The following is a 62,717-nucleotide window of genomic DNA, read 5'->3' as shown; positions in this document are numbered from 1 at the left end:
ACAAGGTTATGGACCAGGTGCTGAAAAATTGGATTTTAATCGAATAAGTGCCTCATGGCCGACGCATTTCAACAAATAATAAAACATCATTTCTTCAAATAGCCATCATCTAACAAAACACGGCACCAAACCACATAAGGTGATATTTGTCATATTGCCAAAAACTTGGTCAAAGAGATAGGTTTTAAGGAGTATCTTAAAAGAGAAAAATATCTTTAAGAAATGTATAGGGTTAGGGAGGGAATTCCACAGCCAGGCAACTGAAAGGCACAGCAACTAAAATCAGGGATGCCCAAGAGGCCAAAATTAGCAGAGTGTTGTGGGTACGAAGGAGATTACAGAGATGAAGAGCAACAAGGACATGATAGTAGGACGGGGATTTAAAATTGGGGTGTTGCTTAACCAGGAGCCAGCATAAATTAGTGAGTAGATCAGCAAGGACATGGATGATGGGCGAAAGAGATTTGTTGTGAGTTTGGACACAGGTAGCAGAGTTTTGGAAGACTCTCAAGGTTAGGGAGGGTAGAACGTGGGAAGCTGGCGAGGAGTGCTTTAGAATAATTAAATCTGGGGTTAACAAAGGCATGGATGAGGGTTTCATCAACAGAAAGGTTGAGGCAGGGATGGAACTGACCAGGTAATGGAGATGAAAAAAACAGTCTTAGTCTTAATATGGATCTGTGATTGACAGTTCAAATATGACACCAAGATTGAGAACAGTCTGGTTCATTTTCAAACAGTTTTCAGGGAAAGGAATCCATCTGTACTCTCTGCCTCCTTTGTCCTAACTGCCAACAGGTTGCCTACAATTCCTTCATCTTTGCTAACAATCTCTTGCTAGGCTCCTCATTGACAGTCTTCTGGAAGAGTCCTTGTAATTAACATCCAAAGACTCTCTTTTATCTACCTCCTCAAAAAAAATTGCATTGTAAGAATACACTTACCTGACCACCTTAACGGGTTTCACCTTCCTGGGTGAAACCTGGATGTGCATGGGTTGGTGTTGGGATACAGATCCCTCATTACTTTTAAGGAATTTAATTCTCCACATGCATCTAAACACACCTCCCTTTGGCAGTTAAGATCCTACCCATTTTATTTTGGGATACAGTTTTAAGAACCAGATTTCGTCTCAAGAGGATTGCCAATATCTGAGTCCTGCTCCTTGTATTTCCTGATTACTTTTTTCTTAACCTTTGCCAATTTTCTCCCCTCTCAGATTGATGGCATTGGGCAAATTTTAATCTTTGGACCGACTAGGTCAAGAACTCAAGAGTTCAGGAACAGGTTTTTCCACGGCTCTTTAACTGAGCCAGGCCATTAGCATCACATTTCCGTGCTGCTCAAAGTTGGTGGTGTGTGATCAAGACCCACACCTGCCAGTTGAAACCTCGGTATTTAATGGGACCCAGCAACGGACAGGATGGAAGCATTCTTTATCTTCAAGCATCCTTCAAGGGTAGCCCCTGTCTCAAAGGGAGCTATGATTGAATCTATTTGGACGTTCATGATGGCACAGTGGTTAGCACTGCTGCCTCACAGCGCCAGGTTCCCGGGTTCGATTCCAGCCTTGGGTCACTCTTTATGCAGAGTCTGCACATTCTCCCCGTGTTTGCGTCGGTTTCCTCCGGGTTCTCTGGTTTTCTCCCATAATCCGAAAAACATGCTGGTTAGGTGCATTGGCCATGCTAAATTCTCCTTCAGTGTATCCAAACAGGCGTCCAAGTGTGGCGACTAGGGGATTTTCACAGTAACTTCATTGCAGTGTTGATATAAGCCTACTTGTGACAATAATAAATAATTAATTAAAATATCTGTGACAGGTTTGATTAACAGAGAATGAAGGCATCATTGGCAGCCTCCTGGATATCTTGCACAGTCAGGTTTGATCTTTTGATAGTTACATACCAGTTGAGCATTGATAGAGTGGCAACTTTTTCAATTGATTGATACTGCCATTTTATCTGAGGGTGTCTTAATGCCCATATATGTGCAGTTCATGAAACCCTGCATCTGTGAGAATACAGCCACTGCAGCAAATCCACATGCTCTCTCATTGTGAATGTGGCATTGGTCCTGGGAGATGTGCATCTAGGCAGCAAATGGTGAAATCCTGTAGATTTCACCAGCTGATCTCTTGAGGAGCCCAGAGTTGAAGAAATTGAGGGTTCTGGTGACTTGCTTCATGATTGGCAAGCGTCTGGCCCCCTTGGAAGGAGGGCTTGTTTCAGGAGTCTGAAAATGTCTTCAACCACCTGCCGTGAAAGTGTGAGCCTCATGAGGCACTGATGCTTAGTAATTCCCTGCCTCAAGCACCATGCTGAATCATTGCCTACTGGAAGCTGGAGCTCTGTGTTCATCCCCTCTGTCCTGCAGAGTGACAGGTAGCTGATGAGAAGACTGCTGCTGCTCCTGCAGCTGTTTCTATTCTTGTTCCTCATCAGAAGTCCAATGCAGAGCTGCACAAGTGGCTCATGTGCTGCTGAGCAGACTGAAATCTGCAAAGTGCAGGTCAAAGTTGAAAGAATCCAAGGTACAGCAGAAATGGTCCCTAAAATCTCAGAAATCACCTCAAAAGCAGTGAAAATGTACTCTTAGAACATGTCTTGTCAGCAAAAAACATTGTTTTTTCTTTCATGCAACGTGGGTAAAGGTAGCATTTGTTGCCCATCCCTCATTTCCCTTGAGTGGCCTGCTCAGTCATTTCTGAGGGCGGTTAAGAACCACATTCTGCAGGTTTGGAGTCATATCTAGGCCAGACTAGACTGAATAGCAGACTTTCTTCTCTAAAGAACATTAGTGAACCAGATTTTTTTTTACAACAATCAATGATAATTTCACGCTCATCATTACTGAGGCCAGCTATATAATTCCTTTGGGTTTGATTTGACTTGATTTATTATTGTCACATGTATTGGTATACAGTGAAAAAATTGTTTCTTGCACACTATACAGATAAAGTATACTGTACATAGAGAAGGAAAGGAGAGAGTGCAGAATGTAGTGTTACAGTCATAGCTAGGATGTAGAAAAAGGTCAACTTAATGTGAGGTAGGTCTATTCAAAAGTCTGATGGCAGCAAGAAAGGAGCTTTCTTGAGTCAGTTGGTTCCTGTCCTCAGACTTTTGCATCTTTTTCCTGACAGAAGAAGATGGAAGAGAGTATGTACGGGGTGTATGGGGTCTTTGATTATGCTGGCTACTTTCCTGAGGCAGCGGGAAGTGTAGACAGAGTCAATGGATGGGAGGCTGGTTTGAGTGATGGACTGGGCTTCGTTCACGACCCTTTGTAGTTTTTTGCAGTCTTGGACGAGCATACCAAGCCATGATACAACCAGAAACAATGTTTTCTATTGTGCATCTGTAAAAGTTGGTGAGAATTGTAGCGGACATGGCAAATATCCTTAGACTCCTGAGAAAGTAGAGGCGTTGGTTGTCTTTCTTCACTATAGCGTTGGCATGGAGGAATCAGGGCAGGTTGTTGGTGATCTGAACACCTAAAAACGTGAAGCTCTTGACCATTTCTACTTCATTCTCATTGATGTAGACAGAGGCATGTCCTCCACTACACTTCCTGAAGTTGATGACTATTTCCTTCATTTTGTTGACATTGAGGGAGAAATTATTGTCGTCGCACCAGTTTGCTAGATTCTCCATCTCTTTCCTATACTCCGTCTCATCATTGTTTGAGACCTGACTCACTATGATGGTGTCATCAGCAAACTTGAAAATCGAGTTGGAGGGAAATTTGGCCCCAGAGTCATAGATTTATAAGGATTATAGTGAGGGGCTGAGGACTCAGCCTTGTGGGACACCAGTGTTGAGGATGATTGAGGAGGAGGTGTTTTTGCCTAATCTCTACCTGCCTGATTGCAGTCTGTGGGTTGAGAAATCTGGGATCCAGTTGCAGAGGGAGGAGCTGAGCCCCAAACCATGGAGCTTGGAGTTGAGTTTTGTAGGAATAATGGTGTTGAAGGCTGAACTGTAGTCAATAAAGAGGAGTCTGACATAGGTGTCTTTGTTATCTCGGTGTTCCAGGGGTGAGAGTAGGGCCAGGGAGATGGCATCTGCTTTGGACGTGTTGCAGCAGTAGGTGAATTGTAGTGGATCCAAGCAATCTAGGAGGCTGGAATTGATTTGTGCCATGACTAACCTTTCGAAGCACTTTATAATGATGGACGTCAGAGTCACTGGACGATAGTCATTAAGACACGCTGTCTGGCCATTAATTTCAATGAACAAATTTGAGATTGTTCATAAAATTAAATTCCACTAGCTACTTTGGTGGGACCCTTGTCCAGTAAGAAGTCTCACAACACCAGGTTAAAGTCCAACAGGTTTATTTGGCAGCACTAGCTTTCGGAGCCTCAAGCTCCTTCTTCAGGTGAGTGAGGACTTGTGTTCACAAACAGGGCATCTAAAGACACAAACTCAATTTACAAGATGATGGTTGGATTGCAAGTCTTTACAGGTAATCAAGTCTTAAAGGTACAGACAATGTGAGTGGAGAGAGGGTTAAGCACAGGTTAAAGAGATGTGTATTGTCTCCAGTCAGGACAGTTAGTGAGATTTTGCAACCTTCTGGGGACCTTTTGTCCCCAGAGGATTAGCCTGGGCCTCTGGATTACTAGACCAGCGACAATACCACACCACCATTATCTCCCCATTTTTCACCCATGCAAAGCAGCATTTGTAAATTTCTCAGCATCAAAAGATTTTCCAGACGATCAATTATTCAGCTCCATCAATCCTCACTCTTCTCTTGTCTTGTTTAACCTGGTAAAGTGCTTGAGTTTAATGCAGAGGTTGACAGGTTTCTGCTGGTCTCTCAACACTGCAAAAGCAAAAATTGCCCTTATATTTTCCCTATTGTAGACTAGTGTCACGCGGAGGGATGACCATAAACAGTAGTTAATATCACCTTCTCTTTCACCTGTATCCATCATTATTCCATAATGATAATTTTCACATCGGGCAACACGGTAGCACAGTGGTTAGCACTGCTGCTTCACACCTCCAGGGAACTGGGTTCGATTCCCGGCTTGGATCACTGTCTGTGTTGAGTTTGCACATTTTCCTCGTGTCTGCATGGGTTTCCTCCGTGTGCTCTGGTTTCCTCCCACAGTCCAAAGATGTGTGGGTTAGATTGATTGGCTATGCTAAAATTGCCCCTTAGTGTCCTGAGATGCGTAGGTTAGAGGGATTAGCGGGTAAATGTGTAGGGATATGGGGGTAGGGCCTGGCTGGGATTGTGGTCGGTGCCGACTCGATGGGCCAGATGGCCTCTTTCTGCACTGTAGGGTTTCTATGATTCTATGACATGACTTGGATAGAGAATATGCTTTGAGCCATTTTGTTATTGCCCTCTTTTTAGGTCTAAGCAGCATCACAGTCTTAGTGAACTATCTGTTTGAAAGCTTTTTCCACACTGTGTATAGGAGCTTCCACGGGGGTAGGTATCAGTTTAGAATCTGTCAGAGTTATGCATTTTGGAAGTTTGATTTATTACATTTTTAATTGCATTCTTTAAATGTCTGCAATAAAAAATTGCAGTTAATGTCACTGATTAGTTTTACATCAGGCAACCATTTAGTGTCCATTACACCGATCTCTAAGTGGCATATTAAGATTGATTATCCAAATTCTCCATACGGATATATTCTGTTTCTGGTAAATAATCTTGGGGTCTTGATAACCAAGAACATCTGTTTATCTGTCAACCTCTTTCAAAGCATTTTCTAGGTAATTTTACCATCAAGTGTTTTGTTGAATTATTTAGAGCAGAAGGTTCCAGGTTCCATTCTTGGACTTTGCTGATCTTCAGAAGGGATGATAGAATAAGGCTTCAGTGGCCCTGAGGGAGTCATAGTCTTAGATTTCCTAGTCAGCCATACTGCAAAAGGCAATGGCAAACCACAGCAGTGCTTTGCCAAGACTAAAACCGGGGGCGGGGAGGGGAAGGGTCTTCTCTTTAAGTGGCAATGAGGAGATTTTTTTTCTCTCTCAGGGGGTCATTAGTCCGTGGAATTGTCCTCGCCCCCCCCCCCCCCCCCCGGGAAAGCAGTAGAGGCTGGGTCATTGGGTTTATTCAAGGCTGAGTTAGACAGGTTTTTGATCTACAAGGTAATCAAAGGTTATGGGGTTGTGAATGGAGTTGAGCCCACAACCAAATCAGCTATGATTTTCTCCAATAGCCAAGTAGGCTGGAAGGTCCCTTCTGTTCCAATGGAGGTTGGAGGATATATAATAATGAAAGTCTGAATCATGTAGACATAAGTACTGCCAATAATGAATATAGAAGCAGCGTTCATGTTTATTCAATGCTGTGGGGATTTTGAATAAAGATGATACTGACTCCACTTTGGGGGTCAACAAACTGCAGACACGCATGCGCAGTCTGCTGTCGGGGGCACGGCGTTAGCCCCGCCTTAGGTTCCCTCCTATTGGGCAAATCCTGTTCAACTCCGCCCTGCTATTGGACAAACAGGTTGCCACTCAATGAGAAGAACTTCCGGTGTTTTGGGGCGGAGTGAAGAATGGCGGAGGATGGAGCGGAGCGGCGGCTCCAACAGCAGCAGCAGCAGCAGCAGGCCATGGAGAGTGAGTGAGAGAGAGAGACAGGGGGAAGGGGAAAGAGAGAAGGGGGGGTGAGGGAGAGAGAGGGGTCGGGATGGACTCGGCGGGGGGGGGTCGGGATGGACTCGGCGGGGGGGGTCGGGATGGACTCGGCGGGGGGGGTCGGGATGGACTCGGCGGGGGGGGTCGGGATGGACTCGGCGGGGGGGGTCGGGATGGAGGGGGGGGGGTCGGGATGGGGGGGGGGGGTCGGGATGGAGGGGGGGGGGGTCGGGATGGAGGGGGGGGGGGGTCGGGATGGAGGGGGGGGGGGGGTCGGGATGGAGGGGGGGGGGGGGTCGGGATGGAGGGGGGGGGGGGGTCGGGATGGAGGGGGGGGGGGGGTCGGGATGGAGGGGGGGGGGGGGTCGGGATGGAGGGGGGGGGGGGGTCGGGATGGAGGGGGGGGGGGGGTCGGGATGGAGGGGGGGGGGGGTCGGGATGGAGGGGGGGGGGGGGGGTCGGGATGGACGGGGGGGGGGGGGGGTCGGGATGGACGGGGGGGGGGGGGGTCGGGATGGACGGGGGGGGGGGGGGGTCGGGATGGACGGGGGGGGGGGGGGTCGGGATGGACGGGGGGGGGGGGGGTCGGGATGGACGGGGGGGGGGGGGGTCGGGATGGACGGGGGGGGGGGGTCGGGATGGACGGGGGGGGGGGGGTCGGGATGGACTCGGCGGGGGGGGGGGGTCGGGATGGACGGGGGGGGGGGGGGTCGGGATGGACGGGGGGGGGGGGGTCGGGATGGACGGGGGGGGGGGGGTCGGGATGGACTCGGCGGGGGGGGGGGGGTCGGGATGGACTCGGCGGGGGGGGGGGGGTCGGGATGGACTCGGCGGGGGGGGGGGGTCGGGATGGACTCGGCGGGGGGGGGGGGGTCGGGATGGACTCGGCGGGGGGGGGGGGGTCGGGATGGACTCGGCGGGGGGGGGGGGTCGGGATGGACTCGGCGGGGGGGGTCGGGATGGACTCGGCGGGGGGGGGGTCGGGATGGACTCGGGGGGGGGGGGGGGGGGGGTCGGGATGGACTCGGCGGGGGGGGGGTCGGGATGGACTCGGCGGGGGGGGGGTCGGGATGGACTCGGCGGGGGGGGGTCGGGATGGACTCGGCGGGGGGGGGTCGGGATGGACTCGGCGGGGGAGGGGGTGGTCGGGATGGACTCGGCGGGGGGGGGGTCGGGATGGACTCGGCGGGGGGGGGGGTCGGGATGGACTCGGCGGGGGGGGGTCGGGATGGACTCGGCGGGGGGGGGTCGGGATGGACTCGGCGGGGGGGGGGTCGGGATGGACTCGGCGGGGGGGGGGGGGTCGGGATGGACTCGGCGGGGGGGGTCGGGATGGACGGGGGGGAGGGGGTCGGGATGGACGGGGGGGGGGGGTCGGGATGGACGGGGGGGGGGGGTCGGGATGGACGGGGGGGGGGGGTCGGGATGGACGGGGGGGGGGGGTCGGGATGGACGGGGGGGGGGGGTCGGGATGGACGGGGGGGGGGGGGTCGGGATGGACGGGGGGGGGGGGGTCGGGATGGACGGGGGGGGGTCGGGATGGACGGGGGGGGGGGGTCGGGATGGACGGGGGGGGGGGGGGTCGGGATGGACGGGGGGGGGGGGGTCGGGATGGACGGGGGGGGGGGTCGGGATGGACGGGGGGGGGGGTCGGGATGGACGGGGGGGGGGGGTCGGGATGGACGGGGGGGGGGGTCGGGATGGACGGGGGGGGGGGGTCGGGATGGACGGGGGGGGGGGGTCGGGATGGACGGGGGGGGGGGGGGTCGGGATGGACGGGGGGGGGGGGGGTCGGGATGGACGGGGGGGGGGGGTCGGGATGGACGGGGGGGGGGGGGGTCGGGATGGACGGGGGGGGGGGGGTCGGGATGGACGGGGGGGGGGGGTCGGGATGGACGGGGGGGGGGGGGTCGGGATGGACGGGGGGGGGGGGGTCGGGATGGACGGGGGGGGGGCGGTCGGGATGGACGGGGGGGGGGCGGTCGGGGGGGGGGGTCGGGATGGACGGGGGGGGGGGGGTCGGGATGGACGGGGGGGGGGGGGTCGGGATGGACGGGGGGGGGGGGGGTCGGGATGGACGGGGGGGGGGGGGGGTCGGGATGGACGGGGGGGGGGGGGGGTCGGGATGGACTCGGCCGGGGGGGGGGGTCGGGATGGACTCGGCGGGGGGGGGGGGGGTCGGGATGGACTCGCCGGGGGGGGGGGTCGGGATGGACTCGGCGGGGGGGGGGGGGGTCGGGATGGACTCGGCGGGGGGGGGGGGGGTCGGGATGGACTCGGCGGGGGGGGGGTGGTCGGGATGGACTCGGCGGGGGGGGGGGGGGTCGGGATGGACTCGGCGGGGGGGGGGGTCGGGATGGACTCGGCGGGGGGGGGGGGTCGGGATGGACTCGGCGGGGGGGGGGGTCGGGATGGACTCGGCGGGGGGGGGGGGGGTCGGGATGGACTCGGCGGGGGGGGGGTCGGGATGGACTCGGCGGGGGGGGGGGGTCGGGATGGACTCGGCGGGGGGGGGGGGGGGGGGTCGGGATGGACTCGGCCGGGGGGGGGGGTCGGGATGGACTCGGCGGGGGGGGGGTCGCGATGGACTCGGCGGGGGGGGGGGTCGGGATGGACTCGGCGGGGGGGGGGGGGGTCGGGATGGACTCGGCGGGGGGGGGTGGGGGGGGTCGGGATGGACTCGGCGGGGGGGGGGTCGGGATGGACTCGGGGGGGGGGGGGTCTGGATGGACTCGGCGGGGGGGGTCGGGATGGACTCGGCGGGGGGGGGGGTCGGGATGGACTCGGCGGGGGGGGGGTCGGGATGGACTCGGCGGGGGGGGGGTCGGGATGGACTCGGCGGGGGGGGGTCGGGATGGACTCGGCGGGGGGGGGGGGGGGTCGGGATGGACTCGGCGGGGGGGGGGGGGGTCGGGATGGACTCGGCGGGGGGGGGGGTCGGGATGGACTCGGCGGGGGGGGGGGGTCGGGATGGACTCGGCGGGGGGGGTCGGGATGGACTCGGCGGGGGGGGGGTCGGGATGGACTCGGGGGGGGGGGGGGGGGGGGGGTCGGGATGGACTCGGCGGGGGGGGGGTCGGGATGGACTCGGCGGGGGGGGGGTCGGGATGGACTCGGCGGGGGGGGGTCGGGATGGACTCGGCGGGGGGGGGTCGGGATGGACTCGGCGGGGGGGGGGGTGGTCGGGATGGACTCGGCGGGGGGGGGGGGGTCGGGATGGACTCGGCGGGGGGGGGGGGGTCGGGATGGACTCGGCGGGGGGGGGTGGGGGGGGGTCGGGATGGACTCGGCGGGGGGGGGTGGGTCGGGATGGACTCGGGGGGTGGGGGGGGGGGGGTGGATCGGGATGGACTCGGCGGGGGGGGGGTGGATCGGGATGGACTCGGCGGGGGGGGTGGATCGGGATGGACTCGGCGGGGGGGGGTGGATCGGGATGGACTCGGCGGGGGGGGGATCGGGATGGACTCGGCGGGGGGGGTGTTGGGATGGACTCGGAAGGGTGGGGGTCGGGATGGACTCGGCGGGGGCGGGGGGGTCGGGATGGACTCGGAAGGGGGGGATCGGGATGGACTCGGAGGGGGGGTCGGGATGGACTCGGAAGGGGGGGGTCGGGATGGATTCTGGGGGTGGGTCGGGATGACGTGGGGGGGTCGGGATGGACACGGGAGGGGGCAGTCGGGTTGGCCCCGAGGGGGGGAGGGGGCGCGTTGGTAGGGATGGACTCGGGGAGTCGGTGGAGGGATGGATTTCGCGGGGCGGGGGGGGAGATCGGGATGGACTCGGTGTGGGGGGTGGTAGGGGTCGGGATGACTCGAGGGGGGGGGTCGGAATGACTCGGGGGCGGTCGGGATGGACTTGGGGAAAGGAGGGTGGGATGGTTGGCAGGTGGAGAGAGTGGGGTTGGATGGTTGGCAGATAGGGAGAGGGGAGGTGGGATGGTGGGGGGGGTAGGAAGGTTGGTGGGTGGAAGGATGGGTGGAGGGGGCAGCGAGGTGGTTGAGTGGGATGGAGAGGGTGAGCTGGGGAAAGAAGAGGCAGCAATTGAGGACAGTTGAGGTAATTGGATGAGTGAGTGAAGTATGGGGATTTATGTTAGTAAGGAAGATGCTGGGAGGGTGAGGGTTAGAGGATGGGAGGAGCTGTTGAAGATGGTGGAGAGAGTGAGTGACAGACTCGTGTGGGTAGGAGGTTGAATGATAGGTTAAGGCAGGGTGTCTGTGACGAGCAGAAGGCAGGTGAATGAATGCATGAAGAGCTGGGGATTGAGGAGATGAGGAAAGGGTGTGACCTAGGGCGGGCCGTGTTAGAGGCGTGGGAATGGGGAAACATAAATCGAGGGGCTTTAGATGAGTACAAGGAAATGAGTGAGAGGTTGAGTGAGGTGATGGAGGGGTTTGGTGGGGGGGTCGGAGGAGGAGGAGGATGGGAATGAGAACGCAAAAGTGGCAGGGAGCAAAATAGACCAATGAATGCTAGGAAGGTGAAAGTTTCAAAATGAATTACAGTAACCATGTGGTTTTTAACAGTTGACAGACGAGTCGAATCTGAAGAGTCTGGGGATGAAGAAGGTCGAAAAAAAGGAACTATTGATGAGTTGTCTCATATCAAGTTGAGGGGAACTGGAGGGAACGCATCAGGTACGAAACTTCTTTAATTTTACATTTTATGGTGCATATAGAGGTCCAATTGGAAGCAAATATGTGGTGAAGCGGACATGAGGAGGTTGCGGGTAGATATGGATGGGCTAACGGAGTGAGCATATGTTGGCAGATGGAGTATAATGTGGGACAATGTGAAGTTGTTCGCTTTGACAGGAAGAATATAAAAGCAGAGTATTACATAACCTGAGAACGACTGCAGAATGCTGAGGTGCAGTGGAATCTGGGTGTTCTAGTGCAGTGGTTCCTAACCTTTATATATGTCATGGCACATGGGGGAGGGGGGGTCTCGTGACATACCGGTTCAGAGTCACTGTTTTAGTGCCTATGTCACAAAAAATTCCTATGCAGGTACAGCAAGTAATTAAGAAGGCTAATGGAATGCTATTCTTTATTACAAGAGGAATTAAACATAAAAGTAAAGATGTTATGCTTCAGTTATACAGGGCATTGGTGAGACCACATCTCAAACTGTATGCATTTTTGATCTAATTTAACAAAGGATGTAAATGCATTGGAAGAAGCTCAAAGGAGGTTTACTAGATTGATACCGGGAATGAGTATGAGGATAGGTTAGACAAACTGGGCTTGATTCCACTGGAGCTTAGAAGAGTGAAGGGTTAACTTGATTGAAGCATACCAGATCCTGGATGGTCTTGACAGGGTCGAAGTAACGTGAATGGTTCCTCTTGTGGGCGAGTCTAGAACTATGGGGCACTGTGCTAAAATTAGGGGTCACCCTTTTAGGACAGAGATTAGGAGAAATGTTTTCTGAGGATTGTGTGACTTTGGAACTCTCTACCTCAGAAGGTGGCATAGGCTGGGTCATTGAATATTCTTAAGGCAGAGGCAGATTGATTCCCTTGCCTAACAAGAATCTATGGTTATTGGTACAAGATGGGAATGTGGAACTCAACACACACTGATCAACCATGATCTTATTCGATGCAGGCTGGAGGGACCAAATGGCCTACTCCTGCTCCCAATTCGTATGTTTGTATTTCATTTTGTGCCGTCCTCCAAATTTCCTGTTCCTGACAATGCAGCTCTCGAAACTGAGGGAGTAACTTCATCTACTTCCTGGTCCCTCTATTCTGCCAGGGTTTTTGCCAAAGTTTCTTGATGTTTTTCTTCCTCCTCCCTAAGAGATTCTTGACTTCTTTTGGTCATCTTGTTGGTGCTCTGGCACATGCCTCATGCCATCCCACAAAGGCAACTTTACGTGGAGAATACATTGTTCTCTTCAATGTTTTCCAGCTTTAACTGAATGAGGGCAGCGGCATGAAATTTCAATTACTCTCTAAAAATACTTTAGAAAGTAGAATACAGTAGATGATGGAAATTTAAAACAATTTAATAAAACCAAGGATTTGATGGACATTTTTAAGTCTCAAATCGTCCTGCCACATTTTTAAAAATTATGTACTGATACCTATGTCTCATGTTCCTGCACCCCTTTAAAATTGAAGCATGTTATTCTCATTATTAATTTCAAAATGTATCACTTGTACTTCTCTGCATTAAATTTTATCTGGTTAAAGTCCAACAGGTTTATTTGGTAGCAAAAGCAAGCTTTCGGAGCTCTAAGCCCCTTCTTCAGGTGAGTGGGAATTCTGTTCACAAACAGCTTATAAAGACACAGACTCAATTTACATGAATAATGGTTGGAATGCGAATACTTGCAACTAATCAAGTCTTTAAGAAACAAAACAATGTGAGTGGAGAGACTCACATTGTTTTGTTTCTTAAAGACTTGATTAGTTGTAAGTATTCGCATTCCAACCATTATTCATGTAAATTGAGTCTGTGTCTTTATAAGCTCTGTTTGTGAACAGAATTCCCACTCACCTGAAGAAGGGGCTTGCAGCTCCGAAAGCTTGTGTGGCTTTTGCTACCAAATAAACCTGTTGGACTTTAACCTGGTGTTGTTAAGCTTCTTACTGTGTTTACCCCAGTCCAACGCCGGCATCTCCACATCTTAAATTTTATCTGCCATGTTTGTGCCCATCTCACCAATCTATCCAGCTCCTGGAGTCTGTTAAGTTTCCAAATTTAAAAACTCTAAAATTATGTACTGTATACCCCAGTACCATTGTCAACCCCTAGGATTCTATACTTCCTTCCTGTCTGAAAAAACAACCTCCACTGTCTGCCTTCTGCCCCTCAGCCCATTCCATTTCCACGCTGCCATTGTCCCGTGAGCTTCTAGTATGCTAAGAAATGCATTATATAAAACTTTACCAAACACCTCTTGGAAATCCATACACAAAGAATCAACCACAATCCACTTATCAATCCTCTCCATCATTTCATCAAAGATGATTTGCATTCAAATTAGCGCTGAGTTTTGTTTATTAGTTTATAATTTTCCAAGTTTCAACTGTGGTAACGTTACAGGATTTATAATCCAGATAGCTGGATTAATGGTTCAGAGATGAGTTCAGATCCCACCACAGCAGATGGGAGAATTCAAATTCAATTAATAAATCAGGAATTTAAAATGTGGTAATCATAAAACTACTAGATTGATGATTAAATCTATCTGGTTCATTAATCAGGGGAGGAAATCTGCTGCCCTTAGCCAGTCTGGTCTACATATGACTTCAGGCTCTGAGTGGCATGGTGGCACAGTGGTTAGCATTGCTGCCTCTCAGCGCCAGGGACCCGGTTTCGATTCCCAGCTTGGGTCACTGTGCGGAGTTTGCACGTTCACCCCATGTCTGTGTGGGTTTCCTCTGGGTGCTCCAGTTTCCTCCCACAGTCTGAAAGACGTGCTGGTTAGGTCCATTAACCATGCTAAATTCTCCCTCAGTCGACTAGGGGATTTTCACAGTGTTAACGTAAGCTTACTTGTGACACTAATAAATAAACTTTTAAATGTGATTCTTAACTGTCCTCTAAAGAACTATTCCGGAATATCAAACCGCTGCGGAATGTAACTGTAGGTACGCTTACCCCAACAGATGAAAAGCAGCAGTTCGTGAAGGTGACTCACCTCCACTTTTCCAAGGGCAGTTAGGGATAGACAATAAATAATGCCATGACTGTCTAAGATGAAAGGGGTACAATAAGAAATGAAAAGGCATGTACAAGACCAGATAAATTGTGCTCCGATTCTACCTTGCTGTGAAGCAATGGAAGCACTATGGGATTAGTGTGGAGGTACTGGATCACTTTTATTAGACAGGCAGTGAAAAAATAGCCCTGTACTACAACGCACTTGCAATGAAAAGGACCTGCACTGATAGCAGTATGGGTGTCCATCAAAACAAGGGCGGCACGGTAGCACAGTGGTTAGCACTGCTGCTTCACAGCTCCAGGGTCCCAGGTTCGATTCCCGGCTCGGGTCACTGTCTGTGTGGAGTTTGCACATTCTCCTCGTGTCTGCGTGGGTTTCCTCCGGGTGCTCCGGTTTCCTCCCACAGTCCAAAGATGTGCGGGTTAGGTTGATTGGCCAGGTTAAAAATTGCCCCTTAGAGTCCTGAGATGCATAGGTTAGAGGGATTAGCGGGTAAATATGTGGGGGTAGGGCCTGGGTGGGATTGTGGTCGGTGCAGACTCGATGGGCCAAATGGCCTCCTTCTGCACTGTAGGGTTTCTATGATTTCTATGAAGATGGGGCTTCAAAGTTGAGGTCGCAGAGGGGATTGTGGTACCAGAGATTTGGAACAGCTGATTCAGAACAGATGGCTGAAAGCCACTTGGATCCAAATTTGTAGAAAAACTTGTCTGTAAAAAAGTATTTGCCCTTTGAATGGCAATAGTTCACTTTAATGGAACTGTACAAAAATTATGTACTGTGGCACAAAATTCAGAAATTTAGGCCGGAAGTTTCTCCCCAAAAATCTAAGTGTTGAATTTGCGTGAAAACTGGAGTAATTCATGTTGGTTTTCAGTGGGATTCAGACTAGAATCTTTCACACTCTGTGCACTACAGAGGCCACCAGCGCAAATATCATTATAGGAGAGGTGAGAGCGACAGTGACAGCCCTTGACATCAAGGCCGCATTCGACTGAGTGTGGCATCAAGGAGCCCTAGCAAAACTGGAATCAATGTGTATCAGGGGGCAAACTCTCTGTTGGTTAGATTCATACCTGGTACATTGGAAGATGGTTGTGGAGGGTCAGTCATCTCAGCTCCATGACATCTCTGCAGGAGTCCCTCAGGGTAGTGTCCTGGCCCAACAATCTTCAGCTGTTTCATCAATGACTTTCCCTCCTTTATATAGGCAGAAGTGGGGATGTTTGTCGATGATGGCACAATGTTCAGCACCATTCGCGACTTCTCATACTGAAGCAGTCCATGTTCAAATGCAACAAGATCTGGACAATATCCACGCTTGGGCTGACAAGTGGCAAATAACATTTGCGCCACACAAATGCCGGGCAATGACCATCACCAATAAGAGACACTAACCACTGCTCCTTAACATTCAATGGTGGAACCATCACTGAATCCCCCACTGTCAACATCCTTGGGGTTACCATTGACCAGAAACTCAACTGGACACGCCACATAAACACAGTGGCTACAAATGCAGGTCAGAGACTAGGAATACTGGGGCGAGTAACTCACCTCCTGACTCCCCAGAGCCTATCCACCATCTACAAGGCACAAGTCAGGAGTGTGATGGAATACTTCCCACTTGCCTGGATAGGTGCAACTCCAACAACACTCAAGAAGCTTGACACCATCCAGGACAAAGCAGCCCGCATGATTGGCACCATATTACAAACATTCAATCTCTTCACCACCGGCGCTCAGTAGCAGCAGTGTGTACTATCTACAGGATGCAATGCAGTAACTCACCAAAGATTCTTAGACAGCACCTTCCAATCCCACGACCACTTCCATCTAGAAGGACAAGGGCAGCAGATAAATGGGAACACAACCTGCAGGTTTCCCTCCAAGCCACTCACCATCCTGACATGGAAATATATCACTGTTCCTTTGCAGTTGCTGGGTCAAAATCCTGGAATTCCCTCCCTAACGGCATTGTGGGTCAACCCACAACACATGGACTGCAGTGATTCAAGAAGGCAGCTCACCACCACCTTCTCAAGGGCAATTAGGAATGGGCAGCTAGCGACGCCCATGTCCCACTAATGAATAAAAAAAATAAATCAATGGGCGGGGCCTATTCCCGCCCGGGAGGCTGAAACCAGTGGCCCGCACTGTCAGCCTCCCAATCACTGGCAAGCCCTGTGACCCCCACAATGCTGCCCTCTGAGGCCCCCCCCCCCCCCCCCCCCCCTAGCCCGATTGCGGGCCCCAGAAACCCCCCCCCCCCCCCACCCACAGCCCGATTGCGGGCCCCCGACCATTTCTGGGCCAGCCGCGACCCCCCCCCTCCCCCCCCCCCAGCCTGCCCCAATCACTGGCCTCCCTCCTTAGGTCACTGATCTCAATGGCAGAGTGGAAGTGGGACCCCCCCCCCCCCACTGATCGCTCCTAGGCCCCGCCCTATCAGACCTTCCCTTTACACTGCCCTATGCCCAATGGGAAGTGCCTAGGCTGGCACTGCCAGGGTGCCCATGCCCATGGGACTCCTATTACCCCTCCCTTCACTCCAGCAGGGTCAGGCCACCAGCTTCCTGAAAGTGGGGAGCTAGTGTAATCCCCGCTGGATTGAAACACTCTGGCAGTGTGGGAGAGACTAGTGAGCCTGGAGAATTCAGTCCCAGAGAATATTGAAAACGTCCGTAATGGGGAAGAGAGAAAAGCAACTTGGGAGTGCTAGCTGAGGTGATAAATGGCTTGTACACTGCACTGTAGACAACAGTAAGACAGGAGAGAGAAAATGCAGGAATGAACAAAGGTATAAAAATAGTGAGAAATTAACATTTAAAATCCACGTATGTTAGAAGCATGGAGGATAAAGAAATTCAGGGAGGAGAAAGCTGCAGTTGCATTTGTTTTAATTTTAAATCTGTTGCAAGAGGAAACATAGTCCTAGAGTTTTACATCACAAAAAGAGACCTTATGGCCCATCGTGTCTGCGTCGGCCATCAAGCACCTATCTATTCTTGGTCCGTAGCCTTGTATCCAATGCCATTTCAAGTGTTCATCTAAATGCTTCTTAACTGTTGAGGGTTCCCGTCTCTGCCACTCTTGCAGGCAGTGAGTTCTGGATTTCCGCCACCCTCTGGGTGAAAAGGTTTTTCCTCAGATCCCCTATAAAACTCCTGCCCCTTACCGTAAATCTATGCTCTCTGGTTATTGACCCCTCTACTAAGGGACAAAGCTCCTTCCTATCTACCCTATCTATGTCCTTCATAATTTTGTATATCTCAACTAGGTTCCCCCCTCAGCCTTCTCTGCTCTAAGGAAAACAACCCTAGCCTAACAAGCCTCTCTTCATACCTGAAACACTCCAGCCCTGGCAACATCCTGTTCAATCTCCTCTTCATCTTCTCTACTGCAGTCACATTCTTCCTATAGTGTGATGACCTGAACTGCACACAGTACTCCAACTGTGATCTAATGAGCATTTTATGTAGCTCAAACATAACTTCCTTGCTTTTATGTTCTATTCCTCGGCTAATAAAGGCAAGTATCACATATACCTTCTCAACCACCTTATCTACCTGTCCTGCAGCCTTCAGGGATTTATGGGCATGCATCCCAAGATCTCTCTGTTCCTCTGTACTTCCTGGTGTCCTACTATTCATTATGTATTCCTTGCCTTGTTAGTCCTCCCAAAATGCATAACCTCACACTGTTGTGCCCATCTATACTGTCTTGTAATCTAAGGTTTTCCTCCTTGCTATTTACCACACCATCCTCTTTGAACAGTAGATTAAAGGACCAGATCTGAATCATGACATCAGACACTCATTGGCAATGGATCTCTGACCCAAGTCTGCTTTCCCAATGTTGCTGAATAAACTTTTTGCGGCGAGAAGTGTAATTGTCTTTGGTTTTGTGTTTCAGAACAGAAATATTAATATTGATTAGGCTAATTAAAAATGCTAAATTCTATTTCAGGAGAGCCAGACACTCCAGTTGATATCGACACCATCATTTTAGATCCTGAAGCGGAAGTAAGTCACCTTTTAAAAAAAAGTTTTGATATATTGAGGATTGCAGATATAAGTTGTGACTGCACACTGCCTGGAATGTTGGGGTGCCTGATCTAGTTACTCTGGTACACTGTTCTTTAAGGAAAGTGCCATGGTGGGTTGGTCATCTTCATGAATTTGCTGCTGTTGAGTGAAGCTAGATTCCAATGTTGACTGTCCTGTGCCCTTGGAAACACCCAAACTCTGGCTAACATCCTCTCGCATGTTAACAGCTAATGGGTGAATGTGCGCTCTTCTGGTTGACTTTGTTACTGTTCATTTCCTCACTTGCAGCACCAAATCCATTTAGTTAGATCTGTGGCAGTGGCAATGTGCTGTCTTCATTAAGTTGCTGTTCAGGTGAAGACATTAACATTTGTGGATCCTTGGAGAAAGAGATCAAGCCATTTGTGAATTTAAGTGGTTGTAATGCTATTATTCTGGAAGTGAATGGCTGGTTACCCGACGTGTTCAAAACGGTATTTGCACTGGGGAGTTGACAATTATGGTTACTCAGAAGAGCCTACACAAATATCAGTTTTGGTGGATTGTAGCCAAGGGTCACAGTTGCCTAAAACGTTAGTGAGTGAGTCTTTCCCAATGTTATCAGTTATTTTTGAAGATTCACCCACTGATATTCTCTGCATACAGCATTTCACCCAAGACCTTTCAAGTAGATCTTCATATTATTAGTCTCTAATGTGCTCTGAATGTGATTCTCAGTGAATCATCTCTTTCATTAAGAGATTAATTTTCATTAACTTTAATGTCAACTTCATTAAAGTTAATGAAAGCTTTAGTCTTTCATTAACCATATCTCCCAGGGCACACCTCGCTCATAATCCTATTTGATTCATTAAGTAATCTGATTGATCAGATCCTTATCTGTTGCTTCCATGTGCCAGAAGTGCATCAACCCTGCAGTCAGTTGGGTGTTTCCCTTTGCTGCCACGTGACTCCGTTCTCAGTACTGGGCTGTATCACATGAGGAAAGTAGAGTAAGGGATGATCTGATTAGTCTTTCGAGTAGTGTACTTTTGTTAAGGTGCACTGGATTGAAATGAGTGATCTTGTGCTGTAAGGAGTAACTTTGCTTATGATAAATGAAGCATGTTATTACTGAGATGTTATAATTTTAAGATGCACCAGATGCTATTTTGCATAGTTGATAGTGAAATGAATAATACAATATTGATGTAATTCCTTTTTTTTGGAAAATTGTGTTCTACTTTGAAGCGTTGCTGGCAATAGCATTCAAATCTCCGTAAAGTGCCAGTTTGTAGATAAACTGGACTCAGCTTAGCACCTGAATATACACTTGCTCTGTTCGGACTATGGACCAATACCCACTGCTTTCAAGGAAGAAAACCTTCCACTTGTGGTGCCTTTCATGAACTTCTCAATGCTTTGCAACCAATGAAGCATTTTGAAATATTCTCTCTCAGAATTGCTGCAGCCAATTTGCACACAGCAAGGTTTAATGAATAGCAATGTGCTATTAACCAGGTAATCTGTGTTTATTGATGTTTGAGGAATCAATATTGGTAGGTGGCAGGGGAGACACCTTCCCTGCTCTTTAAGTAGCGCAGGTATGGTTTTTAAATCCACCCTGTGGCCTTGGTCTAATGTGTTACCCGAAAGAAGACTCTGTCTGTCAGTTCTTCAATAACAAATCTCACAACACCAGGTTAAAGTCCAACAGGTTTATTTGGAATCACAAGCTTTCGGAGCACTGCTGCTTCGAAGGAGCAGCTCTCCAATAGCTCGTGATTCCAAATAAGCCTGTTGGACTTTTAACCTGGTGTTGTGAGACTTCTTACTGTACCCACCCCAGTCCAACACGGCATCTCCACATCACAGTTCCTCAGAAGTGCATTGGGTGTCAGCCTAGATTTTGTGCTCAAGTCTTTGAAGTGGAGCTTGAACCCAGACCCTCACTAAAACATGAGTGCTAATGATTGAACTATAACTAACTCCTTTCAATGACAGTGACTTCGGGTCTGTCACAGCAGGCTGGTTTTGTTTGAAATGATAACTGTTTGTGCTTTTGCTCCAGCCACTCCCTCTGGTGAAGTTATGATGCATTGCTTATTAAGATAGTCACTTTTTTAAAAAAGGAGCTTGTGGCTTATTTTTATTCTTTAAGTGGGTTATTTTAGAATGGAAGGTTTAATCAAATTAGGAGGCCTTCATTGCACATTGTAGGACCTTGACTCTGCATAACTGAGAGTGCTCATGTAGATCAATGATTTTTCAAAGTAAATAGTGTGTGAAATGATTTGAGGTTGCCATTATAAACATAAGCCTTTAATGTCCCGTCCCCCGGATCCCTATTGTGTATTCCAAGTAAGCATTTTGGGTTGATAGATGTGTGAGCAGCTTTGTTCCCTTTAACACAGCTGATTATTTTGTGCTTTCCTAGGATGTGGATCTCAACCACTGCAGAATTGGAAAAATAGAAGGATTCGATGTACTGAAGAAAGTGAAGGTGAGATCAGCTGACCTGCCAGGTGTAATAGTCAATTCTTTTACCTCTTCTGCACACCTTAAATAGCTGCTATTACAGCATCTTGATACCCGGATGGTGCTTCCTGATGTAATAGGAAAGACCCTTGTGCTTATTGACAGTAAAATCTCCTGTGCAGATGTAATTTGCTATAATCACTGTTTTCATACTTCCGTCACCTCTGTTCATTATATTCCTTTCCCACGCAGTCTCTGCTCAGTGCCTTCCATTGGCCATATTCCCTTCACATAGCAATTCTTTCAATGGAATGCATGAGGTTAGGCGTTGGCATGTTGGGAGTCTGCTGCCTGGCTGAGATTAGGAATTTATTTGAATCACATTTAAAACTCAACAACTAGCTGCACATCAAAATGCCTGTATGTAGCATTATTTTGTAATTATAATATCTTAATTCATCCCCCTTCCCTGCTGCCTGCCCACCCCCACCTCAACCCCCGCCAAGCACTTTATAAAACAGTGAAGTAAGGTTTTCAGTTCTGTTTTGTCAACTGCTTGGGCCTGCAATTGTCTTACGACACTTCAGTCCTTGGAAATGGAGTGAACTGCAGTCACGCTGATGGGGTTGTTTTTCACATCAGTATTCCAACTGAGTCCGTTTGTGAGCGGGCTGCTTCTGAGGACAGTCTCATTGGATAATTGCCCACTTGTTATTTCCATTCTATTGTGACCTGTTCTATTTGTGTATCTAGATTTGAGATGACTGCAGAGAGGGTTGGATATTTAAGACCAAATAGCTCTTTGGAAAAAAAAAACTAAATTGAATTGATTCCTTTATTGGTGCTGCGAGGATAGTTCTCGAGTTGAATTTCTGCCTCTTATTGTCATCGGCTGTGTGGGGTTTCTTTCCAGGGTGTTACGACTCATTGTCAGCTTCTGACATGGTTTCTGTTGAACAATCCCAGTTGAGATCAGCATTTAATTCTCTCGCTATGCCTTAGAATTCCTCTAAAATGTGCTTTTTTTTTAATGTGTTCCATTGACATCCTGTTCACTGTGTGTATGTTGCACATTTCTGGTCCAGGAATGGGTTCCAAATTTGGATCTATTGCTGTCTGTTTTGTTTGAACAGGTCACCGCTCAGGAATGCTGATATAAACCTTGGTGTTCAATAGCCAGAAGCTGAAGCCGACTCAAGCCCCAAAAAAAGCCCACCCTGGAAAATTTCCCACGCATCATGAATAAGGCGGAAATTTGTTGAAGAAATATATGCAAATCTTTGCCCACCCAAAAGTAGTTACAAAATATGTTACATATAAAAACCCACAAATAGAATATAAAATTAATAATTGCAGTCTGTAGTGTTGATCTTGATTTTCAATGCAAATAAATTATATTGATCGTAGTAATATGGGAGCAGAAGCAGACCATTCAGTCCCTGAACCTCTTCCACCATTCATCTAGATTATGTCTGATCGTCTACAACCTTGATGCCATTTTCACCGCACTATCCCCATTTCCCTGGATGTCATTAGTATCCATATCAATCTCTGTCTTGAACATACTCAGTGACTGAGAATTCCAAAAATTCACTACCTTCTATCACTATTAGACATCTTGGAAAGTTAAAGATTAATGATAGAATTTCAGTGTATCCTAGAGTAGCTTATTTTCCAAGATAAACAGGCTGACTTTGAGTGTCGTGAGAAAGCATAGCCTATCTTCTGCTTTTAGTGTCTGAGTGTTATAGATGGAAAGTGCTTGGTGCAAGAAAATGTTGGTAATTAAATCAGCCATGATTAAAGTGTAATCTCAGTGACTAGGCAGTGAACATTGGTAGAGAGATCTGTTAACTATGTTATCGAAAGATAATCATTAATAAAGCTTGTTCTTTGAAGAGGTTAAGAACAATAAAGTTAGGAAATCTTAAGAGTAGTAGTTGCTGTAAAGAACTACGGCCATTTACATGAGTGTCTTGAGGATTCAGAAATAGATACATCACGAGGTATTTAATGTATATTTGATATAGGCAGAAAATGATGTATAAAAGAGAATGGTTTTCAACAGCTCTGCAGAAGGCTTGAACGATATAGAAACCAAAAACATGTTGCTGATGCTTTTAGTTAGGCTGGTCACTCAAACTAGGAATTGGAAAAGTCTGTTCATTTACTTCACCACCAAATGTTCATGCTTACTGGAACATTTGAACCAAAGAAAGGAGAAGGTTGATTGCTAACACTCACTATATCCCATGATTCCCTGTATGAATTCTTGGACAACTCTGCCCTTCTGGCTGCTTCATTTCACTGGCATCAACAATATTGTCAAGCTTACACTTTTCTGACAGGCATGTCTCCATTTGTGCTAGTTCCCAGAGAGACTAGTTCCTAAATGCAAAAGGAGCTCAAAGATTGCAACAAATTGTGAACTTTGTGTTAGTCCCAGAGCAGGAAAGGCCATAAGTATATCCCATGATTAATGCAAGCTTCGTGTTAGTCTCAGAGTTGGTAAGACCATGAATATATCCCATGATTAATCTACTGCAGTTGACTTGTGTCAGTGTAAGTAGGCACACATCAGCATACTCTGTGCTGGACATCAGCTCGGGAATGCACCAAAACCAGTGGAACTACACGTCGTGTCATTTAAGGAAATTCTATTCCTTGAGTGCTTCATATCCCGACACACCAAATTGTCATTAATAGCTGGTCATCTTTATATACTTTTATGGTGCTAACAATTTAACAATCACTGGCAAATCAGAATCCAAACTAGATTTAGACCTAGATGTGAGCTTCGACACTTGATAATTGGTGCGCTCTATAGAAAGGATTGAAGGTTCATATCTCTATAGACCTTCAATCAAGGTAAAGACTTGTGCAGCAATGAATTTCTCCCACCAGGATGTCACTAGCGCAATTAATAAATTCTTTAATTACCTACCAGCCCAGCCTCCTTGGTTTCACTATGGGCTGTCTCTTTTCCCCTTAATGTCTGATGTTTATGTAAACCTTTATCCAGGTTCAGTGGCACAACTGATATAGTACATAGTAAAATTATTACAAATATAATTTTGTAAATGGGTAGTTTAATTTTTTGAATGCCCTGCTTACAAGTACGTCCTGGTATTTGCGTTTATTCTAGGTGCTGTGTCTTCGTCAGAACCTCATCAAGACTATTGAGAACCTTGAGCATCTGTTAACGCTCCGAGAGTTAGATCTGTATGACAACCAGATCAATCAACTAGAAAATCTCCAGACATTGAAGGACCTTGAGTAAGTACTAAAATAATTAAATCTATTCCTTTAGTGGCAAACAGAACTGGATGCAGTACTCTAGTTCTGGCCTAACCAGAGCTTTAGAAGAGTTCTGCATAACTTCCCTGTTTTTGTACCTTTCTTTATGAAGCTCAAGATCCCATATGCTGTGCTAATTGCTCTCTCACTATGTTCTGTCACCTTCAAAGATTGATGACCCCCCTCCAATAGCTCCGTCTTTGCTGCACACTCTTTGGAACTGTGCCATTAAGTCTACATTGTCTCTACCTATCCATTCTGCTAAAAATTCATCACCTCAGACTTCTCTATTAAATTCCAACTGCTCCTTGTCTGCTCATTCTGCTAGCTAATGTCCTATGGTATTGATGTTGTTAATGTTTTTGCCAAATCTACATCTACAGAGGGCTTCTTGAAACAGTATGTTGATAGTCCAACTAGGGAAGGGGCCGTACTGGATCTGGTATTGGGGAATGAGCCCGGCCAGGTGGTCAACGTTTCAGTAGGGGAGAAGTTTGGGAACAGTGACCACAATTCAGTAAGCTTTAAAGTACTGGTGGATAAAGATAAGTGTAGTCCTCAGGTGAAGATGCTAACTTGGGGGAGGGCTAATTACAAGAATATTAGGCAGGAACTGAAGAATATAGATTGGGGGCAGATGTTTGAGGGCAAATCAACATCTGGCATGTGGGAGGCTTTCAAGTGTAAGTTGATAGGAATTCAGGACCGGCACGTTCCTGTAAGGATAAAGGATAAGTATGACAAGCTTCAGGAACCTTGGATAACAAGAGATATTGTGAGCCTAGTCAGAGAAAATGGAAGCATTTGCCAAGGCTATGAGTCTGGGAACGTACAAAGCAAGCGTGGAATACAAGAAAAGTAGAAAGAAACTTAAGCAAGGAGTCAGGAGGGCGAAAACGGGTCACAAAAAGTCATTGGCCAGCAGAATTAAGGAAAATCCCAAGGCTTTTTATACGTATATAAAGAGCAAGAGGGTAGCCAGGGAGAGAGTTGGCCCACTCAAGGGCAGGGGAGGGAATGTATGCATGGAACCAGAGGAAATGGGCGAGGTATTAAATGAGTACTTTGCATCAGTGTTCACTAAAGAGAAGGACCTGGTGAATGATGAGTCTGGGGAAGGGTGTGTAGATAGTTTGGGTCTAGTTGAGATCAAAAAGTAGGAGGTATTGGGGGTCTTGAAAAAATTAATGTAGACAAGTCCCCAGGGCCTAATGGGATATGTCCCAGAATACTGAGAGAGGCAAGGGAGAAAATTGCTGGGTTCTTGAGAGAAACCTTTTGAAGGCATACGGCACGCTTGCCTTCATCAGCCGGGGCACGGAGTTTAAAAATTGGCAATCATGTTGCAACTTTATAGAACCTTAGTTGGGTCACACTTGAATATAGTGTTCAATTCTGGTCGCCACACTACTGGAAGGATGTGGACAATTTGGAGAGCGTACAGAAAAGATTTACCAGGATGTTGCCTGGTATGGAGGGCATTATCCACGAGGAGAGGTTAGAGAAACTTGATTTTATCTCGCTGGAACAACAGAGGTTGAGGGGCAATCTGATAAAAGTCTACAAGATTATGAGGGGCATGGAGAGAGTGGATAGTCAGAAGCTTTTTCTGAGGGTGGAAGAGTCAATTACCAGAGGGCATAGGTTTAAGGCACGAGTGGCAAGGTTTAAAGGAGATGTATGAGGCAGGTTTTTTTTACAGTGTGGTGGGTTCTGGAACTTGCTGCCAGGGGAGGTAGTGGAAGCAGATATGATAGTGACTTTTAAGGAGCGTCTTGACAAATACATGAATAGGATGGGAATAGAAGAATATAGTCCCCGGAAAGGTAGGGGGTTTTAGTTCAGACGGGCAGCATGGTCGGTGCAGGCTTGGAGGGCCAAAGGGCCTGCCCCTGTCCTGTAATTTTCTTTGTTCTTTGTTCTAAATCTAGCTCTGATTCTGATTTGCCAGTGATTGTTTTTGCCAAACCTCCAAGTTTATCATCGGCAAGTTTTTAAATCTGCAGCACACTATTCCAATTTCTCCTTCATTTGATGATATCTGTGAACTGCCCGTTATTCCATGAATATGCCAGGGATTCCTTGTAATTGGTGATGATTCCCAGGGGTTAGCCCCCCCATCAATGTCCAAGTGCAGCATAGATCCCAGATGTTAATGGAAACCTATTCAGATATCACAAAAGGGTCAGTCAGTTAAAAAACTTTTATTTGGATAGAGAAAAGCCTAAACTTTTATGCTGTCTCACCATTTACCTCACAGCTTTGCTTTTCTTAACCTGGTTCAGCATTTCACCCAGAAGTTTTGTCTGCGCACTGCAGAGATTGACATCTTCATTATGCTATAGAATATAGAACATTACAGCGCAGTACAGGTCCTACGGTCCTTGATGTTGCGCCGACCTGTGAAACCAATCTAAAGCCCATCTAACCTACACTATTCCAATATCATCCATATGTTTATCCAATGACCATTTAAATGCCCTTAATGCTGGCGAGTCCACTACTGTTGCAGGCAGGGCATTCCACGCCCTTACTACTCTCTGAGTAAAGAACCTACCTCTGACATCTGCCCTATATCTATCACCCCTCGTGCTAGCCATCACCATCTGAGGAAAAAGGCTCTCACTGTCCACCTATCTAATCCTCTGATCATCTTGTATGCCTCTATTAAGTCACCTCTTAACCTTCTTCTCTCTAGCGAAAACAGTCTTAAGTCCCTCAGCCTTTCCTCATAAGACCTTCCCACCATACCAGGCAACATCCTGGTAAATCTCCTCTGCACCCTTTCCAATGCTTCCACATCCTTCCTATAATGCGGCGACCAGAACTGTACGCAATATTCCAAGTGCGGCCGCACCAGAGTTTTGTACAGCTGCAACATGACCTCATGGCTCCGAAACTCAATCCCTCTACCAATAAAAGCTAACACACCGTACGCCTTCTTAACAACTCTATCAACCTGGGTGCTAACTTTCAGGGATCGATGCACATGGACACAGAGATATCTCTGTTCATCCACACAACCAAGTATCTTACCATTAGCCCGGTACTCTCTATTCCTGTTACTCCCTCCGAAGTGAATCACCTCACACTTTTCCGCATTAAACTCCATTTGCCACCTCTCAGCCCAGCACTGCGGCTTATCTATGTCCCTCTGTAACCTGCAACATCCTTCTGCACTGTCCACAACTCCACCAACTTTAGTGTCATCCGCAAATTTACTAACCCATCTTTCTACGCCCTCATCCAGGTCATTTATAAAAATGACAAACAGCAGTGGCCCCAAAACAGATCCTTGCGGTACACCACTAGTAACTGAACTCCAGGATGAACATTTCCCATCAACCACCACCCTCTGTCTTCTGACAGCTAGCCAATTTCTGATCCAAACCGCTAAATCACCCTCAATCCCATGCATCCGTATTTTCTGCAATAGCTTACCGTGAGGGACCTTATCAAACGCTTTACTGAAATTCATATACACCACATCAACTGCTTTACCCTCTTTGGTCACCTTCTCAAAGAACTCAATAAGGTTTGTGAGGCACGACCTACCCTTCACAAAACCATGTTGACTATCTCTAATCAAATTATTCCTTTCTAGATGATTATAAATCCTATCTCTTATAATCCTTTCCAAAACTTTGCCCACAACAGAAGTAAGGCTCACTGGTCTATAATTACCAGGGTTGTCTCTACTCCCCTTCTATGAACAAGGGAACAACATTTGCTATCCTCCAGTCTTCTGGCACTATTCCTGTAGACAATGATGACATAAAGATCAAAGCCAAAGGCTCTGCAATCTCCTCACTATGCTCCCAGAGAATCCTAGGATAAATCCCATCCGGCCCAGGGGACTTATCTATTTTCACTTTCCAGAATTGCTAAAACCTCCTCCTTATGAACCTCAATCCTGAACTGAAGTGATTTCCTGGTATCCTTTGCCTCCATACAGGATTTTGGATTTCTCCTTTAATATTGTGCGGAAAATTGAGGCCCTTGAGTCTCTGACCAAGCTAAAGAAACTCTTCCTCGTGAACAACAAAATCGCGAAAATAGAAAATGTTGGTCACCTGGATCAGCTGGAGATGTTGGAGCTTGGCTCAAATCGCATCCGGGTAAGTACATCCAGAATGGTTGCTAGGACAGTACAAATCCCAGGGGGGCTCAGTCTTGAGGTGTTATGGCCTAAATAAGTAATGGATCTCTGGCATTGCACATGACCTTCTGAGGATACTTTTTGTAAGAACACAAGATCGACACCAGGTAATTAACAATATACTATTCTGTTGCTAAAGTAGCACTGTCCTCTTTAAAAACACTGGCTGTAAATAAGGAGTATCTGAGGACATTATAAACTTTGCACTGTTCACAGGGTAGTTCACAAATCAGAAGATGCTTGTAAAATTTATTGAAATACCAGAAAAGATGGTGGTATGAGCAGCAGTCCTTGTGATGGTGCTCTTACAATGACATTGGCAAAGGAGTTTTGGGATTTTGATCCAGTGATGATGATATGAAATGATGTACATCAAAGTCAGGATGGTTGCCTTGGAGGGGAACTGGAGCAAGATTTGACAAAGGGTCATCTGGACTCGAAACGTTAGCTCTTTTCTCTCCTTACAGATGCTTCCAGCATTTTCTGTTTTGGTTTCAGATTACAGCATCCGCAGTAATTTGCTTTTATCCAGGGGAACTGGAGCAGTTGATGTTGCCATGATATTGCTGCTTTTGTCCCCTCGATGCTAGAGTTATGTTGCTGGGAGGTGCTGTTTGCAGAGCATGACGTTTTGATTCTGTAATAGGAAGAATGTTCTTCCTGCCCCATCTCTTTTTTTTAAGGCCCTAAATGGCCCTGCTTGAATTAGCATGGAAAGTGGCTGCTAGTGGGATATACTGGATGATTATGGAACTATTTTGTAGTCTCTCTGAGAAAAGAAGTACAACATTTGTTTAAATCCTATCCATTTTCCGATTGTTTGATTTGAAGCTATATGATAGCACCCTATTACTATTCAGCACTGTGGTGGTGGTATGTGTGGATTAAATTTATTAGCTATTGAAATGGTGCAATATCTGCCCACTGGCCTTTAAAGCTGCCAGGAGTATAAATCGAGGATTAGTATGGAGGAGGGTAGAGGTGTTGGTGTGCTCCATCCAGTCATTTTGTCATCCACATTTTCCAAAGAGTGTGCTAGGCAGGAGACGGAGATAGTATTTGGCTTTGGTGGATGGAGTATAAAAGTTCTTGTTACTGCTGCTCAAGGCATCGGTAAGACCAGACCTTCGTACAGCTTTGCTGTCCTTATTTAAGAAGGGATATACTTGCATTTGGGGAAGGTTCACTAGACTAATTCCTGGGATGAGGGGATTGTCTTAGGAAAAGATGAGCAGGTTGCGCCTACACTTGTTGGAGTTTAGAAGAATGAGAAGTGATCTTATTGAAACGTACAAGATTCTGAGGGGGGTTGACAGAGTAGATGCTGAGAGGATGTTTTCTCTCATGGGAGAATCTAGAACTGGGGGGTGAATGGCTTCAGAACGAATGGTCTCCCATTTAAGACAGAAATGAGGATAAATTTATTCTGAGGATCATTAATCTTTGGAATTCTGTATCCTGGAGAGCAGTGGACACTGATTCATGAGTATATTCAAGGCTGTGTTAGAATTTTGATCGACAACAGAGGAGGGTTATTGGGGCAGGCGGGAAAGTGGAGTTGAGACCAAAATCAGACTAGTCTGAGCAGGCCCGAGGGGCCTAATCCTCCTCTTTCGTGTCATTTTGTATTGTGTTCTATTCATATATTCATGGGGCAGATGTTGTAATTTAAAAATATTTTTGTTATTTTTAACAGGTTATAGAAAATATTGAAAATTTGAAGAAACTCAGCAGTTTGTTTTTGGGTAAAAACAAAATCACTAAATTACAGAACCTGGATGGGCTGATGAACCTCACTGTCCTCAGTATACAGGTAATCACTGACCCCTGGCACTCATAAGAACTAGGAGCAGGAGTAGGCCATCTGGCCCCTCGAGCCTGCTCCGCCATTCAATAAGATCATGGCTGATCTTTTTGTGGACTCTGCTCCACTTACCCGCCCACTCACCATAACCCTTAATTCCTGTACTGTTCAAAAATTTATCTATCCTCAGATTCTCGTTACCCACTATGTTCAAACTGTGTCGATCCTTTGGAATTCAGTCACTGAGTAAAGCAGGTCATTATTCCAAAACTATATGCTATAATGATTAGCTGGCTTGGCTTATTATTCAGACTTGTTGGATTCTTTTCCTTTAACTCTTAAGTAACCCTGTACGTCAGTAGTACAATCAGTGGAGTGATCCTAGCTGGGCAGGCCAAATAGTAGGAAGTTTAGTGGCTCTTTGTGTTAGGAAGTGTCATACATCTATCTGCTTAACCTCTTGCAGTGCGTGCCCTATGCACACGGTATTAAATCTGCACCTAAATTTTCTGGGATCAAGTAAATGGGTGTAACCATATGCTGCAAAAGTGTGGCATTCAAGTCGAACAGAAAATAAATCATAGAATCCCTACAGTGCAGTAGAAGGCCATTTGGCCCACTAAGTCTGCACCAGCTCTCTGACAGAGCATCCCAAGCATGCCCACCCCTTGCCCTATGCCTGTAACCCCACACATTTACCCCCATAGCCTACACATCTTTGAATCATTTATCATGGCCCATCCACCTACCCTGCATTTCTTTGGATAGTGGAAGGAAACCGGGGCACCCAGAGGAAATCCACACACACACTGGGAGAAGATGCAGACTCCACACAGGCAGTCACCTAAGGCTGGAATCGAATGCAGGTCCCTGGTGCTGTGAGGCAGCAGTGCTAACCACTGTGCCACTTTTTTGCCCACGTTGTGTGGGAATCTTAGGAGAAAGCCGTTGATGGTTTTATGCCTGTCTTACGCAGTTAACCAGAAATGAAGTTTGTGACTTACCTGCTACTGATTGTGCTTGTTATGCAAATTAAGCATTGATGCTTGGTTCTGATGCACTGTGACCTTCCCTTGCAGAGCAATCGGCTGACAAAGATCGAAGGGTTGCAAAGCCTGGTTAACTTGCAGGAGCTTTACTTGAGTCACAATGGCATAGAAGTGATTGAAGGCTTGGAAAACAATGTGAGTCACTGTTACAACATGTTCACATCGATGCGCGGGTTTACATTAACCCGTATAACAAGGGTGGAACTGAAACATTCTAAATCTTTAGTAAGAGACTAGACAGTGCATTGTGTTATCATACAGTTTTCACCTCGACTTTCTGGTTAATTAAGGATGTTAATATACATACTGACATTTCACAGTGAAGTGTAGTCTTCAAGAGGCTTTGTGAATGAAAGATGAAGGAGCAAGCAAGTGAATCTGCATTTCTATAGCACCTTTCATGAATTCACATTCACAAGTTCATTTCATGAACTCAGTTCACAAGGTTTCACAGCCAATTAATTCTTCTATTGTAGGGAACAGCAGCCAATTTGCACTTGGTGAGGCCCCACAAACAACAAATAAGTAAATGACTGTATTCATTTTTAGGTGTTGGTTGAGGGATAAATGTTGCCCAGAAACACACACAGCTCTCTTGATCTTCCAGTAGCACTGTGGGATCTTTTATGTCCAACAGAGGTGGCAGACAGCATCTCTGTTGAACATAAGAGCTAGGAGTAGGCCATTTGGCCCTTCAAGTCTGCTCCGCCATTCAATAAGATCATGGCTGATCTTTTCATGGACTCAACTCCACTTACCCGCCTGCTCACCATAATCCTTAATTCCTTTACTGTTCAAAAATCTATCTATCTTTGCCTTAAAAACATTCAATGAGGTAGCCTCAAATGCTTCAGTGGGCAGAGAATTCCACAGATTCACAACCCTTTGGGTGAAGAAGTTCTTCCTCAACCTAGTCCTAAATCTGCTCCCCCCCCTTATTTTGAGGCTATGCCCCCAGTTCTGGTTTCACCCACCAGTGGAAACAACTTCCCTGCTTCTATTTTATCTATTTCCTTCATAATTTTATATATTTCTATAAGATCTCCCCTCATTCTTCTAAATTCCAATGAGTATAGTCTCATCCCAAAAATGACACCTCTAACTTTGCACCAATCCCTCTGTACTCCACAAAATTGTCAACCTGGATTATGTACTGAGCTCTCTGACCTACACAAGAGTGTTCCAGCTGAGCCAAGGCTGACAGTTGTAAGGGACGTTTTGACAATTTTGTCTCTGTTAAAATTGTACATTCTGTCTTTACTCTTGTATTTGCATTATAAAATTCACTATCATTAGACAGTACCTTCTAAACCCACTACCATCTAGAAGGACAAGGGCAGCAGATACATGGGAACCCCATCACCTGCAAGTTCCCCTCCAGGCCACTCACTGTCCTGATTTGAAAATATATTGCTGTTCATTCACTGTCGCTGGGTCAAAATCCTGGAACTCCCTCCCTAACACCACTGTGGGTGTGATTACCCACATGGAATGCAGCGGTTCAAGAAGGCAGCTCACCACCACCTTTTACAAGGGCAATTAGGGATGGGCAATAAATGCTGGCCTGGCCAGTGACACCCACATCCCTTGAATGGATTTTTAAAATTCAGCCTATAAGTATCATGCTGCAATTGTATTTATCAATCCAAAGCTATAACACCTTTGGCGAGGGAGGGAATTTATTACAAATACCTTGAGACGTGGTCTTCACTGGCAAGGCTAGCATCTATTGTTCATTGGGTAATGTGTCATGTGAAAGGAGATAATTACAGCATGATAGCAGTTTCCTTTATAAATGCCAGTGCAGGGATTTATAGTGACGGGGGAAAAAATGGTCTGAGGATTGACCAACCATTGCGGCGGGAACACTGCTGGGAATTAGCTGGGATGGATGTGCTGAGTGAGGGGGTTAGGGTGGGGGAGGGGGCGGGTGGTGTGGGAGCAGCAGTTTGGAGAATGATTGAGCAGTTGACAGGACAGCCGTTGATGGTTGAGAACAGACCTGCAGATGATTGGGGAAGCTGTGGACACTGGCAATGGGTGGTTATCACGGTAAGAAGTCTCACAACACCAGGTTAAAGTCCAACAGGTTTATTTGGTAGCAAATACCATAAGTTTTCGGAGCACTGCTCCTTCGTCAGATGGAGTGGAAATGTGCTCTCAAACAGACAAAATCAAGTTGCAGAATACTGATTAGAATGCGAATCCTACAGCCAGCCAGGTCTTAAAGGTACAGACAATGTGGGTGGAGGGAACATTAAACACAGGTTAAAGAGATGTGTATTGTCTCCAGACAGAACAGCTAGTGAGATTCTACAAGCCCAGGAGGCAAGCTGTGGGGGTTACTGATAATGTGACATAAATCCAACATCCCGGTTTAGGCCGTCCTCATGTGTGCGGAACTTGGCTATCAGTTTCTGCTCAGCGACTCTGCGCTGTCGTGTGTCGTGAAGGCCGCCTTGGAGAACGCTTACCTGAAGATCCACGGCTGAATGCCCGTGACTGCTGAAGTGCTCCCCCACAGGAAGAGAACAGTCTTGCCTGGTGATTGTCGAGCGGTGTTCATTCATCCGTTGTCGTAGTGTCTGCATGGTTTCCCCAATGTACCATGCCTCGGGACATCCTTTCCTGCAGTGTATCAGGTAGACAATGTTGGCCGAGTTGCAAGAGTAGGTACCGTGTACCTGGGAGATGGTGTTCTCACGTGAGATGATGGCATCCGTGTCGATGATCCGGCACGTCTTGCAGAGGTTGCTGTGGCAGGGTTGTGTGGTGTCGTGTGGAGAGGATCTCCAAGAAGATCGCGCATATCGACACACACATCAAGTTTCCGGCATCTCCACATCAATGGGTGGTGATAACAGGAGTCATGAAGGTGGCAAGTGCAGTTCTTCAAACACACAAAGTAAATAAATCTGTTAAAACCTGCAGTGATACCTGAATATATTTGGTCAATTAAAGGATTCAAGATCTGTGTGAAGATCCAACATGAAGTTGAGCTGGGAGAAACCATTCGCACACTTGTCTCTCAGCCACCAATGTTAGAAATTTGTTCGTGAAGCGTAACATGGCAGTTGACAAATTCAGAAACGTTTTTACCAAATTAATGAGATCCTAAAGACCTCCTTAGTAAAGTACACTAACTGTAAAATAGCAGCTAGCAGGCATCACAGTATGTGACACCTTTAACATTGAAAATGTATTTCGTGGTAAGTACGTAATTTTCCAGTAGCATCCATGCCCTTTGTACCAATTTTGTACCTAAAATAGACTAATGCAATGGTACAGTGACTAAATATACTGTGTTCAGCAGTGCCATGTGGATCTGTAAACTCATCTAATAAAACCCTTAATCCATGCTTCAGCTAATCTTTTACATCTAATGAATGAATTTTCTTACTTTGTAATCCTGCATGAAGCACCTCTAGTGATCTCAATCTAGCTAACGAGTGTAACCTCATGACATAAAGCAGTTTATAAATACTCGTTTGCTAGTACAGAACTTTGAATATTGCTGAAAAAAGGCACGGGTTATTGAAGCTGTTGGCCTTTTACTCATCAGGACAATTCACAAAATACCAAATATGTAAAGGGAACAACAGTTTATACTTCGAGAAGATTGGTTGGCAAGAGGACTCGGATTAGAGATGTTACCATGGAGAATGTACCAATTAACTGATGACTGCCAAGCATAAAGCTCACCTGTTTCAGACACTAGATACAAAAAGTGGAAAGCTCTTCCACTCCACAAGAAAAATAAATATTTGCAAAGAGGTCGAAAAGTATAACATTATTTATAGCCTTGTGGCCCAAGAGATCTCTGCTGGTGTTTATCCTCCATATGAGCTTCCTCACACCCTACTTAAGTTTGGTTTGAGGAGAAGTGTTTTTTTTGTTCAATATTTGTACAATCCAAAATGGTCTATCAGAATCGGGCTTGCTTTAGAAGGATCAGAGGGGAACTGGACAGAGCAAATAAGAGAAACAGAGTATGAGAAGATACTGGCAGCAAACAAAAAAGAATCTAGAAGTCTTTGAAAGGCATATAAATAGCAAAATTAATGGAGCCAATTAGGAACCAAGAAAGGGTATTTACCCATGGAGGTGGTGGAAAGGCAGAGGTACTGAAATGAATACTTTGCATCTGTTTTTATCACGGAAAAAGGTGCTGCCGAGGTCATGGTGAAAGATGAGGTTGTTCAAATACTTTATTGGTTTAACATTGATGAGGAGGAAGTATCAGATAGGTTGACTGTCCTTAAAGTTCATAAGGTACCAGGACTAGATGAGGTGCATCCAAGAATTCTGAGGAAAGTGAGGCACTGGCCATAATTTTCCAATCCTCCTTTGACACAGTGATGGTGCCAGAGCACTGGAAAATTGCCAATATCATAATCGTGTTCAAAAAAAGTTGCAAATGTAAGCCAGTCATTTAACGTCGGTGGCGAGGAAGGTTTTAGAAACGGTGATTTGAGACAAAATTAACAGTCACTTGGGCAAATGCAAGTTAATTAAAGAAAGTCAGGATAATTGATGGGCAAATCGTGTTTAGCTGACTTGCTGGAGTTTTTAGATGAGGTAACAGTGGGTTGATGATGATAATGCCATTGATGCCAAAAGCCATTTGATAAAGTGCTGCACAAGAGACTTGTGAGCAAAATTAGAGCTGCTGGAATAAAAGGGACAGTAGGAGCATAGACAGGAAACTGGCCAAGTGGCAGGGAACAGAATGGTGAATGGATCTTTCTAGTGGAGTTCCCCAGGGGTTGCTGTTGGGTTCCTTACTCTTCCTGATCTATAATAATGACCTAGATTGTGGTGTACAGGGCACAATTTCAGAATTTGCAGACAATACAAAATTTGAAAGTATTGTGTACTATGGGGAGGATAATGTTAAACTTGAAAAGGGTGTTAAAAAGGTTGGTGTAAACCGGTGAACACGTGGCAGATGAAATTTAACACAGAGACATGATTCTTTTGGAATGAAGAGTGGGTGAAGCAAAATAGAGTATAATTCTGAAGTGAGCAGGCGCAGAGGGACCTGGAGATGTATTTACACAAATCCTTGAGGGTGGCAGGATAGATTGAGAAAAGCATTAATATAGCATACAAGATCCTGGGCATTACAAATGGGAGCAGAATACAAAGCCAAGGAGGTTATCATGAACCTGTGAAAAACACTGGTTCAGCCTCAACTGCAGTATTGTATCCAATTCTGGGCACCACATTTTAGGAAGGATGTGAAGGCATTAGAGAGAGTGCAGAAAAGATTCATGGGAATAGTTCACAAGATGGGGAACTTCAACTTGTACTTAGATTGGAGAAGCTAATGCTTTCCTCCTTGGAGAAGGTTGAGAGGAGATTTGATGAAGAGAAATTGTTCCCATTGGTGAAAGATTCGAGAAGCGGAGCAGGCAGTTTAAGGCAATTGGCAAAAGAAAGGCTGGTATCATGAGGAAAAACCTTGTTATGCCTTGACTGCTTGGGATCTGCAATGCACTGCCAGAGAATGGAATGGAGGTAGATTCAATCATAGCTTTCAAAAGAGAATTGGATCATTATGTGAAAGAAAATATTTGCAGGGCTATGGGGAAAAGCAAGGAAGTGGTACTAGTTGAATCGCTCTTGCAGAGAATCGGCACAGACACGATAGGTTCAAAGGCCTCCTTCAGTTCTGTCATAATTCTTTGCTAAACTTTTGTGCTTTCAAATCAAGATGGCAAATCTGGTGATGGGAATTTGCAACCAGCCATTGGCAGTAGATTGATATCTAAATCGGATAGGTCCATTCTGAAAGCTCTGTAGATTGATGAACCCACGGGGCTCACTACTGGACTTAGAGGTTACCGGGACACACTCTGCTCAGTTATGTACAAACATATATGTGAACATGCAAATTAAGAGCAGGAGTAGGCCCCACAAAACTGCTCCGCCATTCAATAAGATCATGGCTGATATGATTGTAACCTCTCCCACATTCCTGCCTATCCCTGATAACCTTTCATCCCCTTGTTAATCAAGAAACTATCTAGCTCTGCCTTTAAAAACATTCAAAGATTCAAGGTAAGCCTGCAAACCCCAGTGCCTAGATGGTAACTGGATAAACACTCCAGTATCTTTGGGGATTTATAAGCTGTGGCACTGGCATCATGAGCCTAATATTTCATGTCTGATCTCTGTTCCAGAAAAAGTTAACAACGTTGGATATAGCAACCAATAGGATCAAGAAGATTGAAAATATCAGTCACCTGACAGAACTTCAGGAATTTTGGGTAGGTTTATTTGAACAAACCTCTAATGAGCATTCCAATGCACAAGGGCATTCTCCAGCCCCCTCCAAAAATTAATAGATTAATATCTAGTTTTAGAGCAACAGGCTTTTTGGCGAAATTAGTTATCATGTAATGAGCATCATTTTACAGTTGTATGCTTGTGGGACACTGTTTCTGGCATCTGTTAAATTAGGAAATAGCTGCAATGCCCAGATGCAAGTTGTATGAAAATGTTAAGACGGGGTGAAGATTGTGTTTTATGGAAGAGAAATTGCAGTAATTTGGCTTAGTTGGGAGTTGAGTTGTAAGCATAACTTGCAAGTCTCGGTTGAAATGCCATTCAAGTGGGGATAAGTGAAAATATTTTTTCATTACTGTAGATGATGTAAACAATTCTTGGTGCAGAGAGCAGCAACTTTTTGAAATAGTTAATGTTTAAAAACAGGTTTCTTAATTAGACAAGATGAGGAAAATTGTCATTGAGATAATAAAGTGACTGAAAACTTGCCAAATTTACAGGTTTCCAAATGGACAATGGGCCGAATGGTGGCTTCCTGTACTGTATGATTCATTGTTAAGGGACTTAAAGGAGGCAAGAGAAGTGGAGAAGCCTGCGGATTTGGGAAGATATTTTAATGGTGGCTGAAGATTTTGTCACTGAAGATGGAGTGAAAGGACAGTGGAAGGTTGAAATTATATTGGAGGGGATGTAAGACTGGAGTAGATTGTAGAGATGGTGAGGCAAGGAGGTCTTTGACGAGAAGCTATTTAAAAGTAATATTTTGACCACAATTGGTTCCTCGTTCTCCAGTGCGGAGATAGATAATGAATGAGAGGAACTTGGTACAGGATCTGTGTGGCTTTGTCCTGGACAAGTTGGAGTTAGTGGGGGATAGAAAACCAACTAGGAGGGCAACAAAGTATTCAAACCTAAGGACGATAAAAGCATGGGGGTAAGTATTTTGGTGGCTGTAGTGTTGTATGCTTTTTGCTGCTAGGTGTAAATTCTGGGACAAAAGTGCTGTCACAATGTAAGATCCTGAGGGGTCTTGACAGAGTGGATGTGGAGAGGATGTTTTCTTTTGTGGGAGAATCTAGAACTAGGGGTTACTTTAAAAATAAGGGATCACCCATTTAAGATTGAGATAAAGTGACATTTTTTCACTAAGGACCCTGAGTCTTTGGAATTCTCTGCCTGAAAAGGCAGTGGCAGCAGACACTTAGAATATTTTTAAGACCTAGATGGATGGATTCTTGATAAGCAAGGGAGTTGCAGGTTATTGGGAGTAGGCGGGATGCAGATTTGAGGTTACTGTCAGACTCGTCATGATCTTATTAAATGATGGCTCAAGGGGCTGAATGGCCTACTCTTTGTTCATATGTAATCCAACTGAAGTAAGGATGAATAATGGGAGAGGATGGATGGTTTATGAAAGGTGGTTGAGGGAGGGAGGCAGTACCTGAGGAAAAGGAGACATTACTAACAAGAATGGAAGTTGGAGCAAATAGCTCCAGCTAAAAATTTAACATTGGCACTATAGGCCTAATCGCTGCCGCCTGTGATTATTTCAAATTCAAGCAGAAGCAAGATTATTTGATAATGAATTCCGTTTGTGAAATGAGCTGCTTTGGATGCTGCTTTGAGTATGTCTGTCCGCCTTGGGTTTTGAAAAGTTCCCTTCCCTTTCAGATGAACGATAATTTAATTGAGCACTGGAGTGACCTTGATGAGCTGAAGAATGCCAAAGATCTACAGACGGTATATCTGGAGGGTAACCCACTGCAAAAGGACCCACATTATCGGCGGAAAGTAATCTTGTCCCTCCCCTCTGTGCGACAGATCGATGCAACCTTCATCCGATTCTAAACGAGGAGCGGCTCCTCATCACTGACTCATTTGGAGGAAGCTTCATATGTTTTACTTGACTGAGGCTCTTAAAGTATTTGATAAAAGCACTAAATTATAGCTTAATAACCCAATGCATGATTTTGTTATTGACTCCTGTCTGATGGACATGCTCCTGTGTTTCGGTTGGTTCATCTTGTATGCTGCAGCCTTTGCGCAGTTTCTAAGGTGACCTCGAACTTGATCCTTCACTTGTGAGGAGAAAATGAGTTTGTTTGAATATTTTTTTTGTAAGGAATGAATATTAAAAGCACTGAAATGCATGGACTTTAGCCATTGTATGGTCTGCAATTCCATGAGAAGTGGAGGTAGAAATTGACTTTCCCTTTCCCTAATGCCACACAGGCTGGCCTCAAAAGAGCTAGAACTTGGTTCTGGTACAGTATGTTGGCCACTTAAAATGGGGCCATAACCAAAGGCCGCTTTGACTCAACGTCAGCTCTTTTCTCTCCTTACGGATGCTGTTGAGATTTTCCAGCATTTTCTCTCTTGGTTTCAGATTCCAGCATCTGCAGTATTTGCTTTTATTTGGGCCGTAACCAATAATGGGCAGTATTGCAGGCCACCAGCAACATGTTAGAGTACATGGTGTTGCTCTCATTCTAGAAACACCGCTTGTTGAGATTTACTCAGTCACAAGGCATGTAAAATTATTATTATTTATTCTTTGCTCTCTCAGCTCCTGATCCTTCTCCTCCTTCCCATCCACTGTAATGATTGGTGTGTACTTTACCTGAGTTTTTGTATCCTTTTGTATAGAAGCAGGGTTTGTTCCACCATACCCACCCACTCTCTGCTATGCATCTCCTCTGATCGTCAGGAAATAATGTGGCCCCCACAGTGGAGTCTGGTGTTAAATTGGTAATATGTATGGCTGGTGAATTCACAGAAGCTCATCCACTCAGGCACATTACAGGTCGCTCCTGACCTGAGTGCTAATGGGTGAAGAAATGGAAACCATTTTGTTCCCAACTCTGTTTTCACAATGTTGAGAGCAACAAATGGATAATATTGAAAGCCTGGAGAGCTCGGATACCTGAGTCATCTCGGCATTGGTCAAGTGTTTTATGCTGCAAATCTTCAGGAGTGATGAGGCCAAGTAACTCCTTTATACATTATCCCTTTATATTAAAGACATCTTCCAGGAAAAGGCATGGAGTTTGCAGTGTTGCACCTTGATCTTTAATGTCTGTAATGTGAGTTCAAATCCAGCCCACCATAATGTAATAGCAATCCCTATTTATTAGCTGTAAACCAGCTATGTAGAATGAAATTCATTGTCTTAACCCAGTTCTGGTCTCAGTTTGCAAATTTGGCAATTTTATTCAAATATCAGGAAGTTAGAGTTGAGGTGGAATTTTCTTTTTCCCCCACAAACTTTGGCTTTTAATTCTCTTTCCATAATGGGGTGCCCAAGACTGCATGTGCTTATTTAGGAACATAATCACTGGAAGGAGTAGGCCAATTGGTCCTTTGAGTCTGTTCCACCATTCAATGAGATCGCAGTTAATCTACAGCACTACTTCATATGCCTACCTTTGCCTCATATCTCTCAATACCTTTGGGCAACAGAAATCTCCAAAAATTGACCTAAAATCAACTGTTTGTGGAAGAGAGCATCATAATTTTACCACTCCTTGTGCGTAGAAGTGTTTCTTAATTTCATTCCTGAATGGATTGGAAGTCCCTCCAACCAATACAAATAGTTTCTCTCTGTCTACCCTCTTTGTTTCCCTTAAACTTGATCAAAGTTTCAAGACATTAACATTGTAAATGCCAGGGAATAAAACCCTAATTTGTGTCATTTCTCCCCTTAATTTATTCCTTAAAGTTCAGGCATTATTCTGGTAAACCTATCTCCAATCCAATACTAATTTCCTTCCTAATATGTAGTACTCCGAACACCCAATGTGGTCTAACTACTGTTTTATATAACTACAGCATAACTTCCATCCCCTTGCATGCTATTTCTTTAGATGTAAAGGCCAGCATTCCAATTAGCCTTTTTGTATTTTCTGTTATTTTAATTTGTACTTGGATTGCCAAGTCTGCTTGAACCTTCAACCTTCCTATCTTTCCACTGTTTAGAAAGTATTTTTTTCTATCCTTCTTGTGCCCAGAGTGGATAACCTCATGTTTGACTACATTGAAATCCATTTGTCACTGTTCTGCCCATTCACTTAACCTATCGATATATCTTTGTAATGTTATGCTTTGATTTACACTGCTTATAATGCTACCTATTCACGTTGTCAACACATTTGGATGTGAGACTTTCTATCCCATCGTCCAAGTCATTAATAAATATGGTTAATGAATGATTGAGGCCCCTACACAGATCCTTGTGGGACACTTGGTCACATCTTTCTAATTAGAGTACTTGCTCATTAGCCCCACTTTCCGTCTCCTAATGCTCTGCGAATTTTCTAACCAGGTCAATAATGTTCCCCCAATTCCATGAGTTTCAACTTTAGCTAATAGTCTCTTGTGCGGAACGTGATAAGGTACCTTTCTGAGGTCGACATTAATAACATTGGGAACCACTTTACTTTCATCACCTCTTCCAAAGATTCAGTCAGTATTGCCAGCCATGATTTAATCTATCCACATCCATGCTGGCCCTCTCCCATAGCTGAAAACTTTCAAGGTACACAGCCACTCTATTCTTAATTATAGACTCTAACAATTTTCAAACAGCAGATGTTGGGTTCACTGGTCTATAGGTCCCATTTTCCCACTATCACCTTTCTAAGATAATAAAAAGATGTCGCAATTTTCCCATCTCAAGGAATGGTTCTTCAACTGAGAAATATTTGAAAGATTATTGTTAGAACATGTTATGGGGCCACGGTGGCACAGTGGTTAGCACTGCTGCCTCACAGCACCAGGGACCCTGGTTCAATTCCGGCCTTGGGTCACTGTGTGGAGTTTGCACATTCTCCCCGTGTCTACGTGGATTTCCTCCGGGTGCTCCGGTTTCCTCCCACAGTCCAAAGATGTGTGGGTTAGGTTGATTGGCCAAGATAAGTTGCCCCTTAGTGTCAGGGGGATTACGAGGGTAAATATGTGGGGTTACGGGGATAGGACCTGGGTGGGATTGTTGTCGGTGCAGGCTCGATGGGCCAAATGGCCTCCTGCACTGTAGGGATTCTATGAACATCCACAATGTTCTCACCTACTTCCTTTAAAATTCTGCAGTGGAAATCATCTGGCCCTGGTTATTTGTTACTCTTTTAAGTGCAGTTATTTGCTTCATTAATTTTGTTCACCTTAATTTTGTTGAGTTGCTGTTTCTGATTCAGTGTTAAATTTCTTGATGTCTGCCATGTTGACCTCTTCCTCTACTTAAATATTGATGCAAAGTAATTATTTTGCATGTTTGCTGTTATTTGACAATATCACAACCAACATTTCCCCTAACCAGCTCTGACGAAGGGTCATCTAGACTCAAAACTATTCTCTCTCCACAGATGCTGTCAGACCTGCTGAGATTTTCCAGCATTTTTCTGTTTTTGTTTCCCCTAACCACCTCTTTCCTAAATCTAAATTTTTTGTTGATTTTGATATCCCTTGCATGTTTATTTTCATGCTCTTTTTGCAGCTCATACTGTCACATTTTGCTGTTCTTCATCTTTCCCCTTTTCCAAGATCTGTTGCTGCATTTTACATTTTCACATATTTTTTCTTTTAGTTTTACATTGTCTCTTACTTTTAATCGTCTCTTCTGGAAAGTAGAGTTCTTGCCTCTTCGGGGGGTATAAGCTGGTTCTATGTTGTATTAAATTATTTAACACCACCCATTGCCCTTCTGTCATTTTGCCCATTAACAGATATGTCCAGTAAATTTGCCCTTGAAATGTAGCCTATTTTTTTTCTGCAAACTCATTACTGTTCTACATGGTGCCTGAACAATAGTAGAAGGTGGCTCCTAGGACTGGCAGTAGTACTGCACATACTGCTAAAGCATGGTGTTGACATTCTAAAACATTGTATAAAACTCTGTAAATAAAGTTCCTACACAGTTAGAAACTAGTGTCATCCTCTGCATTGTTCTCAGATATAGAAAATATACAACTGTCACCAACTGTGAACTGACTCAAGCTGAAGACTAGCAATCAAAGTGTGTGTGCCTCAAGAGAACCTGAAAAGTCGTTCAGAGTCTGCTTCGGAAAGTCAAAGCCCCTGAAAGCAGCACCAAAGACGGCAGCACCATGCCCAGCCTCAAGGAAGCACAGTGGAAAATGCTGAACCTAGAAGGCAAGAGGTGCTATGACCTGGAGTTTCTTGAGGTCCAGTTCTGAACAGCCTGTATGTAAAGGCGTGTGGTGTTGCCAGCAATTAGTGATGCTGTTCTCAAGATTGAGCAACAAAAACAACCTCTCAAACCATGTGACATACCATCATCACCATCCTTAGATCCTGGACCCCACTCCCACACTGCTAACAGCATCTGCAACTTCCATCCATGCTGGCTTAGTTCAGCTGAGTGGTCTCTTTCATTCACTCACCCCCCCGCCCCTCAAATCAGTGGGGGGAAAAAAATCTGATGGTTGCCTTTTCCTTCCAGGGAATAGTCAGAGAACTGGGTTCCTTGCTTTTACTAACCTTCACAAACACGGTTTCCTGCTTGTGTTCTGACTCCCTCTAAATAGAATTCCTTCATTCCCAGATTACAGGTCACCACTACCCCTGCATTCTGGTCAGGCTACTTCTCTGATGATATGGATACAAATTCCACTGCAGCAGCTGGTGGAATTTAAATTGTTAATGAATCCATGTGCTTAATAAATGTCTGGAATTGGGAAGCTAGTCTCAGCACTAGTAACCATGAAATACTGACAATTGTCATGAAAACCTTTCTGCTTCACTATCCTTTCAGGAATGAAATCTGCCATCTTTACCTGGTTTGGCTTATATATGACTCCAGCCCCACAGCAACATGGTTGACTCTCAAGTGGCCTAACAAGCCACTGTTATACCAAACTGCTACAGATCTGACTGCAGTCGTCCAAGAAGCTGGCTTATCACTACCTTCTCATGGGCAATTAGGGATGGACAACAAATGCTACGAGCCCTGCCAGCGATGCCCACAAAAGAATTGGAAACTATGGTTGAGATAGAGTGTCAAGACAAATCCCACTGACAGAACAAAAGGGTTCCAAACTCAGCACCAGTCTTCCCATTGTATGTCGGTCTGTCAACATAAAATTGTGCCCATACTGCCAGCTTACCTGTAAACAATATTGTTAGGAAGTAAAATTATATAACCAGTCCCAACAGTACTGATATTTTAAATACCTCGCCAACAAAGGCAGCTGCATTGTGACTGACTCATGTTTATGTTGCCCTACAATGTTGATCATTTGAGGGACAGCACACACGGTCAATGTGCTTGCCAGCAGTGTTATCCCCTCCCTTGGACTTATGATGAGGTCTCATCTGGGATGGGCTGCATCTTCCCTGGATTCTGGGGCATGCACCAGTTCACAAAGAGCAACGAGAGATGCTAAATGCTGCTATTGCTAAACATTTTGTATTTATGCCAGCATCACACATACTTTGAAGTTATCAAGTAAATATTTGATTGTGGTTATGGTTAATGTTTTATCTCAGCAGTGATTTGCATATCTTTGTGTCCCTCGCTGGAACAGGTTTAGTGAGCAGAATGTTTCGGCAGTTTTGTCCATTCAGTGAAGCCAGAATGGCGATGGAATACGTCACTATACATGTCACTCATGGCTCAATAATTGAGGGTGATTGTAAAATACTTGGATTGTTTCTGGGTTGCCTACAAGGCCTGTCTCCACACATTCTAATAGGACATGTGACCTTGGAAGCGGCAAAAGAAACATTCTGTCGTTTGTCAGTCTATTAACGATTGTGCAGAATGACCATTAAGCGCACTTTGATAAACATTACCAACATCAGTATGTGTTTGTAAGAAAGCCTGATTGGTCCGATTTTGATGGCTTAATTTAGTTGATCCATTTCCTTAACATGATGACGCATAGAAAACCTTTCAAGATGTAATTGGATGTAAACTATCAATGTCCTGGGCTGTTGACCAGAAACTGAACTGAATCATTCATTTAAATACCGTGGCTACAAGAGCAGGTCAGATGCCAGAAATTCTGCAGAGAGTGACTCACCCAATTCCGCAAAGCCTGCCTACCATCTACAAGTCACAAGTTGTGTGATGGAATACTCTCCACTTGCCTGGATGAGTGCAGCTCCAATAACACTCAAGAAGCTCAACACCATCCACAATAAAGTAGCCCTCTTGCCTGGCAAGGCATTCACAAACAGTGCACAGTGGCAACAAGATGCACTGCAGCAACTCACCAAGAGTCCTTAGGCAGCACCTTCCAACCTCATGACCACTACCAAGTAGAAGGGTATAAGCAGCAGATACCTACGAACACCACCACCTGGCAGTTACCTTCCAAGTCACTCACCATCCTGACTTGGAAATATCTTGTTCCTTTACTATCAAGTTTGAATCCTGAAACTCCCTCCCTAACAGCACTGTGGGTGTACCTACACTGCTGGAACTGTAGCGATTCATGAAAGCAATTCATCACCACCTTCTCAAGGACAATTAGGGGTGGGCAATAAATGCTGGCATAACCAGCAATGCCTGCATCCTGTGAAAGAATAAGGAAAAACAGCGTCTGGGTGCCAGGTTTCCCACTGACATTTTCATAAAGATTGTCAGTGTTCAAATCCTGGTCACAAACACACTTCTACACAGTGCTGAAACCAGCAAGGCAGTGTAGGGAAAATGGGCATTGCACAGTCCATCTACTAAAACCTGTCTTGAAAACCATTATCTCCCATCCTTTTTAAATAGGCAGATGGGGAAATGAAATGGACTTTCTGCATCGCATTGGATCATTTTAGTGAGAGCATTCAAGAAAACCTGTCAAATACACAGCGATGGCTAAAACCAAGACCGAAGAAGAAGATAGTCAATAGATTTCTGCAGCCTATGATTTACTTTTCAATTTTTGCCTTCCCAGGAAAGAATACAAGGTGATAACAGCAGTCACAGAAATGGTAGACCCAATGATCTACTTACTGCTCCATGACATCTTGGAGAAAGAACTCCCCAATTTATTTCCAATCGTTCTCTTCTTGAAGGCTGTGCTTAATATTATAAAGTTTCAACACAATGACTAAAGTAGATTAACTCAGTGGTACAATCTTAGAGGCTATGCAGGCAAAGATATGGGGATTTATGTACATAAATCTTTGAAGTTGGCTGGACAACTTGAACAGACTGTTAAAAAGGCTTATTGAAAGGTTCTTTAAAGGAGAATTAAAATCTCTTGGCTATATTAATAAAAGCATAGGATACTAAACCTGCAAAGATTCTGCTCAAATTCTTGATGCTCCACTTCACAAGGGATGCCTTAGGATGCAGCAGAGATTTGCCTGAATGTACTAGAGATTAATTACTACTGTTAGGACATAGAGATAGTTAAGTAAATTGTATTTGTATTTGTGGGTGTTAGGAGTGAACTATAGCTTTAGATTTAAGTTTTAGCTTTAATTTTTCGTTTAATTTATATTTCTATATTGATGTTAAGAAAGGGGGAATCTGAGTCTTGGCTTCATTTATAAAGTTTCCTGCACGTCTGTGGGTTTGTTTGCATATCTGCACTTTAACAAGGTTTTACAACCCTTGAAGTGGTTTAGGGAAGTTAAAACAAAGAAAAACTGGGCTGTTGCCTAGCAATGGGGACCCGCAGACACAGGGAGAAATAAAAAAGCAGTTTTAGGCAGAGCTGGACACAGGAGATGGAACTGCAGAAAGCAATCTGCAGGCGATCCGGGGAGAGGAACATCAGAAGGAGAGGTTGAAACCCTGAAGGTGGATCCCTGTTGAAGATGTGCATGTGAAAGCAGAGTTTTTGAGGAAATTCCAAGGTGAGCTCTTTGAGAGGGGAGATTAGAAATCCAGGTTAGAGCTTCTGTGAGACCAGCTGGCTCATTAGCTGACTTGTGTGACTCTGTTCAGCAGTTGCCCTCCACATTTCTAAATTTTAAAAAAGTTAGGATCTATCAAGACAGTTTTTTAACCTGGGATCTAAGTTGTCCAGTAGTAACCAACTGGGATCCTAACACTTCAGTAATGGGGAGTCATGGAGTCCAAGAGCAAGGAGAGACACTATTTAGGCTGAAACTGGGGTGTTGTGTACAGTTCTGGGTGCTGCATTTTAGAAAGATGTGAAGGATTTGGAGAGAGTGCAGCAGAGGTTTACAGCAAGGATTCCAGGTATGAGAAACTTCAGTTATGAAGATTGGAGAAGTTGTGATTCTTCTCATTGGAAAAAAGAAGGTTGAGAGGAGATTTGATAGAAGTATTCAAAACCATGAGGGGTCTGAACAGGATAGATAAGGAGAAACTTCTGATTGGCAGAATTATCGAGAACCAGGGGACAGAGATTTAAGGTAATTGGTAAAGGAAGCAAAAGCAATATGAGAAAAAAAATGTCTCACACAATGAGTGGTTGGGGTCTGGAATACACTTCCTGGGAGTGTGATGGTTCAAGGCAGGTTCAATCCAAGCATTCATAAGGGCACTAGATGATTATTTGAAAAGTGACAAAGACAGACTGGTAGGATGAAGGCAGGAAACTATAGTGGATTGGATCTCAAACAATGACGAGATAGAATACAGGGATGAGATAGAGAATCTGGTGAACTGGTGCGGCAACATTAATCTCTCCCTCAATGTCAACAAAATGAAAGAGATTGTCAAAGACTTCAGGAAGCGTAAAGGAGAACATGCCCCTTTCTACATCAATGGGGACGAAGTAGAAAGGGTCGAGAGCTTCAAATTTCACCAACAACCTGTCCTGGTCCCCCCATGCCGACATTACAGTTAAGAAAGCCCACCACTGCCTCTGCCTACTCAGAAGACTAAGGAAATTTGGCATGTAGGTTACGACTCTCACCAACTTTTACAGATGCACCATAGAAAGCATTCTTTCTGGTTGTATCACAGCTTGGTATGGCTCCTGCTCTGCCCAAGACTGCAAGGAACTACAAAATGTCATGAATGTATCCCAATCCATCACACAAACCAGCCTCCCATCCATTGACTCTGTCTACACTTCCCACTGCCTTGGCAAAGCTGCCCCACGCACCCCAGACATTCTCTCTTCCATCTTCTTCCTTTGGGAAAAAGATACAAAAGTCTAAGGTCACGTACCAACCAACTCAAGAACAGCTTCTTCCCTGCTGCTGTCAGACTTTTGAATGGACTTACCTTGCATTAAGTTGATCTTTCTCTACACCCTAGCTATGATTGTGACACGACATTCTGCATTCTCTCATTTCCTTCTTTATGAACAGTAAATTTCATCTGTAGAGCGCGCAAGAAACAATACTTTTCACTGTATGTTAATACATGTGACAATAATAAATCAAATCAAAAACGGCAGTAGGTGAAATGCTCATTCGGAGAGCCAGTGCAGACAGGATGGGCCAAAAGGCCTCCTGTAACATTTGTGTGATTTTGGATCTCCTATTTAAGATGTATTTTTTCGATGGGTCACAGAGAGCAGCGGAGGCTGGGTCATTGAATATATTCAAGGCTGATCCCGGACAGATGTTTGATCCACAAGTGAGTGAAGGGTTTTGTGGGCTGGCAAATAATTGAAGTAAAAGTTGCAGCAGAATGGTTTACTCCTGCTCCTATTTCTTATGATCTTTGCTGTCACACCTAACATTCTAGCTTTAATTTGAAAGTTAAGCCTTCTTGTTCTGGACTCCTCCCCTCCCAACACCAGAGAAAATAGTTTCTGTCTGCCATTGTCTCCTTAAAATATCTTAACCACCTCAATTAGATCGTCCCTTCACTTTCTATACCCACATGGTCAACCACTTGAGTTTATTCTGCCTCAGATTTCAAATTCACATCCTGGTTTTCAAATCTATTCATGGCCTCACCTCTCCCTAATTCTGTAATTTCCCCCAGCCCTACACTCAAATCTCTGTATCCCCCTAAGTCTGGCAGCATTCCCGACTTTCTTTGCTCTCCCACTTTTTGTCACCTTTCTTAATATCTCTTCCTCTGGCACGCTGCAGATTAGAATCTGAGTCCTGAGCTATGTAGTATCCGAACTCTAAAGATGTGTGTGAGTGAAAAGCTGATCTATTACTGACCTCTGTCTGCTTCCTTCTGTTCTGTATAAACAGTGTGACTGTTTGCACACCAGGAGGGTGCACTGTTGAACATAAATGAATTGCTCCAGCACTGCTGATAAGTCCTTGTGACAGACACTTCCTCACAGTTTGTGTCTGTGAGACATAGCGTTAGTTCGGAGCACAGCTGGTCATGTTGACCATATAATTTTGAGCTGAGTGGGAAGCAGGTACCCACCATCTATCTGAATGGAAACCAGCAGACAAGAGGGAGCAGCATCAGGAATCTGACAAGGTAGGGATTATTGACAAACAGTCCACCTGCGATCCTGAGGGCTCTTTTTAGTAGCAGAGAGCTTTTGAAGCTGACCAAAGCCTTAAGAATTAAACATTGAAACAGGGAACAATGATGCCTCTGGAGGGTGAGTTCAATTTCTAATGTGCTAAACTAAGTGTTTGCACCAAGTTGAATTCCTGCTTCTGGACTCAATGTTCACAGATTGAATGTGTCAGGTTTCCCTTTTTCCCAGAAATTCGACCTCTGGTTGAAATTTGCCAAAACTCTTCATCGAATCATAGAATCCCTACAGTGCAGAAGGAGGACATTCGGCCCATCAAATCTGTACTGACCACAATCCCACCCAGGCCCTATTCCCGTAACCCCACACAGCTAATTTCCCTGACACGAAGGTGCAATTTAGCACGGCCAATCAACCTAACCCTCACGTCTTTGGACTGTGGGAGAAAACCGGAGAACCCAGAGGAAACCCACGCAGACAAGGGGAGAATGTGCAAACTCCACACAGACAATCACCTGAGGCTGGAATTGAACCTGGGTCCCTGGCGCTGTGAGGCAGCAATGCTAACTACTGTACATCCGTGCTGTCCTTATAGTCAAATATTATCAATAAACAGGTTGGAACAGGATGTGGGCTAGATTGTTTACATAAGGAGGAACAGAATATGAATGACTTTATTTGTTGACTAAATGTTACTGAGTAGTTTATTTAGCTGACCCATATGGCTGGGTGGTGGGATTGGTGGTGTTGAACTCAGAGAAAAAGGGGAGTATTGGCATATGAAATGCTATTGGTACGTGAACCGGGCTCTTGTGTGTCCATACCAAAAGCACTGGGTTGCAATATGTACCGGCTGCAGCATCAGGTTTCTTCTCTGACTTGGTGTCGAGGTTTAGGGATGTCATTGTTGTGGCAGGAGGGATCCTGTGTGTTCATAGGTCATTACCTAAACATGATGTGGAGATGCCGGCGTTGGACTGGGGTAAACACAGTAAGAAGTTTCACAACACCAGATTAAAGTCCAACAGGTTTATTTGGTAGCAAAAGCCACAAGCTTTCAGAGCGCTGCCCCTTCATCAGGTGAGTGGGAGTTCTGTTCACAAACAGGACATATAAAGACACAAACTCAATTTACAAAATAATGTTTGGAATGCGAGTCTTTACAGGTAATCAAGTCTTAAAGGTACAGACAATGTGAGTGGAGAGAGGGTTAAGCACAGGTTGAAAGAGATGTGTATTGTCTCCAGCCAGGACAGTTAGTGAGATTTTGCAAGCCCAGGCAAGTCGTGGGGGTTACAGATAGTGTGACATGAACCCAAGATCCCGGTTGAGGCCGTCCTCATGTGTGCGGAACTTGGCTATCAGTCTCTGCTCAGCGACTCTGCGTTGTCGTGTGTCGTGAAGGCCGCTTACTCGAAGATCAGAGGCTGAATGCCCGTGACCGCTGAAGTGTTCCCCAACAGGAAGAGAACACTCTTGCCTGGTGATTGTCGAGCGGTGTTCATTCATCTGTTATCGTAGCGTCTGCATGGTCTCCCCAATGCACCATGCCTCGGGACATCCTTTTCTGCAGCGTATCAGGTAGGCAACATTGGCCGAGTTGCAAGTGTATGTATCGTGTACCTGGTGGATGGTGTTCTCATGTGAGATGATGGCATCCGATTACCTGTAAAGACTCGCATTCCAACCATTATTTTGTAAATTGAGTTTGTGTCTTTATATGCCCTGTTTGTGTACATTACCTAAACATACAGGGTGGGCAGCATGTGGAGAGGGAAATGCTGAGTTCAGGTGCATATCTTGATTTTTGAGGGAGTGCAGAGCAGATTAATCAGAAGCATACCGGGGTTAAAAGGATTAAATTACGAGGGCAGGTTCCCTAGAATACAGGAGATTAAGGGGTGATTTTAATTTGGATGTTTCCAATGATTAATGGAGTTGACAGGGTTCAAAGGGAAACTATATCTCCTGGTGGGGCAGAGTGCAGATAAAGGGCATAATCTTAAAATTAGAGCCAGACCAAACAGGGGTAATGTTATGAAACACTTTTTACACAAAAGTTAGTGGAAAGCTGGAGTATTTACTCCGAAAAGAAACAGCTGAGGCTGTGTGTCGGTCGAAAATTTCCAAACCAAGACTAATAGTTCTTCTGTTGGGCTCGGGTATTGAAGGGTGCTGAACAGAGGCAGGAGGATGGAATTAACAGACAAAAACAACCATGATCTAATTAAATGACAGAACAGGATCAAGGCATAAATGGTCTATTTCTGCTCCTTGTGCATGCAGCTCTTTGGCACCCTCTAATATATGGAAACGTGGTTAGACCACTATTGGGATAGAGTGGCGTTGTGGTAATATCACTGGATTAGTAATCCAGAGGCCCAGGTGTCTGGCAGCACGGTTCAAATCCCGTCTGGCAGCTGGTGGTGGAATTTGAATTCAATTAATGAATCTGGAATTAAAAGCCGGTCTCAGTAATGGTGACCATTAAACAATCATCAATTGCTGTAAAAACCCATCCGATTCACTAGTGTACCTTTAGGGGAGGAAATCTGCCATCCTTTCCTGGTCTGGCCTACATGTGACACACAGCAATGTGGTTGATGCTTAACTTCCCTCTTGAGATGGCCCAGCAAGACACACAGTTCAGTGGAAATTAGGGATGGGCAACAAAGAACAGTACAGCACAGGAAACAGGCTCTTCGGCCCTCCAAGCCTGTGCCGCTCCTTGGTCCAACTAGACCATTCGTTTGTATCTCTCCATTCCCAGACTGCTCATGTCTCTATCCAGATAAGTCTTAAACGATCCCAGCGTGTCTGCCTCCACCACCCTACTTGGCAGCGCATTCCAGGCCCCCACCACTCTCTGTGTAAAAAACGTCCCTCTGATATCTGAGTTATACCTCACCCCTCTCACCTTGAGCCCATGACCCCTCGTGATCGTCACCTCCGACCTGGGAAAAAGCTTCCCACTGTTCACCCTATCTATACCCTTCATAATTTTATACACCTCTATTAGGTCTCCCCTCATTCTCCGTCTTTCCAGGGAGAACAAGCCCAGTTTACCCAATCTCTCCTCATAGCTAAAACCCTCCATACCAGGCAACATCCTGGTAAACCTTCTCTGCATTCTCTCTAAAGTCTCCACGTCCTTCTGGTAGTGTGGTGACCAGAACTGGACGCAGTACTCCAAATGTGGCCTAACCAGCGTTCTATACAGCTGCAACATCAGACTCCAGCTTTTATACTCTATACCCCGTCCTATAAAGGCAAGCATACCATATGCCTTCTTCATCACCTTCTCCACCTGTGCTGCCACCTTCAAGGATTTGTGGACTTGCACACCTAGGTCCCTCTGTGTTTCTATACTCTTGATGGTATAAATGGTGGGATGACACCCAGGAAGGAATAAATATATATTTTAAATGAAGTGTTACGTACAGTTTGGTCTCCATAATGACAGGAAGGACATAGAGGCACTGGAGAAGGTACAAATAAAATAGGATTTACATGGGTGATGTTGGAGCTGAGAGGTTAGAACTGAGGAAGGACTGAACTGGCTGTGGCTGTTTAGAAAAGGGATGACTGAGGGAGAGCTTTAAAAAAATGAAACAGATTGATATGAAAGTCATAGAGAAGATTTTTCCACTTGTAGGGGAGACCAAAACTAAGGAACAAAAATTAGGGATAGTGATTAATAAAATGCAGTCGTGAATTCAGGAGAAGCCCAGGTTAGAATGTGGAACTTGCCATCACCTGGGGCGAATAACAAAGATGTGGTTAAGGAAGCGCTAAAATGTGACAGAAAAGGAAGAAAGATACGCAGATAGTGTTATAGCAGATAGAGTGTTAGAGCAGATAGGTGAGGAGAATAATTATGAGCAAAGACCAGTTATTATTCAATAGCAGGGAGGATGTCAGAGCCACAAGAAACGGTCCTGGCATGTTTAACAGATAATATCAGAAATCAGAGACTTATTAGTAAAAAAAAATTTAAATATATCTCATTTTGATTCGAACAGGCAATATTAAAGCAAGACCGATGTAAATATTGTACAATATTGCCAATGAATGTTAACCATGTAAAGTATGGCACTGGAATCCTGTGGTAACATTTTGCCCCTGTGGACTGTGGCGCTGGATTATGGTGTGGAGATGCCGGCATTGGACTGGGGCAAGCACAGTAAGAAGCCTCACAACACCAGGTTAACCTGGTGTTGTGAGACTTCTTACTGCACTGGATTATTCCAGACTGGAATATTCTCTCCACTCCCATTGTTTTGTTTCTTAAAGACTGGATTAGTTGTAAGTATTCGCATTCCAACCATTATTCATGTAAATTGAGTCTGTGTCTTTATAAGTTCTGTTTGTGAACAGAATTCCCACTCACCTGAAGAAGGGGTTTAGAGCCTCGAAAGCTTGTGTGGCTTTTGCTACCAAATAAACCTGTTGGACTTTAACCTGGTGTTGTTAAACTTCTTACTGTGTTTATTCCAGACTTCCTGTGGAGTGTCAGATTGGATTACTGCAGGAACTGTCTGTTCTTCTGGAATGTGGCACTGGATAACTGCAGTAGCAATCACCCCGTGGAATTTGCAACTGATTTACTGCTAACACTCCCTGTGGAGTGTGAGACCGGATTACTGCAGTAACAATATCTCCCTGTGAAATGTGGCATTAGTATCTTGTGGAATGTGACACTGGATTACTGCAATGACACTCTGTCCTCTGGAGTGTGGCACTGGATTACTGCAGTAACTCTGCAACCATTGAAATGTGGCATTGGATTACTGCAGTGACACTGTCCCTCTGGAGTGTGGCACTGGATTACTGCAGCAACACTCTCTCCCTGCGGAATGTGACACTGGATTACTGCAGTACCACATTGTTCCGTGTGAATTTCTCAGTTCTTTTAAATTGCGCTGATGGAAATTCCTTTCAATATTGGCAGCCATATACCACTCATTGCTACAATGTACACCGTCCCTGATTGGATGTTGGGAATGGCCACTGACCAGTCGCATTACAGAGGAATGATGTATTAGGGTGGGTCCTAAAAGACAAAAAAGTTGAATTGTTACATTTGTGCTGTTACTGTGCGAGTAAGGATGTCAGTTACAGCATTGTAACCCACCCACACTTCCTATGAGAATAGTCCTTGATGCATTTAGGGATCCTGGAATTAGATCAATTAAACACAGGGAACGAGACAAAGCATGATTGATGTTCAAACACGGGAGCAGCTCCTGAAGAACACAGCTTGTGCTGGGCAGAGCTGATACTCTGTGTTCAGTTCCTGCTCGATGAAGCAGATCTGTCAGTGCCTCTGATTAAAAACAATTCTCCCTGTTTGTGTCTGTTCCTGCTCCAGGAACTGCCCGGGACTGCCTCATGAGTCAATCCTTTATACACCGGATCTGCCTGTTATCTAAATAAAACATTTTCTTCGTGACGTGACAGCTGAGTGATGAGGAAAAGATCAGGATCTTGTTGCATTTGCATTCACACGCAGCTCAGAGGTCAGAGCTTTCATTGCAGACAGCAAGAGAGGGCTGACTAAATAACACAGAACAAAGACACTGGGGCAGCGGCTGCTTCCTCATTCCCTTCCTCCTCACTTCCAGTGAAATCAACAGCATTAGAAAGCTCATAAATGCTGCAATTTGTTGGTGCGTGAAGTGTTAAATACTCGCTACTGCTTTGTTACCGGTTAATATCCCAGTGTCTTTACAGTCCCCTTCCCCACTGCGCCCCCCCCCCCCCCCCTGCTCCCCCTTCTGAATGGGTAGCTCTAAAGAGCCTTGTTTGCTGGAATCAGGTACTTGTCCACAGTGAAATCGCAAGCTCGATCCTTCCATATCCTCATGTGGGCAGACTGAATGACTGTTCCCCTCGGAGAAGGGGAACTTGGTTTGATCGAGGTGTTCAAAACCACGAAAGATCTGGACAGAACATACAAGCGAGAAACTGTTCCAGAGCAATGCGGGGCAACACCACTCGCCACTCTGGCTTGGCGGATAGGGATGCTGGAGTCTCGGCAGCCTCTGGTTGTGGGGGGGAGGGGACACGCCTGTTGGGGTTGTCAGGGTGGCCAACATTCCGGATTGTCTTGCAGTTTTCAGGAATTGGGAATTAATCTCCAGGACACCCCTGAGAGCAACCCAAGAGAAAAACTATTGAGGAGGGGGGGGGAGCATTTTTAAAAATCATCTCGTTTGGTTATTGGTTATAAGAATGAAAAAACTGTTTGTTGAGCAGTCAAGAATCATCCGATCAAGTGTAATAAGTCTACTCACTTTCCAATTGGCTGGGAAGGCATTGCACTGTAAGGATTGACAGGTTAGGTGACCAATGAGGAAAGTATAGGATCAGGGTTGTTGGAAGGAGTTGGTCATATGATGAAACCTCCAGGATTACAACCAGTCAGAGATGGCAAACTCCCAGGTTGATGTATATAGGCCCAGTGGTCTTGTGTGAACTTTCAGGTTATTCCAAACCTAAACTCCCAACTCCTCCCTCATCTTTCTGTAGGCAGCCACAGTTCAAGACAGGAGGACTATGCACAAAGTGTGCTTGCACTCCAAAGAGTAGACAGATAATGCTGGCGCTGTACTCAGTGGGAATGCTACAAGGTTGCTGAACAGTGCTGGACTGGAAGGTGAATGTGCCCATGCAGCACCTCAGAGTCAAGACACTGTCAGCTGGTCTGGCTCCTCCCTGGGGTTGGGAGGAAGGTGGTTGGGGCAGGGCCGGGGATGGCTCATGGGGTTCAGGTATTTTTGCCTTTCTATAGGTACATCGGTTTATGCGAGTTGTTCTTGGGTTGTCTGAATTTGGGAACAGGTTAGGGATTGAAAACCTGCCCATCCTAGTCCCCGGTGGATCCATGAGGTGATCAGGTTGTTGACTGTCTACTCGGGGAGATCACTCAGCATTAGAACAGCATTTCAAGAACCTTCACTTGCTTTCTTATTCATTTGCGTTTCTCGATTTACTAACGAATATATTCTTTCTCATGTTTCACATTTAAAAAATCATTCTCTGTGATGATACTGCTGTTTTCTTTGAGATAGTTTGGACCTACAATTGACTGCCAAAGCATTGGGGAAACTGAGTACAGTTCACCTAGAAACATACTTCGCCTCTCGCTCTCTACTGTACCCCACCCCCCACCACACCCCTTCACCACCACCACTATCTCCATTCAGATGTTGAACCTGAATAGCACAATCATCCACCTAAAATATTTTGTGTCTTGGGACTTCCAACAGATCAGAGATGCCACCACTGGGCAAACAGAAGTTCCACTCTGGGCCCCTATTCCCTAAAACAGAATTCAGACCACAGTCTCTGGTTTATATCTGAAACCCTGTTACCCCCACCCATGTGATGCATACAAATGATAAGCCCTAGAAAATGTCCTAAGGCTATTTTTGCATTTTGGAGCAATTTCCCTGAGGTCGGTAATGATTACATCGAGCATCAATCGTCGCTTTGTGATGGTAACACCAGTCCTGACCAGAAACAAAGCAATATTGGAAGGGACTTTCATATCTGCATATTGTCCTGTCAGCTCTTTCAACCAATTTGCATTTATATAGTGCCTTCAACAATAAAGTGTCCCATGGTGCTACATAGAGTGTAACCCAACTAATATTTGACACTGAGCCGGTGACCAAAAGTTTTGTCAAAGAGGTTGATTTTAAGCTGCTTCTGAAAGGAGGGAGAAAGGGAGGAGTGGAGAGGTTTACGAAGGAGCTTGGAACTGAGGCAGCTGAAAGCATGGCTGACACTAATGGAGCCAAAGAAATTGGGATGCACAAGTCACCATAACTGGAAGAGTGGCAAGATCCCTGGGGGTTATAGAGCTGGAGGAGGTTAGAGACAGGGAAGGGAGGAAGTGAGGCCATACGGAATTTGAAAAGTAAGGATTTTAAGATCAAGGTGTCAGACCAGAGCCTTTGTAGGGGAGCGAGCACAGAGGTGACAGGTGAGAAGAATTCAACATGAGATAGGATGCAAGCAGCAGAGCTGTGGATAAGCTCATTTTTATGTCTTAGGGAACATAGAATGTTGCTTCACTTAGATGGCCTCAGCGTTGAGAAAATATAGTTTTGAGAAGAGACTTGCAATACCGGATCTATTTGCATTCCAGCAGGAAGTCTATGGAAATTCAGATGCTTCAGGAAGGTCAGGGAGAGAGGCAAGAGAGGGGGTGGAGTGGCACTGTTGATCAGGGATAGTGTCACAGCTGTAGAGAAGGTGTATGCTGTGGAGGGATTGTCTACAGAGTCTCTGTGGGTGGAAGTTTGGAGTGGGAAGGGGTCGATCACTTTGCTGGGAGTTTTCTATAGGCCGCCCAATAATAACAGGGAGGTGGAGGAGCAGATAGGGAAACAGATCCTGGAGAGATGCAGTAATAGCAGAGTTGTTGTGATGGGAGACTTTAATTTCCCAAACATAGATTGGAATATCCCTAGGGTAAGGGGATTGGATGGGGAGGAGTTCGTTAGGAGTGTTCAGGAGGGTTCCCTGACACAGCATGTGGACAAGCCTACAAGAGGAGAGGCTGTACTTGATCTGATACTGACCAATGAACCTGGACAGGTGTCAGATCTCTCAGTGGGAGAGCATCTTGGGGATAGTGATCATAACTCTATCTCCTTTATGCTTGCATTGGAAAAAGAGAGGATCAGGCTAGCTAGGAAAGCGTTTATATGGAGTAAGGGGAAATATGAAGACATAAGGCAGCAAATTAGAGGAATAAATTGGAAGGAGGTATTCTCGGGGAAATGTACTGAAGAGAGGTGGCAGTTTTTCAAGGAATGTCTGTCTAGAGTTCTACAGGACAACGTTCCGAGCAGACAGGGAGGTGTTGATAGGTTAAAGGAACTGTGGTGCACGAAAGCTGTGCGGGACCTAGTCGCGAAGAAAAGGAAAGCGTACAAAAGGTTCAGAGAACTTGGCGAAGATAGGGATCTAGATGAGCATACGGCTTGTAGGAAGGGACTAAAGAAGGAAATTAGGAGAGCCAGAAGGGGTCACGAGAAGGCCCTGGCAGGTAGGATTAAGGAGAACCCTAAGGCGTTCTATAAATATGTGAAAAGTAAAAGGATGAGATGTGAAGGAATAGGGCCTATAAAAGGTGAAGGCGGGAAAGTCTGTACGGAACCAGTAGAAATGGCAGAGGTGCTTAATGAGTATTTTGCCTCAGTTTTCACAGAGGAAAAGGACCTGGGTGGATGTACTGCGGGCTTGCGGTGGACTGAAAGGATTGAGTACTTGGACTTTAAGAAAGAGGTTGTGCTGGAATCTTTGAATGGCATCAGGATAGATAAATCGCCGGGTCTGGATGGGATGTACCCTAGGTTAGTGTGGGAGGCGAGGGAAGAGATTGCAGAGCCTCTGGCGATGATCTTTGCGTCGTCGATGGAGACAGGAGAGGTGCCAGAGGATTGGAGGATTGCGGATGTGGTTCCTATTTTCAAGAAGGGGAATCGGGATAGCCCAGGAAATTACCGACCAGTGAGTCTAACCTCAGTGGTTGGTAAGCTGATGGAGAAGATCCTGAGGGACAGGCTTTATGAGCATTTAGAGAGGTTTAATATGCTCAAGAATACTCAGCATGGCTTTGTCAAAGGCAGATTGTGCCTTACGAGCCTAGTGGAGTTTTTCGAAAATGTGATTACACACATTGACGAAGGGAAAGCGGTAGATGTGGTTTATATGGATTTTAGCAAGGCGTTCGATAAGGTCCCCCATGCAAGGCTTCTCGAAAAAGTGAGAGGGCATGGAATCCAAGGTGCTGCTGCCCTGTGGATCCAGAACTGGGTTGCCCAAAGGAGGCAGAGAGTGTGTATAGATGGGTCTTTTTCTAATTGGAAGTAGGTCACCAGTGGTGTGTCCTAGGGATCTGTTCTGGGACCCTTGCTGTTTGTCATTTTCATAAATGACTTGGATGACGAAGTGGAGGGATGGGTTGGTAAGTTTGCCGATGACACAAAGGTTGGTGGGGTTGTGGATAGTCTGGAGGGATGTCAGAAGTTACAAAGGGACATAGATAGGATGCAAGACTGGGCGGAGAAGTGGCAGATGGACTTCAACCCAGATAAATGTGTAGTGTCCATTTTGGCAGGTCAAATGGGATGAAGGAGTACAATATAAAGGGAAAGACTCTTAGTACTGTAGAGGATCAGAAGGACCTTGGGGTCTGGGTCAGATAGGACTCTAAAATCGGCCCCGCAGTGGAGGAGGTAGTTAAGAAGGTGTGTGGTGTGCTGGTCTTTATCAATCAAGGGATTGAGTTTAGGAGTCTGGGAATAATGATGCAGCTATATAAGACCCTCGTCAGACCCCACTTGGAGTACTGTGCTCAGTTCTGGTCGCCTCATTACAGGAAGGATGTGGAAAAGATTGAAAGGATGCAGAGGAAATTTACAAGGATGTTGCCTGGATTGAGTGGCATGCCTTATGAGGATAGGCTGAGGGAGCTCGGTCTTTTCTCCTTGGAGAGACGTAGGATGAGAGGAGACCTAATAGAGGTATATAAGATGTTGAGAGGCATAGATCGGGTGGACTCTCAGAGGTTTTTTCCCAGGGTGGAGATGGCTGCTACAAGAGGACACAGGTTTAAGGTGCTGGGGAGTAGGTACAGGGGAAATGTTAGGGGGATGTTTTTCACACAGAGGGTGGTGGGCGATTGGAATCGGCTGCCGTCAGTGGTGGTGGAGGCAAACTCAATAGGGTCTTTTAAGAGACTCCTGGATGAGTACATGGGACTTAATAGGATGGAGGGTTATAGGTAGGTCTAAAAGGTAGGGATATGTTTGGCACAACTTGTGGGGCCGAAGGGCCTGTTTGTGCTGTAGTTTTTCTATGTTCTATGATCTATGAAAGGTTGAAGAAATGGTTGTATCATTATGGAAAATGCTAATGGCCTGAAGCTGGAAGGACAAGTTCTGTTAGTTGGATGGGTAGGACCAGTCAATTCAAAATTGTCACTGAGAGCGAGGAGAGAAATGAAGGAGAGGTACCTTTTAAAGGTGAATATTTGAAACGGGGAAAGATGGGGTTGTGGGCCAAGGGCAGGGCAGTGGGATTAGTTTTAGATTGCTACAGTTTGTGCTGGATAACAGGTAGAATGGCCTCTTTGATGGAGGTATTCAAAATTGTGAGGGATTTGAAAAGTGTAGGTGGGAAACACTGTTTCTGCTCAAGAATGAGAGGGCGCAAATTTAGAGTAATTGGCATCAAAAAGCAAACGTGAAATGAGAAAATACTTTTTCATGCAGCGAGCAATTAGGATCTGGAATGCACTGCCTGAGAATGTGGTGGAGGTAGATTCAATCAAAGTATTCAGAAGGGAATTACGCAGTTATCTGAAAAGGACAATGTGCTGGGCTGAGAAAGCAGGGGAATGGCACTCAGTGAATTGCTCACTCGGAGAGTCACTGCAGACATGTGGGGCTGAATGGTCTATTGTGTTATAACAGTTTTGTGATTTGTTTTTCTATGGAGTAAGTGCCTATGGTTCTCAATAAACAGCAATGCATTCTAACAGTTCACCTCTTCCTGTCAATGTCCCAGAAAAATAGCTGGCAGATGTCATTTCTAACACTGAGGTACCAAAAGAAAGACTGATATTTATATAGTAATTTTCACAACCTTAGCACATCCCAAAGTGCTGTACAGCTGATAAAGTTCTTTTGTGAAGTGTCATGGTTTCAACACAGGAAATGCAGCAGCCAAATTGTGCACAGCGAAGTCCCATAAACAGCAATGCGATAATGATGAGACAGTCTGTTTTCATGATGTCCATTGAGGGACAAGTATTGGTCAGGGTATCTCCCCTGCCATGGGATCTAATGTAGCATCAGAAAGAGGGGGAAATGGTGGTGTCTGGTATTTACACTGGCTTTGTGATCCACGGGCCGAGACTAATGGCATGGGTTCAAATCTCACCATGCTAGGTGGTGGAATTTAAATAAATAAATTTTTTAAAATTCTGAAAAATCTGGAAGCGGGGAAAGCTAGTATCAGTGATGTTGCCATGAAACTCTAATCGATAATCATTAAAAAAAAAACCCAGGTTCACTAAAGGGAAGAAAATCTGCAGTCGTTACTGAAGAATCTTGCTTCTGACACTATAAGTAGGTTTCGTAATTTGAGTATATCGACAGTAAGTCTTTATTAACAATCCATAACTATCTGCATATATACAGTAGAGGATACAGGTATGGAGCTGTCTCCAATCTACGTCTTTACACATCTCTGACCATACCTAGACTGATCCCAGCTCTGGGTCATGTGCCTTCTTACATCACTGTGTGGGCAGTACTGTACCAGATCTTACTATTACACTTACCTGGTCTGGCCTACATGTGATTCTCCACCCACAGCAACGTGGTTGTTAACTTTTTTTTATTCTTTCATGGGATGTGGGCTTCAATGGCTGGGCCAACATTTATTGCCCATTCTGAATTGCCCTTGAACAGTGATGGTGAAATTTGAATTCAGTAAAAATCTGGAATTAAAAGTCTAATGATGACCATGAAACCATTGTTGATTGTGTTAATGGTTCATTAATGTCCCTTTAGGGAACAAAATCTGCCGTCCTTACCTGGTCTGCCCTACAAGTGACTCCAGACCCTCAGCAATGTGGTTGACTCTTAACTGCCCTCTGAAATGGCCCAGTGAGTCACTCGGACAATAAATCCTGCCCCACCCAGTGACACCCAGAGCCCATGAATTAAAAAAAAATCTACTGGTGCCAAATTTTGTAACATCCTATATACAAACCGATCTGTACATCTGAGAGTCGGGGTCATTTATAAAAATTGGATAGATTAATAGGCCCAAAACTGATCCTTGTGGAACACCACAGCAAACTGCCTCCCACATTGAAAAATATTGCTCCCGGAACAGTGACAGGCCCAGCTTCTCCCTCCTCTGCAAGGTGCTGGTCCTGGCCAGCTGGCAC

At 45.5% G+C, this 62,717-nt stretch overlaps 2 protein-coding genes across 3 annotated transcripts in view; both read left to right on the top strand.

The window, feature by feature from the left end:
- Positions 1–6,499: 6,499 nt before the first annotated feature.
- On the top strand, positions 6,500–43,316 carry ppp1r7 (protein phosphatase 1, regulatory (inhibitor) subunit 7). Its single transcript, XM_078209200.1, has 10 exons — positions 6,500–6,599; positions 11,144–11,254; positions 18,264–18,319; positions 20,760–20,825; positions 23,946–24,076; positions 28,053–28,215; positions 29,953–30,069; positions 31,140–31,244; positions 37,295–37,381; positions 39,072–43,316. The coding sequence occupies exons 1-10, from the start codon at positions 6,536–6,538 to the stop codon at positions 39,246–39,248; spliced, it is 1,077 nt and encodes a 358-aa protein (XP_078065326.1). The 5' UTR covers positions 6,500–6,535; the 3' UTR covers positions 39,249–43,316.
- Positions 43,317–49,584: 6,268 nt separating this feature from the next.
- The window catches only part of LOC144491410 (anoctamin-7-like), a 138,392-nt gene continuing 125,259 nt past the window's right edge, over positions 49,585–62,717 (top strand). Inside the window, exon 1 of one of the 2 annotated variants that reach the window (XM_078209198.1) lies at positions 49,585–49,734. The gene's annotated coding sequence lies outside the window, so the exon portion shown is untranslated. The remainder of the gene's footprint in view (positions 49,735–62,717) is intronic. The other variant, XM_078209199.1, reaches the window with a different exon arrangement.

Source organism: Mustelus asterias, chromosome 3 (assembly GCF_964213995.1).
Source record: "Mustelus asterias chromosome 3, sMusAst1.hap1.1, whole genome shotgun sequence".
Taxonomy (NCBI): Eukaryota; Metazoa; Chordata; class Chondrichthyes; order Carcharhiniformes; family Triakidae; genus Mustelus; species Mustelus asterias.
The sequence above is the reverse complement of the archived record's forward strand: the minus strand, read 5'-3'. Positions and strand labels throughout refer to the sequence as shown.

What these genes read in the sequence shown, in the direction of transcription:
- ppp1r7 (XM_078209200.1), top strand. Translation starts at nt 6,536, where the DNA reads ATGGCGGAGGATGGAGCGGAGCGGCGGCTCCAACAGCAGCAGCAGCAG. An exon ending in TTGAAGGCTTGGAAAACAAT is followed by an intron (nt 31,245 to 37,294) that starts GTGAGTCACTGT and finishes TCTCTGTTCCAG; the next exon opens with AAAAAGTTAACAACGTTGGA. An exon ending in CAGAACTTCAGGAATTTTGG is followed by an intron (nt 37,382 to 39,071) that starts GTAGGTTTATTT and finishes CTTCCCTTTCAG; the next exon opens with ATGAACGATAATTTAATTGA.